The sequence below is a fragment of the Spinacia oleracea genome, chromosome 1 (assembly GCF_020520425.1).
Source record: "Spinacia oleracea cultivar Varoflay chromosome 1, BTI_SOV_V1, whole genome shotgun sequence".
Taxonomy (NCBI): domain Eukaryota; kingdom Viridiplantae; phylum Streptophyta; class Magnoliopsida; order Caryophyllales; family Amaranthaceae; genus Spinacia; species Spinacia oleracea.
Window position 1 is genome coordinate 26,488,895 of NC_079487.1, and position 72,089 is coordinate 26,560,983.

At 39.3% G+C, this 72,089-nt stretch overlaps 1 protein-coding gene and 1 long non-coding RNA gene across 3 annotated transcripts; both read left to right on the forward strand.

The window, feature by feature from the left end:
- The first annotated feature begins 39,350 nt into the window (after positions 1-39,350).
- Positions 39,351-53,065, forward strand: LOC110778238 (ribosome biogenesis protein bms1). Of its 2 annotated transcripts, none has more exons than XM_021982814.2 (18): positions 39,351-39,750; positions 39,881-40,027; positions 40,134-40,224; positions 40,645-40,763; positions 40,997-41,187; positions 41,275-41,485; positions 41,588-41,828; positions 41,938-42,332; positions 43,159-43,267; positions 45,351-45,553; positions 45,770-46,110; positions 47,000-47,096; positions 47,180-47,398; positions 47,571-47,810; positions 49,417-49,626; positions 51,546-51,815; positions 51,940-52,143; positions 52,734-53,065. In XM_021982814.2, exons 1-18 carry the CDS (start codon positions 39,619-39,621, stop codon positions 52,896-52,898), a joined length of 3,585 nt encoding a protein of 1,194 aa, XP_021838506.2. In that variant the 5' UTR covers positions 39,351-39,618; the 3' UTR covers positions 52,899-53,065. The 2 variants fall into 2 exon arrangements, with proteins under 2 accessions (XP_021838506.2, XP_021838507.2); XM_021982815.2 differs by having other exon boundaries at positions 41,588-41,822.
- Positions 53,066-63,260: 10,195 nt separating this feature from the next.
- LOC110778239 (uncharacterized) lies at positions 63,261-67,136 on the forward strand. The gene is made up of 3 exons (XR_008926424.1): positions 63,261-63,671; positions 65,074-66,803; positions 66,883-67,136. It is a non-coding gene; the product is annotated as an uncharacterized lncRNA (long non-coding RNA).
- Positions 67,137-72,089: the final 4,953 nt, after the last annotated feature.

The following is a 72,089-nucleotide window of genomic DNA, read 5'->3' on the forward strand; positions in this document are numbered from 1 at the left end:
CACAAAATAGGGGATTGCGCGTGCCCGACAGCGAATATTCGCTGTCTGGGAAGCATTTTCAGCGCCCAGCTCTGGGCGCGGTAATTTCTAACGCCCAGAGCTGGGCGTTGAAAATGCGAAGGGGAGACGGGTCTTTAAATTCGCGGACCGTCTCCTTCCTTTCCCATTTCCACCATTTTCGCTCAAGCTCCTCACCTCTTTCAACTGATTTCTTGCTTGTTTCTTCACTTTTCTTTACGAATTCTACTCCAAATCACTTCCTAATCTTCCCAATGTAAGTAATTTTCAGTAATTTTGAGCTTTTTTGTCAATTTCAGTATTTTTGTCAAGTATTTTTATGCATGAAATTGATTTGGGGGTTTTTGATTTTGTGCCCCTTTCCTTCAATTAGATAGTTGGAAATGTTCCACATAACATGTTAATTAGTTTGTGCATGTTAATTTTCGCAAGTATGTTGATTCTTGTTGAATTTGGGCATTTTTATGCTAGCCCCCAAATATACCTACGACTCTAGTGTTTTCTTACAATGTAGGTGTTTTTGGTATATTGCTTGCGTTCCTCATAATTCATGAATGACAAATTATGGAAGAATTTTCATTTTGTTGGAGTTAATTAAAAAAAATTCACTTAGGGAATTTTTTTGCTCGATATGAACTTAGTATCATGTCTTAGGGAACAAAAATTGTATGACTCCATTTTATGAGTGGAATGTACTCCTTTAGTGATTGGTGTGAGTGCCAGTTTTGTTAAAGGTATAATGCCTTATTGTATTATTGATCAGCATGCCTGACGAGTCGTCACCTCCTTCTGGTGGCCACGAGGAGCGTGGCATGACGCGTCAGTCTACTGGCGCGGGTCCCCTATGGGTGGGTCCTGAGCTCTACGACGGTCGTGATCTGCACTACGACCTAGAGCACCACGTGACTTCCCGCCTTCACGCGAGGAGAGAGACTACGGTTCGCGGCTACGGCGCAGCGACGAGTGAGACCGTTTTTAGTTTCCTGAGCTCGGACGCCCAGGCTTTGGTGAGGGCGAGCTCACTGTTTCCGGTGGTCGAGACCTTCTGGGAGATACTGCGGCTTAACATCTCCCTGTCCTTTCTACGGTCGTTCATGAGGTGGTGGTGGGATACCACCAACACCTTCCATTTTCCTTGGGGTGAGATGACAATCACTCCCGAGGACTACACGGCTTTGACGGGCTTGACCTTTACAGGGAACCCCGTTCGTCTAAGGTCGAATGGCCCACCGCCGGCTGTTGCTGAGGGTACCAGGCTCCTGGGCTCGTGGATGGGCATGAGATTGCCTTCGTACCAGCCCCGTGGGATACCTTTCGCTGACCTGATGTGGGCCTTGGAGCATGGGGTAGAGGAGTCGTCTTCGAGACAGGCTCGGCTGTTCTACCTCCATTTTATTACTTCCACTTTTCTATCGGGTCCGACTGACACCTTTGACCCGAGGTGGATAGGCATGGTGGAGGACGTGTCTACACTGGGTGACTATTGCTGGGGCGATTTGGGCTATGCGACGCTCGTCGGCCAGATGAGTTTGGCGGTGCGCGACTCGGACCCGAGTAGACGTCACTTTGTCATTACATTAGCGGGAGTGCCGCGTTTGATCGAGGTATGTGCCTAGACTTTCTTTTGTTTTCTCGCTTTTACCGGGCCTCTTTTTTTGATGTTTTATTGTCTTTTCCTTTTGTAGCTGTGGGCCTTTGAGCACTTACCTTGGCTGGCTCCCCGAAAGGGGCAGAGGCCTTTGGAGTACCCTGCCGGTCGTCGTTGGGGTTGGAAGAAGAAGCTGATAGTGCGTCCACCGCCCGATACCGTGTGGGATCTCATTCGGGACGGGAACCCTGAGCATGTGCATAATCTTATCCTCTATCTCGTATTTCGTCATTCTTTTTATTTTCTATGTGCGAGATATGACCGTGTTTGTACAAAAACAGGTGGTTTGGACCCCATGGCTCTCTTTTTGGGGTACTTATGCTTCGGTCAGGGATAGTTATGCCCTGAGCCAGATGCGGGTCTTGTTCGTTGGCCGCCGGGACCCTGTCTGGTACCTGGGAGAGCGGGTACGTATGCAGACGGTCGGGGCTTTTTTGGTGCCTAGGCCTCGGCCTGCGACCATGCTGTCTACTCGTTCCATAGGCGAGTCGTGGAGGGTCTACTCGAGGACTGGCGTGCCGGCGACGGAGTTGGTGATAGAGGGATCCTGGCGCTGTAAGTTGCCCTCTCTTTTCGTATTGATTTTAGTGTTTTCATGCTCGTGCCCATGTGTTTATGTCTACTGTGTTTTGTGCAGGAGTGTCCTGACCCTTCGTTGGGGGGATGGGTGCTTCCCGATGCTCGGATCTCGTATACCGGAGAGAGTGGATCCGAGATTGTGGAGACTTTCCCGGAAGACCGGGTTTTCCATGCTCCGCTCCCTGAGGGAGTACAGGCGGTATGCACCTTTTATTTGTGCACTCTTCTTATATCTTTCTTTTTTTCGTTTGTTACTAACATTCCTGTTTCAGGTTCCGGCCCGTACGGCCAACGCGATGGTGGGGGTGATCAACCGGTTGAAGTCCGCGTTGGTTCGGGCCCGATCTGCACTTTCTTGCAGGAGCCCCCACTCTACTCGGGTAATGTGCCCTCTTTTTTCTTTTGATCTGTACCTTTTGTTTGGCTTTCTGTTACTCACCCTCTTTTTGTCTTTTCTTGTAGACGGGTGCTGGACGAGCCGGGGCCGACGACGCGGGTCCTTCGGGCGGGGGACACGGTCGTGAGAGAGAGAGGGCACGGCACTCGCCCCTACGGCATCGCCGTTCTGACGCGGGGGTGAGTTCTTCCGGGGAGAGGTCCGAGCCGGAGCGTAGGCGACGTTCCGTGTCGGTGGCCCGAGAGCCTAGCCCCGAGTTGCAGTCACAGCCTCATTTTTGGGGTGATTCTGGCTGGGGGTCCTCATACCACGGGGAGTGGAGTGGATGGACCGGCGAGGCTTGGAGACATGAAGCCGATGACGAGTCTTAGGCTTACCTCCTTTTTGTATATATTCATTCTTGTATTCCGCATGTATATATATTTTTTGCGATTATTTTGGTGCAAGAATGTTTTGAGCCTTCCGTGGGCTAACATATTATAGTAACATTAGCTTTCTAAACCAACGACGAATTTTGAAAAGAGAAAGAATTCCGTAAAAATAATGAGTTCATACAAGAGTGCACACATATTTTTAGACTAGCCGACTACTTGGGGAATTACATATGCATGTTCACTATTTTTCGTTTTTTGCCGACTCGTGCCATACTCCTTTGTTGGGCTTGTTCCTGAAAATTCTTGTGGCTTTGTTTTTCATTCTATTTGGTCTTGCCCGTGCATGGGTTAGGGTATAGTGCCCTTTGCAATATCCTTTCTTCTTGATGCGTTGTATGACTTTATTATTTTTTAATTTTATTGGACTGAATCCTTGATAAGGATTGCCTACGTATCTTGTCAGAATCAGGTCGCGCGTAGTTCTAGCTTTTTGAAATTTTTTGAAAGGGTGTTTATTACACGTCTGCTTCCCCTCCCAAGTGTTCGTGGTTCTTTTGATGGTTCGAAAAAGGAGTACAAACACTTGTAGAAGCGGGAGGATAGGTGGCAAGAGAGAATGACGCCCATACACGGGCGTAGGAAATATCGGCGCCCAGGCCTGGGCGTGAAAAATAACAGCGCTCAGTCCTGGGCGTTAAAACATGGTCCTTCGCCTTTTTCTACTTTATCGAGTTTTATGCCGTTTACTTAGAGTAATGTGCAGAATGCTTGCTTATGAGTCTTAACGTGTTTTATTAGATGCCTTAACTCCGGACTGAATTTTATTAAATATAGTACTTTTTCAATTGGTCTAAGTTTGTGAGGTTAGCGAATTCCTCTCCATCTATGTCAGCTAGTTGGACTGCTCCGCCAGGTAGGATGGTCTTTATAGAATATGGTCATGTCCAGTTAGGCCGGAATTTTCCTCGAGGGTCCGTAGTAGGTGCGCGGACTTCTTTTAATACAAAATCGCCTTCTTTGATATTTCGAGGTTTGACTCTTTTGTTGAATTGCCTTGCGATGCGCTTTTGATACACTTGCACGTGATGTAAAGCTCTCAACCTCCGTTCGTCTAAAAGGACGAGCTCGTCGTACCTAGCTTGAACCCAATCAGCCTCGGGTAGCTTGCTTTCTAGGACGATCCGGAAGGAGGGAATTTCCAACTCGATCGGTTGAACTGCTTCCATTCCGTATACCAAGGAGTAGGGTGTTACTCCAATGGAGGTGCGGATTGAGGTTCGATAGCCCCATAATGCAAAGTGTAATTTGTTGGGCAATCCTTATAATTTTCAGCCATTTTTTCGATTATGACTTTAATATTTTTGTTGGCCGCCTCTACCGCGCCGTTCATTTGCGGCCTGTAGGGAGAGGATTTATGGTGTTTGACATGATATTTTTCGAGCTAGTCTTGGACTTCGGCCCTGAAGTGGGAACCTTGGTCACTTATGATTTCATGTGGAACCCCGTATCGACAGAATATGTTCTTTTCTAGGAATCGAGCGACATGTTTGGCCGTTAATTTTGCATAGGAGACTGCCTCTACCCATTTAGTGAAGTAATCAATTGCGACTAAAACGTACTCGTGTCCCCCTACGCCTGTTGGTGTTACCTTGCCGATTATATCTATACCCCTGGTGGAAAAGGCCCATGGAGAAGTGAAGGTGTATAGTTCTGAGGGAGGCAAATGGTTAAGGTTACTGAAGATTTGGCATTTTGGGCAAGTTTTTACAAAGTGATGGCAATCGGTTTCCATAGTGGTCCAATAGTACCCTGAGCGGGATATTTTTCGGGATAGCATTTTTCCGTTCATATGGGGTCCGCACACGCCGTTATGGTATTCTTCCATTAGTCTTTGGGCTTGGTTTTGGTGGACACAAAGTAACTTGATTTTATTCGGCGTGTACTTGTACAGTTCTCCCAGAATTATGCTATATTGTGAAGCGAGGAGGCGTAGGGCCTTTTGTGCTCGCGGGGAGGTGTTTAGGGGGAATTCCCCACTTTTTTTGTAACGAAGGATGTCCGTATACCATGGTTCTTCTTCGGTGTTTTCAGGTTTGGAGTCTATGGCACAGCAATAAGCCGACTCTTTCCTTCGCTCGACCTGAAGGGTCATCCCGTCCCATTCATTCGGGATGTTGAGCATTGAAGCTAGCTTCGCTAGTGCATCCGCGAATTGGTTGTCGTCTCTTGGTAAGTACGTATACTCGATTTTTTCAAATTGCTCGACTATTTGGTCTAAGTGAGCTTGATATTTTGAGAGACTAGTGCTTCGGACCTTTCATCTTTTGGATATATGGTTGATTATTAGGGAAGAATCCCCGAAGACTTGTAGATGTTTGACTCCGAGACTAACTGCGGCCTCTAGCCCAACTATGCAGGCCTCGTATTCGGCGGCGTTGTTTGTGGCCTCGAAGTCAAGTTTGACGGAAATTGGTATATGGGCCCCTTCGGGACTGACTAGGAGAACTCCGACGCCGCATCCTTTCTGGTTGGACGCGCCATCGAAATATAGTGTCCAATAGTCGTCTCGTATCATCAGAAGTTCCTCGTCAGGGAGGAGGTAAGCTTCCGTGGTTTCCTCATTCGTGGCATGCTCGGCCAGGAATTCGGCTACCGCTCTTCCTTTAATTGTTTTTTCTGGCATGAATTTTAGGTCGAATTCTGAGAGCATGACTAGCCACCTGGACAGGCGACCATTTAGGGCGGGCTTTTCGAACATGTATTTTAAGGGGTCTAGTTGTGACACTATATGAACAGTGTGGGCCAATAGGTAATGTCTGAGTTTTTTGGATGCCCAGACGAGGGCGAGGCAGGTTTTCTCAAGTTCTGTGTATCTCGTCTCGTACTGTATGAACTTCTTGCTCAAGTAGTAAATGGCTCGCTCGGATCCATGTACACACTGTGAGAGCATAGCTCCCGCTGCAGTATCCGTGACGGTTAGGTATAGGCGTAAAGGGATTCCAGGCAAAGGCGGGGAAAGGACGGGTGGTTTGCTTAGATATTCTTTGATTTTATCGAAGGCAGTTTGGCATTGTTCATCCCATTCGACTTTTTCTTCTTTTCTTAATTTTTTGAATATTGGCTCACAAGTCATAGTAAGCTTGGAAATGAACCTACTAATGTATTGCAGCTTTCCTAGGAAGCCCCTTATCTGTTTTTCAGTTTTTGGTGGGGGCATTTCGGTAATGGCTTTGTTCTTGGATGGGTCAATCTCGATTCCTCGCGTACTAACAACATATCCCAGCAATTTTCCAGAGGTTACCCCGAACACACATTTTTGTGGATTTAGTCTCATGTTATATTTCAAGATTCGGGTGAAGAACTTTTTAAGTGCCGGGAGGTGATCGTGCCGGTTCTTAGATTTGACGATCATGTCGTCCACATAGACCTCGATTTCTTTGTGTATCATGTCATGGAGTAACGTGGTGGCTGTTCTTTGATAGGTGGCCCCCGCGTTTTTCAAACCAAAAGGCATTACAGTGTAACAATATGTACCCCAAGGGGTAATGAAAGTTGTTTTTTCCATGTCTTCTTCTGCCATGAGTATTTGGTTATATCCGACGTACCCGTCCATAAAGGAGAGGAGCGCGTGCTCTGCGGTGTTGTCTACTAGTATGTCAATGTGAGGTAGAGGGAAGTCATCTTTGGGACTGGCTTTATTGAGGTCTCGAAAGTCTACGCACATTCGCACGCGTCCATCTTTTTTAGCTACGGGGACAATATTGGCCACCCATTCTGGGTAGTTGGAGACTTTTATAAAGCCGGCGTCTAATTGTTTAGTGACTTCTTCTTTTATTTTCAAGGCTATCTCTGGTTTTAGCCGCCGTAGCTTTTGTTTTACTGGCGTCATTTTGGGATCTAACGGAATTTTATGCTCAGCGATTTCTCGATCTATTCCTGGCATGTCTTTGTAGGACCAAGCAAAGACACCCTGGAATTCCCGCAAAGTGGAGATTAGATCGGCTTTTTCAGTGGGAGTTAAGGTGAGGCCAATTTTAATGATTTTAGGATTTTCTTCTGTTCCAATATTTACCGATTCTGTGTCCTCAATTATAGGAGTTTTGAGTTCTTGCTCATTTACAGCTTTTATCAATTCGGTATATTCCTCTTCTGGCTCTTTTTCGTGCTCATTAGTGACGAGACATTCTGCATTATTACTCTGTTTTTTAAGCGGCATATACTCAAAAGTTTTGTTTATCTTATTAAAGTCATGAAGCATTACATTAAAAAGATCTCCCGGAGTAGATATTTCCAGGTCTAAACTATTTTTGGGAGGGGTTACAATTTTGCTAGGTTCGGACTCGGAGTCAGACTCGGATTCAGACTCTAATTCTTCGTACATCGGACCCTCTCCCGCAGATATCTTGAACTTCATCCCATGAGCATTAGTCCATTTGAAAGTCTTGCGCCACCCTCGTTGGATTTGGTCATCTTTTGAGGGTGATGGAGCGATCAATTTAGTAGGATCGAACAATTCATCTTGAAGAGCTAATGCCATAATTTCTGGTTCATTCTTCGCTCTTTTCTTTTCTAACCCAAACAATAGCCCGAAAGCATGTGAGTTGGGGAGCGTTTTTGGCATAGCACGATTCTTTGAGGCGAGTGGCCTTTGAGAACGTAAAGGGTCGTGTTCCAGAGCATGCATCTCAGACACTAATCCTCAATACCTGAGTGATTTGAGATTACTTGTTTGAGAACTGCTTACTTTGACGTTGTCAACCGTCGCACCGTAAAAGGAGGCTATAAAGGCAACGCTCGGGTAATCACCTATCAAACGAAGTCTAATCTCAAGATCGCAAGATTGGAATTGTCCTCCCATAAATCGGGATGAGATGCTGAAAGTTGTACAAGGCCACTCGGAGAGCTAGAAACTGTAAAATACATGGCCGTGGTCAGATGAATCACAGGCTATGATTATCTGTTTATTTGATCATTTGAACTCTGAAACCGAGAAACACCTCTGGACATAATAAGGATGACAACTCTTACCTTATGTTCAAGAGCAAGCATCAAGTGACAAAGGAATTAGGAAATGCAAACTTGTCCCTAAGGACAAGTGGGAGACTGAAGGAAATAATGTCCTTGGTCCAAGTATGCATTTAATAGTAAGTCTAATAAATGCGGTTCAGTATTAATTATACAAGTTAATAATTCAGTGAGATCAAGTGAACTATATGCCTAGCTAGAGGCCGCTTCAGTTCAAGTGGATTAATGATATTAATCCACAGCTTACTCTTGACTGAACCCGTAGGTTCACACAAATAGTACGTAAACGGATCAAGTATTTAATGGCATTAAATACTCCATCTATGGATATTCAGAATCGACGGATCTTGGTTCCAGTGGGAGCTGAGATCGTCAAAGGCAAATAATGAATACTCCGGAAACGATGATATTGTTGGAAACGGAAATATGGATCGTATCGGAAATATTAATATTATCCAAGTCGTAGATGTTGCCGGAAACGGAAACATGGTACGTATCGGAAAATATTATCGGAAATGGAAATATTGCCGGAATCGGAAATATTGCCGGAAACGGAAATATTTTCAGAATCGGAAATATTAACGGAATCGGAAAAAAATTCCGGAAACGGAAATATTAAATATTTGTTCGAAACCGAAATTAATTCCGGAATCGGAAATGTTAAATATTGTTCGTATCGGAAATGAATTCCGGAAACGGAAAATTAATCGGAAGCGCGACGTACGAATAAACATCGGACGAGCTTGCTAGACGCAAGGCCTAGCACGAAGCTAGGCCCAACGCCTAGCGAAGCTCGCGCGACCAAAGCAAGCAAAGCCCAAGCGCGAGAAAGGCCAGCAGGCACTCCCCTCGTGGGCTGCGAGCACTTGTTGGGCCTGGGCTCAGTGCGCACGCGTGCGCATGGCGCCCCTCTTGGGCTGCTGTGCGTGCGTGTGTGTTTGTGCTTGTGTACGAAACCTTGATCGATTAGGATTCGGATAGATTGATTTCCTAAGTCTACTAGATAAATTAAGTGATTGAATTTAAGATTAATTCAGATTCGCTAAATCATTTCCTAGTAGGATTCTAATATCCGATACCCATACCCTATAAATAGGTGATCATGGTTCACAATTTATAACGAGTTTTTCAAGTATCCATTCAAGTTTTAGGCTTAAAACTTAGACTTTTAATTGCTGTAAAATCCAAAAATATCATAGTACCTTTGGCGCAATTCTAGTTAATTAAACCTAAGGCGGATCCGAGCGTGCTATGGACTATCTATGGAGGGACGACGTTTGGAGTCCTAAAGACTTGTTCTTGTTCGGTTCGGGCGCAGCAAGGGAGGGCACGCTGCAAAGAGTATGTGTAGACACCTACTTTTGTCCCCATTCCCGAAAGGGAAGGTTCGATGATGAGAACATAAATCTCCACTTGGCAACGCATCTCCTGTAAAATAATGAATCTCGATCACCCTTTTTATTTCGGCCAAACCTGCTATTTATAGAAACCTGCTAAAAATAGTAACTGCCATAACGGGTAGTTGTTAAAAGTGGCAAATCATAAAAGATAGAAACCTGTCAGAATTAGGTGTTGCACTCCAACATAAATCCTAAAAGAGATAGAATTGGCGAAAGGAATTCTATTCCTGTTATAATTCGAAAATAAGAGTTACGTATTGATTAAATTCCTAACGAACCTAGAGTTCGTAACGGGCCCAGACGCATTCCGTCATAAGTTGATACGCACTAAGAAACTCGGATAAGTCTCAAAAGCTCCGTGATTAAGAGTCCAAATCTGACGAAAAGCTCGGCTCAGATCCTATTTTCAACGCCTGGGTCTGGGCGCCGAAATCTTCGACGCCCAGCCCTGGGCGCTGAAAATACCTGGGGCGTGTTGTCTCCGAATTCTTTTCGGATTCGTATTCTACAAATCTATCTTTCCACAAACTCTTTCCCTATAAATACAGCCTCAAAACCGACGTGAACACACACAATTCATAATCTGAGTATTGACTCCAACCCTAAGCCTAAGCCTCACGCTGCGAAATTGATCCCGCGTTCTGTCGCAATCGACCTAAAAGTCGAACAGAACGTATCCTATCCCTTGTAGCTGAAGAATTAAGCCTGGATACTGGAACCTTGCTTGGAAACTCGAGATTCATTAAATAAAAGGAGAAATAGCAAAGCCAAAGTGGTTAGTTTTCTGAGAACCACAACGCACCTTTCAAGGGTGCGTTGTAATGTGTCCCTTCGCATGATTTAATCGCTTTCATCACCCTTTTATAAAACTGTTATACTATTAATCTGATTGTTCTATCACGCCTAATAAAGATAATATCTTGGACAATTGAACTATCATGCTAGGTACCTTAAATCAATCTAAACAAGATAATCACGATCGATTTAGTATTATGTGTTGCATATTGCTAAAATCAATTCAGAATAGTTTAATAGTTAACGCATGTCCCTTCAATTATTTATGTTGAGCTAGTAAGGATAACCTGCCTCTGGAGTTATCGATGAGCACTCCTCTCGGTAGTTACAGTCCCCCGAACTCTCAATCTCTGCCCTGCGGGTGTACGTTGAGCGATCCCCACACCATGGATCACAAGGGAACCTATGGCCGTCGTGGTCGAACATAATTGCACTCCCTTTATGTCACGATAACCGGGTTTTGTCAGTTTTTCTCATTGTCGTTAAAAACTGAATGGCGACTCCTATATTACTAGTCGATTGGGTGTAAACTCACAGGAAATCTAACTACACTTGATCTAACGACGTCACGCCCACGAGGGACGAGGTCATGCATTAGCCTCGTGCTTTTTCGACCTCCTCACAGTGGCGACTCCGCTGGGGAACGTTAATGAAATACTCGTGCTCGTAGGTAATCAAAATAGCCGAAGGGTGAAACGATCCTACACCGCGTTTATTTCCTTATCAAGTTGGGACGACCTGAAAATCAGCATATTAATGTGAACGGACAGAACCGCATAACGAATCTCGGCTCCCTTGGCATGTTTCATCTCGGGAGTTGGGACTAAGGATACCCATCGCCAACCGGGGGGTGCATACGCTTCGAATGTTGTCCACTCGGCACTTGTCGCTAGTAGTACACCCGTCCCAAACCCAATCGCTCGCCCACTAAGGTCCCTCTCATTGGTGCATGCCCCCTTGGCTTACATCGTGATTGGCCTCTTGGGACGAAATTCGTCTGTTGAATGCACTACCTCGACCGGGGCATGTGTTGGATCTACAATAAAAGCAGTACCAAGCCATGCGCAAATATTACCCATAGAAGCCTATCATAAACTACGTGACATATTATTTTTGCTTCAAGTTGTAATGTTAGTTATGTGTAGCGAATTACGTATTATATTATTATTGTGTGTGACAAATAACGCTAGAAAACCAACGACCCTAAAAATTGCCTGAACATTCATAAACACCAATTGGCCAAAGAGTTATACCAAAATACGTGTTCCGCAACCCCGGGCGATCGCCACAAAAATAAGCGACGCCTAGGATGGCCTGTAACGGATCCCACAACGCTGCATAACGCGTAAAGGACGTTATTAGGCAAGCACGCTAAATTAAGTCGCATGTACGAAAAAAATAGACGAACAGAATACGAGTACCAGTCAGGGACGCATTTTCAGCGCCCCTGGCTGGGTGCCAATTATTTCAACGCCCCCTGCTGGGCGCTGAAGTTGCTGCTTGGCCTTTTGGCCAGGCGCCGCAGCCTCGGTGCCCGCGCACAAAATATACGTAGCAATAAAAAATTCGTAACAAATTTACTACGAGGGCGTACGGAAAAGGCACTCAATCCTAAAAACGACTTACAAAATAAATAACTCCTTGCGTCGGGATTAGGCCTCATATGACGACAATGTTCAGCACCAAAACCAAGCATGCCAATTAATATAACTTTGAATGTCACGCGGGCAAGTGTTTCGAAAATCTAAAGAATGACCAAAAGAAAAGCCAAAAATATACCAACAAGAGTGAGAATAGACCGATAGGAGAGTCAAAAGTCTAGACTAAGTAATGCTTAACTTTGGGGCCTAAGCTTTAGCTTGTCTTATGCATAGGGCTGGTTCTGCCACTTGGCGTCGATCTGAAAATCAAAGGTTAGTACGTCTCAAAGATACATCACCAACACAAGGTTTAGCAACTCCAAGCTCCATCCGTCACTCCCCCTTTCAAGGATCTCCGATTCCCCAACCTTGATTCGCACCCTCAAACATGTCCATGGAAGAGCTGCGGGACCAAATGGCCCAAATGACCCAACTTATGAATCAATTGAGAATGGAAAACGAATCCTTAGCGGCTGCGCAAGCCAAACATGACCTCGATAACGAGAAGAAGATCGAAAAAATGGTTCTGCAACAAACTATGGGGAGCAAGTATTTCTCCCTCGATCCTGAACCTTATCCCGGCAAACTACCGGAAAAGTTTAGTTCATCCGACTTACCGAAGTTCAAAGCCACGGACAATCCCCGTGATCATCTCTTGAGCTTTGTGAATGCCATGAACTTGAAAGGTGTGGACAAGTCCATGTATCTGCCTGCCTTTCCTTTGTCCTTGGAACCTGTGCCACTCAAATGGTACTACCACCAGGAACCTAAGCTCTTCCCCACTTGGGAGGACTTTGTCAATGTCTTAATCAAGCAATACTCGTCGAACATGGATTTTCAAGTCACCATGCGCGAGCTGGAAGTCCTATTCCAAAAGAAAAATGAAGGTTTCACGACCTACTTTGCTAGATGGAGGGACCAAGCGGCCCAACTAATCAATAGGCCTCCCGAAACTGAATTGGTCCAAAAATTCATTGACAATCTAGACCCAGCTTATAAACAACATCTTAGATACTTGGGCCTTGACACCTTCAAGAGGGTTTACGATGTAGGAATAAAGATCGAGGATGACCTCACAAAAACAGTACAAAGCAAGCCTGCATACAAAAGTAATACCTACAACAGGGGCCACACGCCTCAAGCCCAAGAGGTCCACGCCGTAGAAGAAACCCCAACCCGAAGGAGCCCCGGAAGGTGGACCCGGAACCGAAAGTTTTCCCCACTCGGGTCGACTCTAGTACAAGCCTTCCAAAGACTAACCAAACAAGGAAAACTAAGGCCCATAGGCCCCACACCCGACCCTCCATTCAAAAATAAATACTGGGTCGAGGGCGCCCGCTGCGAGTTCCATCAAGGAAATGGGCATGATACTGAAAACTGCTGGAATCTAAAAAACATGATCCAGGATATGATAGAGGATGAGATAATACCCCTCCCTAACGTTGGCAAACCCAACAACAACAAGAGCCCACTCGGCTCTTGTCACATCTCTCTCGATCAACCGGAAAACATGAACTTTGACCCTACGGTGTATATTACGCCCCAGGGTGCACCACTCGCCATGGTCCCTATGGATCAAATCGAGAGAGAAGTGTGCGGTGTGTGGGATGATGATGCTGAAGATATCTACCTGTCCCAAGTATCGGGCCAGGACCTCTTTACTGAAACTTGGCCCGGGCATGCTCCCATTGACACCACCCCTCGAGAGCCCGAAGTTGACAATCTCACTCGGTCCGGAAGGGTATACCAACAGGATATTCGCCCACCTCCCGTGGACGACATCCCAGTCAGACAGACTCCTGAAAACGTGCGGCACACCACCGTCGCAGAAGTCATCGAAAATCCTCTCTTGAAGCAACTAAAAAGAACCAAAGCCGAGATTACCATCTGGGATCTCATGTGCACTTCAAAGGAACATCGTGAAAAACTTATTCGCTCACTTGACGTCATCTCAGTCCCTACAGACATCACACCTGACTTGTTGGTTAGTCACGTTACCAGAGATGTTGAGGAAAAAGCAATAGTTTTTACTGACAAAGACTTACCTAAAGAAGGAGGCGCCCACAATAAGGCTCTCTATCTAGTGGTTGGATGCAAAGGACAAAACAATCCCCCTAGCACTCGTAGATAACGGTTCAGCAGTAAATGTTTGCCCATTGCGAACCGCCCATTGCTTGGGGCTAGGAAATGATGACTTCCAAACCTCCACGCAAGGGGTGCGAGCCTATGATAACTCTCGAAGGCCTGTGTTGGGAAAAATCAACCTCACAATACAAACCGGGCTTGTGGCACGCACCACGGAGTTTCAGATAATGGACATCAAGCCCACTTTCAACCTCCTCTTAGGGCGCCCTTGGCTCCATGACTTAGGAGGTGTGGCTTCTACCTTACACCAGATGGTTAAACTTAACCATAACGGGGTAATTCTGGAAATACGCGCCCCTCCTCTTGACGTCAGTTGTACTATGGTCGGAACGACCGATGCTGCAGAAGACCTTTATGGTTTTCAAGTGGATGAAGTCATCCAGGTCATTGAGGACTACAACTTAGCATTTCTAGATCCGCGAGCGTCCCGGGTCATCCCTAAAATGTTGCTAGCTCAAGGCTATTTCCCGGGAACTCCGTTGGGCATAAGGAAGAAGAACAACATGTTCCATCCCCCACCCAACAAAACTGCTCCCTTTGGTCTAGGCTACACACCAACGGAGGAAGATATCGCTGACCACTTGTCTAGGCTACGCCTTAAGCCAGCCAAGATAAAACAAACCACCCTTCTTCCCCCATACTAAAGAACCCTTAACGGTATGTTTGTCCGAGAAGGAGAAGAACACCCCTGCTGCGACTTCCCTGAACCCTTTGTTCAGAACGGCCTGCTAAAACCCGGATTTGAAATTTTCCAGGACTGTCATACTATGGATGAGGCACCCCACCTCACCAAGACTGAAACAGCTGAAATATTAGACAACCAAGCTCTATGGACATTGTTTAACAAATCGAGGCCTATGGAGGACGAGACTGTAATAACCACCCTAGCCCTACAAGATGAAGGTTTCAATCCAACCCGGTTAATCACTCCTATATCAACACCAGAAGAGACCGAGAACGGATGGGTGAAGACATATCAGTGGGTCAATGCAAAGGGAATAGAGTTCAAGATGAGTACAGGCGAAGGACCGAAGTTCTACGAGACTAAACCAAAGGCTTGAGCCATAGAGAGCACTTTAGCAAAACGCCTAGTAGTTCTTTAGATGATAGAAAAAATAAAACTCTAGAGATGGTCCTAAGACCCCTTAGAATATAGGTTAATTTATTTCAGTGTGTTTTCCTTACTTTCCAAATTAATAAAGGCGTAAGATTTCTCCTAAAAAAAATTTCTGCTCTAACACAACAAGCACTAATCATATTTGCAAAAACAAAATCAAAAAATAAGGAAGCGGCCCACTTTAGGCCCAATAGCAAGGCCCACTCGGTCTTGAATCGTGACGTCAAAACCAATTCTCTAAATCCATAAAATAAACTATACATAAAGGTCAATCCGTGCAATCATAAAAGTCAACCCATGCAACCCAAAGAAACCAAAAAGAAGTCAAATCCAAACAATGCAAAATATTGCTCAAACAAAAAAAATTCATAAAACATGAACCCATCATTCCCACCATTAACAACATGCACCTCAACCCACCCAAAAGGCCTACACAAAGATCTTCACATCTTTCGCACCCTAACTCCATTTTCAAAGACGTTTTGAGTCACGAATAGGAAAAATTAATCCGGACGAAAACGCATCTCACGCTAACAGTCCAAAAAGCTTCCGAAACAGTGTCAAAATTGATTTCTGACGAATAAAAAGTAAAACAAAACAAAGGAAAAGAAATAAAAGCAAGAAACATTTAAAGGAAGCAACACGCCAAAAACCGCCCCAGGAATCAGTTTCAGCGCCTAGAGCTGGGCGCCGAAATCATTAACGCCCCAGTCTAGGCGTTGAAACTCTCTGCTTGCCGAAGTTTACCCAGAAGTTCTCGTCATTTTATCCGCACATACACGGAAAAATAACAAACACTTGGGGGGTACAGCACGTGACCACAGATATACATACCACAAAAAAAAACATGAAAAAAAAAACGATGTGCAAAATACATGCACTCAAAAATATAGCCTATTTATGGATGTACTCAAACAATGCGCAAAACACATGTACTCAAAAAAAAAATCATAAAGCAAATTTCGACTTACGGCAAAGCAGCAGATCAAAATAAACATCGCCTATTCTACCGTTTCAAATAATATGTTTCCATCTCAGAACATACTTATCGAATCCGGCATCCTAAGATTCATTCTAGCTAGAACTACACGCGACCTGATTCTAAGTTAAAATTATTTAACAAAGATACGTAGGCAATCCCATTTATGGATTCAGTCCAATCAAAAAATATATAATGTGCATAAGTGTTGGAAATGAGCGAATAAAAAAGAGAAGCAAAGCGAGAACAAGAAAGCAAAGAAACCAGAAAAATAAAATCACGCCTTTATTAATATTTAAAAATAATAAGAAGGAAAACAAAAGTGCTAAGGAATGAAAAACAAACACAACTGAAATAAATAAAGGGCATCTACACCCTAGCAAGAACTACACTACTCGAGTTCTTCCGGATCATCAAATAGAGTGTTGTAGAGGGTAATGTTCGCAGGGCCCACCCCCACAGGCTTCTGCGCTACCCCTATGTCGATCTCCATAAGAACAGGCTCCTTGACACTAACTTCCAAGGATGCCAAGGCCTCAGAAACATTTTCAGTTTGAACAGCTATAGCCCGCTCAGCCTCAAGGGCACAAATAATGGGAGGGGAAGGATTATCAACATCAATTCGATCAGCCACTGGTTCTACTGGGGGCTGAACTTTCCTAACCCATACATTATTCCGGCGACGATCTCCGCGAGAGCTTGCATTCCTTTTGGGAACAGCAGGCCCCTTCATGTTAGGTACCTTTTTAGGCCTAGAACTGGAACGGGGAGGAATTTCCTTTCGCTTTCGATCAGGACGAGCTTTCACAGTCTTAATGCCATTTTCACGAGAGTTGGCAGGATTACGGTTTTCATACTTAGCCCTACCTCGAGGTATCAAAAGTTCAGCCGGCTCTTCGTTTCGAGCCTTAGTTCTCACAACCTTATCATCAGAACTCATCCACAGCTTATAATTCTCGGAAAGACCCACATAACCATCTGTAGTCACGGTCCAACGCGGGAGGCCACCATAATACTTAGCCCACGCTTGAACCCGTGCTCGTGAAAAAACCGCTACTTTAGGTGGTACCGTATCAGCAAATGGGATAGTCTGCCTTAAGCCATATTGTCGCATGACTCGGTAAGGAAAGATGTAAACAGGCCGAGATAATCCCAACAAAGAAACATGAACTACCGTCTCGGAACCCCCCGTCATATTAGTCAAACCCCACCACGGTACCACCCACTTAATAGAGCATATGCCATGAGTAAAATAGGAGGCCCATTCGGCCTCGTCCTGGCCTTGGTGCAAATACTTTCGGTTGCCTAAAGCTATAGGGCCATAATGTTTAGGATCGGCAGGAGCTTCTAGAAGCCTAAGTCGTTCCATGAGCCAAGCCCGCAAAAAAAAAACGGGTACGATCAGAAAAATAATAAGGCCTGGGACACATTTTCAACGCCTAGGATCAGGCGCCAGAAATTCCGACGCCCAGCCCTGGGCGCTGAAAATCAGCTCCAGGCAGAGGCAAACAAAAAGAAAAAATAATTATATGCGCGCAAAAAAAACGATCAATTACCTGCAGCAATAGGGGGCTCCCCTTAAAATTTTCAGAATTGGCATCCTTCTTTAAGTCATCCGCACCCAACAAGGTCTCAGCAACAATCAACGGCATGATGGAATAGCAACTCTCCATCTGACTGATCAGGGGAATCAACCTTATGTCACCAAATTCACCATTGTTATTCGACAGTAAATAGTGGTTCAACAAGCAAAATACAAGTGCCCGGATATTCAATTTCTGTTCAGTCATATTTTTACTAGGCCTAAAGTGATGTTTTGCAAGCTTCGCCAAATTAACCTTATCACCCACAATGATCTCAGCAAGAGTGTCATCATCTAGTCCTAGGAAAGCCCCTATAGTTGTTTTACCCTCTTCAATAGTGCCAGGGGTAGCAGGAGTAGCATTGGTAGGATAACCCAGGATCGCGGCAAATTCATCTGGTAAAGGGCATACCTCATTTTCCCGAAAAACAAAAACATGGTGATCAGGATCCCAAAAGGTTAGGGCGGCATACAGAAAGTTATAATCAATGTTAATTTGTTGTAAGCCTAAAAGTGCCTCTAAGTGGTATCCTTTCAACAAAACCTTTTCTGTGGGATTAAGGGCTCTAAGCCAGCGCCTAACAACTCGTTGGAGGGAGAAAGGAGGAATCGACATGGCAAGAGTAAAAAAATAAATCTAGATAATTGAGAGAAGAAGTTGGCAGTGGTGGAAAAGAAAAACGTACATAACCCCCTATATATACACGAAATCATCCTGATCCCATTCGGAAACGCGTTGAGAAATCTCGAAAAATAAAAAAGGGGCTGCTAAGGCAGCATTTTCAGCGCCCGAGGCTGGGCGCCGAAATATCTAACGCCTGGCACGGGGCGTTGAAAATGAAGCCCAAGGCCCAACTCTTCCAAAACGCGAACCAGGAAAACGCCCAAAACCGTGTTAGTAGACACGGGGCCCTGTTGTAATCAAGATCAAGCCCATAGCACTTCTAGAGCCCAAATAGTGAAAGCAAATGTCAAAACTTAGACTCGTCTCAAAAAATATGTGTACATTTTTCAAAGCAATATAAAAAAAAATATAATAATCAAGGTCATTCTCCGAAACAAAAAAAATCATTACGTCGTTGGTTTCTCAAATTAAAAGCGTTTATTTGTCAAAAAGATCAATCCGGGCCGAAGTAAGCTCGATGTATTAATCATTGAAAAATGAAGCAAACTTTTTCGCCCGGAAAATGAAGTCGCACTCCACGATTTCATCGAAGTAGCATACCACTACAAAGGTCGCTCGCACTTACGAGCACGATCCCAAACACGATCAAGGACGTTATAAAATACGCACTTTTCTTGGCAAAGAGCAACCATCAAGTACGAATGCTTTGGGGCTCGAAAGAAAGAAAATACACAATGCAAGTTGAAACAACGCTTCCAGGCCGCGTCCCGTGCTTGGACAAAATCAAAGACGGACTCGACCTCAAAGCAAAGGTCTCCGTTAACATTCGCATATGGTCCCACCAGTCATTTCGCAAGGACCTAAGTAGTGGCATAACTAGGCCAGTTCTCAACGGTGACATACATCCTATGGGCCGTAAAGACTTGTTCAAAACCATGAAAGGCAGACGGCCACGAAACGATGGTCCGTTTAGACACGTTGCCAACCCACATTCAGGTTACAACTAAACCCGAGCATTTCTCGAGAGAACTCGCTCTTACAAGAATGAATAAAAAAATTTCAAAAGAAATCCCAAGGATAAATGAAATAGATTCTGGCCCACCTCGATCAGGCAGGATCGCGTCAGAACCATGCGAGTCCCAAATCAAAAAAAAAACAAATTCAGGTTCGCCCACCTTCAGCCGGGGTCTGTGTCACTAAAACGCGCAGGTCCTCAGTTTTCGAAAACAAAAAATAATAATAATGATAAAATGAAATCTTCAAAAAACAGGCTCGCCATCTTCAGCCGGCGGGGTCTGCGCCACTAACCGCGCATGTCCTTACTTGTTGCAGCCATAACTTTCCCGGTTTATCCTTTTCCAAAAATCAAAGGATGGTTTATCTTTTTCCAAAAATCAAAAGGATAGTTTATCTTTTTCCAAAAATCAAAAGGATGGTTTATCTTTTTCCAAAAATCAAAAGGATGGTTTATCTTTTTCCAAAAATAAAAAGATGGTTTATCTTTTTCCAAAAATCAAAAGGTGGTTTATCTTTTTCCAAAAATCAAAAGATGGTTTCCCTTTTCCAAAAATCAAAGGATTGGTTTTCCGCTTTTCCAAAAAAGAGCGATGTGCTGGATTTTCCTTCGTTTTACGTCCTATAAAAACAAAGGGGGTTTTCTCGTTTAGCTAACCATGAAAATGAGAATCTTTAAAAACATTTTTACCTCATGATCGGGCTTGGCCAGGCCTGGTTACACTTTATAGCTTTGATTTCGAAAACGTCTGTAGATACTTCCAATGACAAAGTGAGGGAGTTTCTATACATCTGTAGGTACTTCCAATGACAAAGTGAGGGAGTTTCTATACTTAAAAAATTCCAATGACACGTGAGGAATATGTTAACACTTCAATTGATGACCCTTAAGTCAAATGTTATCACTCGGGGGCTCGTGAGACCCTCGCAAAATAGGTCACATACACCATGGCTTGTATGACGCACTCCGTCTGATACTTTGACCATCGTCTTATTCCAAGACTCAGTCAAAGTGGGGGCTAACTGTAGACACCTACTTTTGTCCCCATTCCCGAAAGGGAAGGTTCGATGATGAGAACATAAATCTCCACTTGGCAACGCATCTCCTGTAAAATAACGAATCTCGATCACCCTTTTTATTTCGGCCAAACCTGCTATTTATAGAAACCTGCTAAAAATAGTAACTGCCATAACGGGTAGTTGTTAAAAGTGGCAAATCATAAAAGATAGAAACCTGTCAGAATTAGGTGTTGCACTCCAACATAAATCCTAAAAGAGATAGAATTGGCGAAAGGAATTCTATTCCTGTTATAATTAGAAAATAAGAGTTACGTATTGATTAAATTCCTAACGAACCTAGAGTTCGTAACGGGCCCAGACGCATTCCGTCATAAGTTGATACGCACTAAGAAACTCGGATAAGTCTCAAAAGCTCCGTGATTAAGAGTCCAAATCTGACGAAAAGCTCGGTTCAGATCCTATTTTCATCGCCTGGGTCTGGGCGCCGAAATCTTCGGCGCCCAGCCCTGGGCGCTGAAAATACTTGGAACGTGTTGTCTCCGAATTCTTTTTGGATTCGTATTCTACAAATCTATCTTTCCACAAACTCTTTCCCTATAAATACAGCCTCAAAACCGACGTGAACACACACAATTCATAATCTGAGTATTGACTCCAACCCTAAGCCTAAGCCTCACGCTGCGAAATTGATCCCGCGTTCTGTCGCAATCGACCCAAAAGTCCAACAGAACGTATCCTGTCCCTTGTAGCTGAAGAATTAAGCCTGGATACTGGAACCTTGCTTGGAAACTCGAGATTCGTTAAATAAAAGGAGAAATAGCAAAGCCAAAGTGATTAGTTTTCTGAGAACCACAACGCACCTCTCAAGGGTGCGTTGTAATGTGTCCCTTCGCATGATTTAATCGCTTTCATCACCCTTTTATAAAACTGTTAAACTATTAATCTGATTGTTCTATCACGCCTAATAAAGATAATATCTTGGACAATTGAACTATAATGCTAGGTACCTTAAATCAATCTAAACAAGATAATCATGATCGATTTAGTATTATGTGTTGCATATTGCGAAAATCAATTCAGAATAGTTTAATAGTTAACGCATGTCCCTTGAATTATTTATGCTGAGCTAGTAAGGATAACCTGCCTCTGGAGTTATCGATGAGCACTCCTCTCGGTAGTTACAGTCCCCCGAACTCTCAATCTCTGCCCTGCGGTTGTACATTGAGCGATCCCCACACCAGGGATCACAAGGGAACCTATGGCCGTCGTGGTCGAACATAATTGCACTCCCTTTATGTCACGATAACCGGGTTTGGTCAGTTTTTCTCATTGTCGTTAAAAACTGAATGGCGACTCCTATATTACTAGTCGATTGGGTGTAAATCACAGGAAATCTAACTACACTTGATCTGACGACGTCACGCTCACGAGGGACGAGGGCATGCATTAGCCTCGTGCTTTTTCGACCCCCTCACAGTATGCATCCTAAATTATGTTAATTGTTATGTGGCAATTAATTTGGAATCCTGGCTTTTATGGTTTTTCCGCATGATTTATATTCATTTATATGTATCATAACCTAACAGTTATAGTCCGACTAAATCCATTGACAATCCGTCATGTTCCAATCCGATCCGATCCGACTCAAACCGACTATAATCCAACCCGTTTACAACCCGATACGGTATGAACCTGTGCATAACAAGTATGACCCGTTAGCCAAATGAATATGTTCCAACCCATCCATTTCGATCCGAATTCGATGAGTCCGGCCAAACCCGATCCTTTGATCCGATTTGACACCACTAGACCCAACTAAAACCACCGGTTCCAGAACTTTTTAAATGGCACTAGAATCGATTTCGGAAGTTTTAAACGATACTAGAAAGGTAGAATCGGTTAAGCCTTTTTATAAACTATGTAATACTCTGTAATTCTGTGATATAGATTCTGTAATTCTGTGATATAGATTCTGTGAAATCAGGTAGCACACCCCATGCAAGCACCATCTAGAAAGAAGGGTCAAAAAGTTTGAGCCTGTAGCTTTCCTCTTCCCCCTAGCTTCGTCAGGTGGTGCTTGCATGGGGGTGTGCTACCTGAAATCGGGCTTGAAGCTCCCAACAAGCCGACATATTACTTATATCTCTTACTTATGTGGATTTGTAGAAGGAGTAAAAGTATCTTTTTGGAGGAATGTTGCTACTATTGCTATAACATCAACTTTATACAAGTTATGGCATGTTAGAAATGAAACTCTATTTGGAGATTCTAAGTGTTTGTATTGGATGTCGTTGCTTCAAAGATCAAGTTTGTAGTAAAGGGAAGAATTGCTTGTATCGTGGGCATGAAATGTCACTGGCGTATCGAGAGTGGTTTAGTAATTTGTAATATTTGTGGTCTTTGGTGTTTGATAGATTTTGGCAATAAAATTTAATTACGTACCAAAAAGAAGAATATTTGTCATTCATCCTTAGAGTGGGAGGGGGTGAATATTATTGCAAACAATATGTGATTACTTATGTTTCTTTTACACGAGATTAAAGTTAACACAATAATTTGTGCGTTGAACCTTTTAACATAGCATTACGTTATGTCACATTCCTAATATCAGTCTAAAGATGCAATTACCGCAACAATCACTATCTACATAAATTTTAATTATTCCCAATAACCACATATTGTTGACATCATTACTTATTGATACCCTTTTTAAAGAGGAAGGAAAGTTCAAATAAAAAGAAGGTGGATGAGTAGTGTATGTGAAGGGATCAAACATTAGAGAAAAATGCTAACACAAAATAAATTAGACAAAATAATTTGTAACATCTGAAAAAGGAAATTGGAGAGTGTAATAGGAATGAAAAGAGTAACATGACACACAAAACTCAAACACATGCCACATTATAATCTTCACGGGGAGCCCACTGTGAGTCTAAATATGACATCTCAAAAACACCTCAAAGCATAACATTTTGAATTTTCCACCAAATAGAATAGTCTCAGACCCTGTAAAAGGAGCTGGGAGAAGCAAGTGCCAATTCAGAAGGAGGAAAGAAGTTTATAATTTAACCTACTAGATACAAAGAGTAGCGTATGAAATAAGTACTTGGATCCTTTGGTAAGGTACGTTGTGTTACAACTTAAACGAAGGCTTGGTGTTTGGCCATGTGAACGCATCAACATTGTTAGAAGAGCTATACTACCGATCGATTAGAGCTTGAATTAACTAAAACTTAGAGTTGGAAAATCTTTCCTACAAATTAGAGTTTGAACTAACTCAAATAAAGAAATTACTACGAGCATAATAGATTTTGGATTGAAAAACACAGATTGATTTATTTATTTCGAAATAAAGACGGGGATTTGTGCCTTTTGTGGCCTATTAAAGTGGGTGAGAGTCAAAAAATTAATTATGAGAAGTTAGAAGTTTCCTTTAGGAGAAAGGTCGATACTGAGCAAAGAGAAGACCTGATGAGAATTTTGAACATGAGAAAAGTTGATAGACACGATTTAGCATTCCCACTGTGGCGCGAAGATGTAAAAAAGTTGTGTTTAGTACCATTTTGGGTAGAGTATCGAAGAAATTGTATGGTTGGAAGGAGAAACTACAATCACATACATGGAAAGAGGTACTTTTGAAATCTGTCATCCATACCATTCCGTCCTATTTGATGGGTGCTCATAAATTTCCTTGTTCGATGATAAACAACATTAGCTCGACAATGATCCATATTTTCTAGGCTAAAAAAGGAGCGCATGAAGGTGCATTGGAAAGGATGGAGTTCGATGTATGAGCCCAAGTGTTTAAGAGGAATGGGGATTGAGGACCTTGCGATTTTTAATGATGCATTTCTTGGGAGACAAGCTTGGCGATTGGTACATAGAGAGGACTCACTTTTGGGACGAGTTATTAAGATTAAATAATATCCCAAGTTAAGGAAATAATTCCCTTGGTCCAAGTATGCATTTAATGGTAAGTCTAATAAATGCGGTTCAGTATTAATTATACAAGTTAATAATTCAGTGAGATCAAGTGAACTGTATGCCTAGCTAGAGGCCGCTTCAGTTCAAGTGGATTAATGATATTAATCCACAGCTTACTCTTGACTGAACCCGTAGGATCACACAAATAGTACGTAAACAGATCAAGTATTTAAGGGCATTAAATACTCTATCTAATGGATATTCGGAATCGACGGATCTTAGTTTCAGTGGGAGCTGAGATCGTCAAAGGCAAGTAAACGAATACTCCGGAAACGATGATATTGCCGGAAACGGAAATATGGATCGTATCGGAAATATAAATATTATCCAAGTCGTAGATGTTTCCGGAAACGGAGACATGATACGTATCAGAAAATATTATCGGAAATAGAAACGGAATCGGAAATATTGCCGGAAACGGAAATATTGTCAGAATCGGAAATATTATCGGAATCGGAAAATAGTTCCGAAAACGGAAATATTAAATATTTGTTCGAGACGGAAATTAATTCCGGAATCGGAAATGTTAAATATTGTTCGTATCGAAAATGAATTCCGGAATTGGGAAATTAATCGGAAGCGCGTCGTACGAATTAGCATCGGACGAGCTTGCTAGACGAAGGCCCGGCACGAAGCCAGGCCCGCGTCCAGCAAGGCAATAGCGCGCCACACACGCCCAGCCCAAGGCTGCGCCAGGCCCACCGCAAGGCAGGCCCAGCGCGCGCCAAAGGGGCAGGCAGCCTCGTGGGCTTCGTGGCCGAGTAAGGCTGCGTCGCTGCTCGGGCTTCACACGCGCGCGCATGGAGCCCCTCGTGGGCTGCTGACCGTGCGTGTGTGTTTGTGTTCACATACGAAACCTAAAGCGTATAGGTTTCGTTTGATAATTAAATTCCTAATCCTAAAAGATAAATTAATTAAATAAGAGTTCTACTAGGATTCGAATTTAATTAATCTGTATCCTAGTAGGATTCGATTGCTTATTCCATAGCCTATAAATATGAGATCAAGGCTCATAATTTATAACGAGTTTGAAGTATTCAAGGTAAGAATTTGAGCCAAAAATTTAGTCATACACCTTGCCCATATAGCCGAATATTTTAGTACCTTAAGGGCGATTCTAGTTGGTCAATCTTAAGGCGGATCCGGAAGTGTTGTGGACTTTCTACGGAGGGACGACACTTGGAGTCCTAAAGACTTGTTCTTGTTCAGTTCGGGCGCAGCAAGGGAGGGCACGCTACAAAGAGTATGCATCCTAAATTATGCTAATTGTTATGTGGCAATTAATTTGGAATCCTGACGTTTATGGTTTTTCCGCATGATTTATATTCGTTTATATGTATCATAACCTAACAGTGGTATCAGAGCCTCTAATTAATTCCATAATAATTGCTTAACATGGTTAAATTTTACAAATTTGCAAAGAACTAAAAGGGGTGATTAATTTTCGTAATTGTTAATTAATTGCAAATTGCGTTTATTTAAATATATGTATGCAGTTTTTCGGCAGTTTCTTCGTTACTCAACAAAATCGAGTGATGTTTGTGTCAATTCTGCATGTAAAAGGCATTCTAAAATTTTGACAAAAACACTATTTTTCGGCCGAACCCAGAATTCCCAAATTCGAAGCCTAACTATGACTTTTCAGAGGTTTTAGTTTTTCGAACGCAAAAGTTTGTAATTTTAAGATGTTAAATTGAATATTTGCGATTCTTGTTGTTAAATCTTGAATTTTTTATTGACCTACTGTATATGTTTAACAAATTTGAATGCCTAAGCTTGTTAATTATACAACCTAATTTGTAATTGTAATTAATTTATTGAAATTCTAATAATTTAGAATTGATTTGATTTTCATAATTAATTAACGATTTAATTAGGTATCCATGATTAAAAACCCCCATAAAATTGTTAATTTATGATAAATTTTAAATTTTTATGACCTAGATTTGAATCCATGATAATCGGAAATTAATCGATTAATAAATTTTCGATTTTTCACCCTAAAATTATGAAATTAATATGTTTTATTAATTTGTCATTAATTTTGAATTAAAAAGATTTAATTTTTATGAAATTCGCTCATAAAATTTGCACGCACAAAGCAATGGACGCTACGTGTTACCCTTAAGGGGTGTTGTATAATGCGGGCATGCGACAACGAGCAAGGGAGCTCGTCGCCCATGCGGTATGAATGCAGTGAGCCACGAGCGTGGCATGCACAAGGCAATGGTTGCCTAGGAGTTGTGTGCTACGCGTATTGGGCGATGGGCGATGGGCGAGCGGTGCAGCGAGCAAGGCAAGCACGCGTGGGCAGCGATGGATGCTACGCCACAACGTGCGTTGCCTCGCCCAGCAAGCATGCCAAGGCAGCACGCCAAGGCAGCGACAAGCGCAGCACAACGTGCACGCGGGCAGCGTTGGCTGGCCTGTCCAGCAGTGTTGCCCAGCAGCGTGCCAATGCGGTGGGCGAGTGGGTTGCGCGCAAGCGTGGCTCGCTGGGCCTGCTGCATTGGTGCGTTGTTGCTTGGATTTTGCGATACGATCAATCGAGTGACAAGGGGTTTGTTGCTTGTTGGACTTGACGAGGCATGGGCGCAAGCCCACGGCCTTGTTTTGACCCGACTAGTTCGTTTTAATTTTAATTTTAAATTTTCAGTTCGGAAATAATTTTAATTAATTTTAAAAATTCGTAATTTAAATTGTTTTCTCGGAATTTAATTTTGAATAATCTAATTATTATAAATTTTAATTTATAATAATTATTTTACTAAAATTAAAACCTTGAATTAATTTAAATTCATTTAATTCAACTGAAAATAAACTAAATGGATTCAATTATAAATTTATATGAGGCTTTAAATTTTAATTAAATTTGTATGTTTCCGGTTAGACTAGGAAATACATTTTTATGTTTAAAATTAGTAAAGCATATGAACTTATTGGTTTAAGTGGGAGCATTTTAGTCATAAACTCTTGATTAGGTCTACATTCCTTTAAGGTTAAAACAACTTGATTAGAATTAATAAGGACTGAATAATTGGTAGATTATTGGTGCCCTTGATTAATTGCTGCAAATATTTATGTGATGCATAATATGTTCTACTAACCAGCTATGTGGGCCATTTATGATAATGAATGGGTGAATGGTATATATTGTATATGTACTGTTTTGCAGGTTATTGAAAGTGACTAGTATGGCCCAAATAGGATAGCAAATATGGTCTGCGTACCATTAATTTGAATGTAAAATTTGTCAAATGCACCAAAGTTTTGTTTTCAATTTAAATATGGTCTGCGTACCATCAAATAGTTGTAATTAGTTTAATTATAGCTTATCCTATTTGAAGAAAATGGCGCCTCCCATGGTGAAATTCAAGACGGAGTTTCCAATCCATTTTCAAGACGGACTTTGAAGTTGAAGCTTCAAGATGAAGTCGGGCCATACTAGATCACTTTTATATCTTATGCATGTTTTAAGTTATTTATTGCTTTAAATATGTCTTAATTATGTATGAGATTATGGCTTGATTATGTTGCATGATTAAGGATTTTAGTTCACTTAAAATCTAACCAACATAGTAAGAGCCTTAAGTTCCAAACTTTAAAATTGAGTTAAAAGGTGTCATGCCAAAATAACACTTACTTGGATAACCTTTACATCAATCTTAGTAATAGTTTTCCGCCATAGCGAGGTGTTACTTATTGATTCTAAAGGGGTAAGGTACACAAATAATATACATGTTAGTTTTGGTGAAACTCAACGATATAATTAAGTAAGGAGTCATTTTATGTCGTGGCAAATACGATGGGTTTTCCTAATAAGTTCTTAGACGTACCTATCAACCAAGAGTAGTTTCTAGACTATTAGCAAAAGCTTTTCTTACCTAAAATATTTTATAATTGAGTCTAAATACATAATGTGCTTAATTCTTCAATGATTTAAGGATCTTGGAATCATTTTATTCACACCTGCCGGAACACATAACTTGAATAAAATGCTTAATAAATGATAAATTATGCATGTTTGCTAGAATTTAAATTTATTAAGAGAAACTGTGAATGGTTATTTATTTGTTTATTCTTTTTCAATTGTAGTTTTACTATGGCAAACAACAATCAAAACATCATCATGGGTTCTGAGCTTATGGTCAAGCTGAACCTAACAAATTTTCTTGAATGGGAAGCTAAGCTTGTTGAAGTAGTCAGACTCAATGGACTTGAGTATGTACTGTTACATCCCATGCCAAGCTACTATGCCAGAGACATGACCCCTGAAAGATTTGCCGCCTGGGATGCGGATCTCAAAAAGGTTATGAGTCTCATGCTGAACAATATCCCTGATGAATGGGCTAGAAGATTTGTGGCTTACGAACCTTTTACGCTCATCAAGAATCTGAGGGATATCTGTCGTGGAAACACAGAGGACAGGGACCTAAATGTCCATGAGTTGATTGAATCAATGTATGGTCTAAAGGTTGGTTCTCCTAACAGGTGTTATAGGATGGAGGTCCAAGAAACACATGTTCAGCTCCTTCGCACTAAACAGAGGGTAGGCGTCCCACTAAGGTTCCATGTAGAGCTTATGCTTTCATATTTTGATCGCCTAAGTCTGCTAGGAACACCAATAAGCGAAAGGATGGCAGTCTCTATCTTACTCAATTCACTGCACAGTGGGTTTGGTCGCTTTAAGCAACTATACCTAAGTGAACCAAGAGAAGAAACAGTTGCAGAGTTTGTTCACCTTGTCAGAAAGGCTGAGATAGTACTCGACTGTGAAGCCAAAGATTTACTCAAGGCTAAAGGGAGACGCTTCAAGAAAGGTGGAAAGTCCAAGGGCAATGCTAAGATAAAGCAGGACAAGTCCACATCAAGCTGTCTTTATTGTGGTGGAATAGGCCATTACAAGAGAGAATGTCCAAAGCTTAAGGAAGATCAGAAGAACGGAACAGTCGTTCCATCTTCAGGTATTTTCGTTATAGACTGTATACTTGCTAATTCAACTTCTTGGGTATTAGATACAGGTTGTGGCTCACACTTATGTTCCAATTCACAGGGACTAAGAAGAAGTAGAAGGTTAAGCAAGGGTGAAGTCGACCTACGAGTGGGAAATGGAGCACGGATTGCTGCATTAGCTGTAGGAACTTATTATTTGTCGTTGCCCTCTGGACTAGTTTTGGAACGGGAAGACTGTTTCCATGTTACAAGTCTTACTAAAAACATCATTTCTGTTTCTTGCTTAGATGCTAAGGGATTTTCCTTTTTAATAAAATGCAATAGTTGTTCGTTTTATTTTAAAGAGATGTTTAATGGATCTGCTAGATTAGTCAATGGGCTTTATTTATTAGATCACGACAAACAAGTTTATAACATAAATACCAAAAAGGCCAAAAAGGATGATTCAGATCTCACCTATCTATGGCATTGTCGATTAGGCCATATTAACTTGAAACGCATAGAAAGACTTCTAAAGGAAGGAATTCTAGAACCATTTGACTTAGAGGGTTATGGTAAGTGCCAATCATGTTTACTTGGCAAAATGACAAAGCAACCTTTCTCTAAAGTTGGAGAAAGAGCAACTGAACTATTGGGTTTAATCCATACAGATGTATGTGGACCAATGAGTACAAATGCTAGAGTTGGTTTCAGCTACTTTATCACTTTCACTGATGACTTCAGTAGATATGGTTATGTCTACCTAATGAAGCATAAGTCTGAATCCTTTGACAAATTCAAGGAATTTCAGAGTGAAGTAGAGAATCAATTAGGCAAGAAGATTAAGGCACTGCGGTCTGACAGAGGCGGTGAATATCTGAGCTATGAATTTGATGACCATCTGAAAGAATGTGGAATTCTATCAGAATTGACTCCTCCTGGAACACCACAATGGAACGGTGTGTCGGAACGGAGGAATAGAACCTTGCTAGACATGGTTAGATCAATGATGGGTCAGGCCGAACTTCCAATAGAATTTTGGGGACATGCACTAAATACAGTTGCACTCACTATAAATAGAGCTCCGTCTAAAGCTGTTGAAAAGACTCCATATGAGTTATGGTTTGGAAAGCCTCCAAAAGTGTCTTTTCTTAAGATTTGGGGATGTGAAGTATACGTCAAACGATTAATTTCAGACAAACTTCATCCAAAATCTGACAAATGTATCCTTGTGGGTTATCCAAAGGAAACAAAGGGGTATTATTTCTACAATACATTTGAGAACAAGGTGTTTGTTGCTCGAGATGGTATCTTTTTGGAAAGAGATCACATTTCCAAAATGACAAGTGGGAGAAAAGTAGACCTCGAACGAGTCGAACAACAAACTCTAGAGAATGCTCAAGATGACATTCGGGATGAAACTCAGAGATCTTTAGAAGTATCTGGTGAGAATCAAGGACCGTTTAGAAATGTAACCCCGCGTAGATCGCAGAGATATAGATCTCAACCGAAAAGGTACTTAGGTATTTTGACGAACGAGAGCTATGAAGTTCTATTACTTGAAAGTGATGAACCTGCGACTTACAAACAAGCTATGACGAGCCCTAGCTCCAAAAATGGCAAGAAGCCATGCAATCTGAATTAGACTCCATGTCTGAAAACCAAGTTTGGGATTTGGTCGATTTGCCAGATGGCTACCAAGCCATAGGAAGCAAATGGGTTTTCAAACTGAAAAAGGACAAGGATGGGAAACTTGAAGTTTTCAAAGCTAGATTGGTTGCAAAAGGTTACAGGCAAGTCCACGGTGTGGATTACGATGAAACCTTTTCACCAGTTGCAATGCTAAAGTCTATTCGGATAATGTTAGCAATCGCTGCATATTACGATTACGAAATATGGCAGATGGATGTCAAAACCGCTTTCTTAAATGGCGTTTTAACAGAAACTGTGTTTATGACACAACCTGAGGGTTTTGAGGATCCAAAGAATGCTAAAAAGGTATGCAAGCTTAAGAAATCAATCTACGGGTTGAAGCAAGCATCAAGGAGCTGGTATATACGTTTTGATGAAGCAGGCAGTGACTTTGGTTTCATCAAGAACGCAGACGAATCTTGTGTATATAAGAACGTCAGTGGGAGCAAAATTGCTTTTCTAGTATTATATGTCGACGACATATTACTTACCGGAAACGACATTCCTATGTTGAACTCTGTCAAGATTTGGCTTGGGAAATATTTTTCGATGAAGGATCTAGGAGAAGCACAGTACATACTGGGCATCAAGATTTACAGAGATAGATCTAAGAAGATGATTGGACTTAGTCAAAGCACTTATATCAATAAGGTGCTTGAAAGGTTAAAAATGGCAGACTCCAAGCGAGGCTACCTACCCATGTCTCATGGAATGACTCTAAGCAAGACTCAGTGCCCAAAAACACTAGATGAGCGTAGACGAATGAATGGGATTCCATATGCATCAGTGATTGGTTCAATAATGTATGCTATGATATGTACACGCCCGGATGTTGCGTATGCACTCAGTGCTACGAGCATATACCAATCAGACCCAGGAGAGGCACATTGGACTGCTGCCAAGAACATTCTAAAGTACCTGAAAAGGCACAAAGATGATTTCCTGGTCTATGGTGGAGATGATGAATTAATTGTTAAAGGCTATACAGACGCAAGTTTCCAAACCGACAAAAATGATTTCAGATCACAGTTTGGGTTTGTCTTCTGCCTCAACGGAGGTGCAGTAAGCTGGAAAAGTGCTAAGCAAAGCACCATTGCGGATTCTACAACTGAAGCCGAGTACATTGCTGCACATGAAGCAGCAAAGGAAGCTATATGGCTAAGGAAGTTCATAGGTGAACTTGGTGTAGTCCCCTCCATTAAAGGACCAATAGCTCCATATTGTGATAATAATGGAGCTATTGCACAGGAAAAGGAGCCTAGACACCACCAGAGAGTCAAGCATGTACTTCGTAGATTTCACCTTCTACGAGAGTTCGTTGAAAAAAAAGAAGTCGAGATAAGCAAGATTGGAACTGATGACAACATCTCAGATCCATTGACTAAACCTCTGCCGCAGGCGAAGCATAACTCGTACACTGCAGCTATGGGAATCAAGCATATTGGAGAATGGCTTTGATGTCCTTATTTAATGTTTTAAAGTTTTAGAGTTTAATTCTTTGTAAAACATTGTTGTTTAATCATTCACATTAATGAATAGAATTCATTTTTCCATTTAATTTGTGGTTTATTAAATGATGAGTCCCTTCAATTTGACGATATATTCAAGATAGACTGTCAGGACCTGTAATACCCCGAATTTTTAAAAAAAACTCGATTAATTATGCTTAATTATTTTTATTTAGCTTAAAATCGTTTTAAATCCTAAAATTCGAACTTTATTTTTAATTAACGAAGTTTTATTTCTCTTGAATTTTTAAATATTGTTACACTATTTATTAATTTTCAAGTTCTATGATTGAATTTCAAATTTACGAGCTTAAGCTACTTTTTAAATATTAGTTATTTCGTAATTGATTTCGGATTTTTAATAATTTCAAAACGTTCTTATTTATTCGAAAACTAAATTCATTTTTCGTTAAACGATATTTATATAAAGGATTATTTTAAAACTTAATTTTAATTAAACATTTCTATTCAAATTAATTTCCTAAAAATAGAAATCAATTTTCTGAATTTTTGCCTAACTAAAGTGAAATGACAAAACAACAAAATGCCTTAAAAGAATAAAAACTTCATTTGTTTGTTTTCTTTCTTTGCTCTTCACGTGTACTGGGAAGAAGGAAGCAATTCCTTCCTTCCTCTCTTTCCCTCAATTCAGTCTACATTCAACCTTGAGCCCCAAGCAAATTTTCCTTCTCATTCACTCTACTTGACTCTACAAATCAGACACAATTTCAACTAAATTCCAAACAAAAACAAAATCAAAAAAAAAGATTCAATTTCATTTCTCTCTGTTTCTTCGATTCGAACCATCTCCCACCACCATCAACTACCACTGTGACCACCTTGACCACCACCGTCAACCACCACTTCCACCACCTCTCCTCACCTCCTTCTGTTTCAGTCGACCACCTTCCACCACCACAAATTCGCCCCTTTTCCTTCGACCCAAAACCGGCCCGCAGTGCCGCACATCCCCTGCCCCCATCTTTCTTGTCTCCGCCGCACCACCCAGCCACACAGCCACCACACCAAGCCACTCCCCGTCTTCTCGACTCCCTCTCCTCCACCCTCACCGTTGAATCTCTCCTCCCTCCGCCCAGAACCAATCGAGAAGCACCACCCCTCCCCTGGTTTCCCCTGTTCGCACCCCTTTTCCCTTCCCTCGTCGTACCACCGCCGCACAACCGCCACCATCAACGTCGCATCTCCGACGCTGCGCTGAGACACCGAGCCCAACCACCACCTTCCCTTCTTCCTCCTTCCTCTCTTCTCCTCCTCTTCGAGCATTCCTCTGCTCGTGTTTCCTCTTTTCCCAGAAAACCAAAGAAAAACCGTTTAATTTATCCTACTCAAACCTATAGCAAGTTGGGCCGTTTTTCAAATTGGGCTATTGGGGTGAGTTAAAAACCGAGTGTTGTTTTCAGATTTCCTAATTATTATTTTTCATGTTTTAATAAATTTTTATAATATAATTATTTACTAATAAATTGTTTATTATTTTTCAGGTTTAATTATCGATTTTACTAGAAATAAGTTACTAGCTTTATTAATCGAATATGAAATTTAAATAATATTTTCATGAAAATCGATTTATGAAAATGTATAAATATATTTCGATTAAAATTTCTTTTTCATTAAATTATGAAATTAAATTTTTATTAAAATACGTTATTTATAAATTCATTATTTATAAACTTAATATTTATAAGATATCGATTTTAGATTATTTGTCGATTTAATACTAATTCAATAATTCTATATTTTGAAAGAAATTGGACTCGGGGCTCAGGAAGGACGATCCATCAAAAAGTAAGTATTAAACTACGGTTGAGGTAACGGTTATTGCTATTACCCGCAATCCCTTCGAAATGTATTTATGAATGATGTCATGAATTGCAGATGTTTTATAATGATGTTTTATGATTTGCGGGATTGCAAGTATGATTTGAATGAATTATTTTATGATAATGCAGCTTTATGCAAAGTATTGATTTAATGAATTATTATTCCTGAAAGAATGATTTTATGAAATAAACGAGATTTAATGGTTTTATTGAACCACTATGAAATAATGATATTTTTCCTGATTAATGTTCTATTAAAAGAAATGTAAACACGATAAATGAAAGTGTAAGAGCTGGTCAAGTTCCCCTGATATGGAGCCCAAGCTCCCCCTGATAAGAAGCACTGGCTTCCCCTGATATGGAACCAAGGTTCCCCCTGATAAGAAGCACTGGCTTCCCCTGATATGGAGCCCAGGTTCCCCCTGATAAGAAGCACTGGCTTCCCCTGATATTGAACCAAGGTTCCCCCTGATAAGAAGCATTGGCTTCCCCTGTTATGAAGCACTGGCTTCCCCTGTTCGTAGGAGACGTCCTACCATGTTTTCCTGTAAAGTCTTGACGACCAGAATAATACTATTAAAAAGGAAAAAGGTTAAAGAATGATGTTCCTGAAATGATATTCCTGAAATGATGTTCCTGATGTTCCTGAAATGATATTCTTAAAATGATGTTCCTGAAATGATATTATCGAAATGATGTTTCGAAATGATGCTTTTGAAATGATGATTTATTAAATGTTTTACTATATTCTATTCTCCCTGTGTTATTAAATAAAATGAATTGAAATGATGTTACGATGCTAGGGTAACTCGTTACTGAGTCTTCGTCTCACCGTTTTGTTTTCCTTTTTAAGTACTGCTGGGGACCACGGAAACGAGTAGTGGCGAGGATTTCACTATTACAACGTTCACCTGAGTTAATGTTAAGTTGTAACAAGTTTAAGTAAAGATTCTTGATTAAGTTACGCACTTTTCTTAAAGGAATTATAAAGGATTATTATGTTAATTTTGGAGTTTAATAGCTTTTGATTGATGGTTGCCTTGTAATTTCCAAGAGGGAGTTACGGCAGGTAATGTCCCGACCGAATTAGGTTAATTCCGCTATTAAGTATTCCTTAATAAGTGATTTAGAGGTCGGGGTGTTACAGGACCAGTCCCGTGACTAAGAAATGTCTATCAAGTGAACTTGAATGTCAAAAGTTGAAAATGGTCCCTGGTCGGAGTTTTCTATAAAGATGGACGCATAGAAAACGTTAGACGACTAGAATGCAAGATGACTAGTAGTTCTGTTTCTTGAACTATGTGGGCATGCCAATGTCGTAATCAATTGCATAAGTACTTACTTTGGGAAGACTAATATCGGACAGACCTATGAAACTTTACTGTAAGAGATGAAAATATGTCATAAGTAAATTTCATTAAAATTATTAGACACTAATCCTCAATACCTTAGTGATTTGAGATTACTTGTTTGAGAACTGCTTACTTTGACGTTGTCAAACGTCGCACCGTAAAAGGAGGCTATAAAGGCAATGCTCAGGTAATCACCTATCAAACGAAGTCTAATCTCAAGATCGCAAGATTGAGATTGTCCTCCCATAAATCGGGATGAGATGCTGGAAGTTGTACAAGGCCACTCGGAGAGCTAGAAACTGTAAATTCATAGCCGTGCTCAGATAAATCATAGGCTATGATTATCTATTTATTTGATCAGTTGAACTCTGAAACCGAGAAACACCTCTGGACATAATAAGGATGACAACTCTTACCTTATGTTCAAGAGCAAGCATCGAGTGACAAAGGAATTAGGAAATGCACACTTGTCCCTAAGGACAAGTGGGAGACTGAAGGAAATAATGTCCTTGGTCCAAGTATGCATTTAATGGTAAGTCTAATAAATCGGTTCAGTATTAATTATACAAGTTAATAATTCAGTGAGATCAAGTGAACTGTATGCCTAGCTAGAGGCCGCTTCAGTTCAAGTGGATTAATGATATTAATCCACAGCTTACTCTTGACTGAACCCGTAGGGTCACACAAATAGTACGTAAACGGATCAAGTATTTAATGGCACTAAAACTCTATCTAATGGAAATTTGGAATCGACGGATCTTAGTTTCAGTGGGAGCTGAGATCGTCAAAGGCAATTAAATGAATACTCCGGAAACGATAATATTGCCGGAAACGGAAATATGGATCGTATCGGAAATATAAATATTATCCAAGTCGTAGATGTTGCCGGAAACAGAGACATGGTACGTATCGGAAAATATTATCGGAAATGGAAATATTGCCGGAATCGGAAATATTGCCGGAAACGGAAATATTGTCAGAATCGGAAATATTATCGGAATCGGAAAATAATTCCGGAAACGGAAATATTTAATATTTGTTCGAGAGGGAAATTAATTCCGGAATCGGAAATGTTAAATATTGTTCGTATCGGAAATGAATTCCGGAATTGGGAAATTAATCGGAAGCGCGTCGTACGAATTAGCATCGGACGAGCTTGCTAGATGAAGGCCCAACACGAAGCCAGGACCGCGTCCAGCAAGGCAATAGCGCGCCACACACGCCCAGCCCAAGGCTGCGCCAGGCCCAGGGCGCGCCAAAGGGTTAGGCAGCCTCGTGGGCTTCGTGGCCGAGTAAGGTTGCGTCGCTGCTCGGGCTTCGCGCGCGCACGCATGGCGCCCCTCGTGGGCTGTTGTGCGTGCGTGTGTGTTTGTGTTCACATACGAAACCTAAAGCTTATAGGATTCGTTTGATGATTAAATTCCTAATCCTAAAAGATAAATTAATTAAATAAGAGTTCTGCTAGGGTTTTAATTTAATTAATTCATATCCTAGTAGGATTCGATTGCTTATTCCATAGCCTATAAATATGAGATCAAGGCTCATAATTTATGACGAGTTTGAAGTATTCAAGGTAAGAATTTGAGCCAAAAATTCAGTCATACACCTTACCCATGTAGGTGAATATTTTAGTACCTTAAGGGCGATTCTAGTTGGTCAATCGGATCCGGACGTGCTCTGGACTTTCTACAGAGGGAAGACACTTGGAGTCCTAAAGACTTGTTCTTGTTCAGTTCGGGCGCAGCAAGGGAGGGTACGCTACAAAGAGTATGCATCCTAAATTATGCTAATTGTTATGTAGCAATAAATTTGGAATCCTGGCGTTTATGGTTTTTCCGCATGATTTATATTCGTTTATATGTATCATAACCTAACAGCAAGAGCTCGTTACGTGAGTCCTATTTGGGGTACGATGGGAGCTACTCATGGAGGATTGTTTAGAGTGTGAAGGCTTTGATCAACAAAGGAGAAATTTGGCGCATTGGAATGGCCCGCGTGTGAATGTTCGGAAAGACCATTGGCTTATGGATGAAGAATGGCGTTTTGTCAGAAGTAGTGAGGTAGCAGAAGTTAAGAAAATCATCGATTTTATTGATTTTGAGAGTATGGTGTGGGACATTAATTTAATCTCTAGAGTATTTAATGATACAGATAAAGAGTGTATTCTCTATATACCCTTGAGTTAGAGAGCTCTTGGAGATGCTCTTACAAGGGCCTACTCGAACGACGACTTGTATTCAATGAAGACCTCGTACATGCTTGGAAAGTGATGCAATTTTGATGATTTCATCTTGCTTGGATAGAGGTTTGGGGTATGGAGGCAACACCAAAAGTGAAGCACTTTTTCTGGCGGCGACTTTGTACAGACACGCTACCACCTATCTAGGAGCGTCTTAAAAATGCGACACTTACTGGAAGATGCAAGTTGCTCTTGGTGCAGTGAAGAGGAGTAGAGCTCTCATGCCATTTTTGAGTGCATTAATTTGTGTCAAGGAGTCGTGGGAAGATATTTATTGCACAACAATGTTAAAATTATGTCATTGGGTATGTGTACAATGGTAGCAAGTTGAAAGGACAAGAATGCTAAACTGAAGCATCTTAGTTCTTTCCTTGCGTGGTGTGTCTAGACTAAATGCAACCTCAAGGTATTTGAGGGGAGATCGGCCGGTGCCGAACACAGTACTGTTGGTAAGGGTGGGCAGATTGACCAAGGAGCATGGGGATCACAACAAGAGGATTTATGGTGGTGCGTCGTCTAAGCGTACTCAATACCTCAAGACATGTACTGCACCTCCTATAGGTGTAATTAAGCTCAATGTAGATGCTTCTCTAGAAATTGAAGGGTGGATTGAGATTTGGTACAGTAGCACGCAATCATGAAGGAGGAATGCTCTTTACTACTACACATAGATTACATACGAATTAATTTGGTGGCCGCCTGAAATTCTCGAAGGAAAAACGTTAGTAATGGCAGTACGACTAGCAAGGAGGTAAAGATATGATAACACTATTCTAGAGTCTAATTGCAAGGTTCTAATTGATCGCCTCTCCAAAGGTGCAGTTTACTATTCTGATTTTGATGCCATGTTAGATGATATATTTTCGTTGAATAATATTTTCAATTCTCTTATTTGGTATCATATTAAAAGAGATGACACTCATCTTCCTAAACTAGTGCCTTTTTAGTGTAGAACACGGTTAAATCACGATCATACGGAAATTTTATATATGTGCTCTCTTGACAATTTATCCCTTAATTAATAACTACTCCCCCGTCCCAAAATTATAGTTCTGTTTTTCAAATCTGGTGTCCCATAATTATAGTCCTGTTTCTTTATTTGAACACAAAAAAATTCCCATGTTATCCTCATTGGGACCACAAAACAAAAATAAAATGTACTTTACTCCTTTTAACATGTACTATTTTCTCTTCACCATGTACTTTATTCCTTTTTACATGTACTATATTCTACTTTTTCATCATTAATGTACTATATTTCAATTTTCCATACACTACATTCCACCTTTCTTAAAATCTGTGTTTTTGATCAAACAGGACTATAATTTTGAGATTGAGGGAGTACTCGTAGTAACTACACTTTCCTCTCAAAAAATATATATAAAAAAAAGTGGGCGAGAATCAAATTTCCCAAATGCCCTTGTTAATTAAAAGACAAAAAACCCCCCAAAGTTACCCTCGTCTCCCTCCCGAACTCAGCTGCAGTTCCTCAAACATAAACCGCCTCCTTTCCTAACACAGAACCAGCTAAAGAGGAGCGAGGAAGATAGATTAAAAAACCTGACGGATTCCCCAACTGGTTTTGAACTGAGTTCAATTAGGGGTTTTTCTTCAATTCGCACCAAATTGAGCTTGGAAAAGTCATTTCAAATTTTCACTATTACGGTTTAGGGAACCCTTGAAATTAGGGTTTTTCTAGGGTTTTAGCTCCAATGGCGACTGAAGAACAGTCCCATAAAGCTCATAGGTTTCGGCAGGCTGGCCCCAAGAAAAGGGGGAAGGATAACAAGAAGGGAAAGGATGATTTTGATGACACAACAAAGAATCCGCCTCGTAACCCTAAGGTTTATTGATTGTTTCATTCAAATTCTAATGAGTTGTTTGCAATTGGTTTCTTATTAAGCTGTTAAGATATTGCATTTTGATTTTGATATATTGGTTCTTATTGTAAGTTTTGTTCATTTGGGGTTTTAGGCATTTAGTTTCCGTTCGAATTCGAAAGCTAAGCGTTTACAGTCGCGTGCTGTGGAGAAAGAGCAGCGCAAACTTCATATTCCGACTATGGATCGCAATATTGGCGATCCCCCGCCTTTTGTTGTTGTAGTTCATGGCCCTCCTCAGGTGGGGCTTTAATGTCTTTGTATATGCGGTCATTTTAATGGAATGTGAATTTTTGTTGATATTTTTGCGGCTGTTTTGTGTTCTAATTTATTTTGCTTGGTTGTAGGCAGGGAAGTCCTTGTTGATTAAGTGTCTTGTGAAACATTACACCAGGCACAATTTGCCTGATGTTCGGGGTCCAATTACCATTGTATCAGGTTTGCTCGATTCTCTGTTCTTAAATTTTGTTTCTAAATAGGGTTTTCATTTATTCTGAGGCAATTTTTGTACATGATTTTTCTTGTTTAAAGAGGGGCTTTTATGCTGATAAAACACAAATGACATTGTTTTATTTGTTGTTTTCGTTATAGTTTGTGATTCCAACATGAAAGAACGAAATAAACTTGATTTTTTTTTGAAGTACAGAAGTATATAATATGACTATTATACAGGCTCTCCACTTGTTACATTCTTCTTGTGCGGAATGTTTTATTTTATTTTATTTGTTGTTGTGTTCTAAGATGATGAATTTGTTGCAAGGATTCTATCTGCATTTCTAGATAGTAGACACTAAGACAGTAGGACATAGTACTATGGAGTTCTTAAATGAAGTAATATACGTTGCCTTGTTGTTGTAGGTAAACAAAGGCGTCTTCAGTTTGTGGAGTGCCCAAATGAAATAAATGCCATGATTGATTGTGCGAAATTTGCAGACTTGGCTCTGCTTCTAATTGATGGGAGTTATGGCTTTGAAATGGTGAGTTTTTAACTTTCCTTTCCCTTTGTCTACAAATTAGGCTTACCTTCCCAGGATGTTATATCAATTGGCATTGCATGGGTGTTATCTTTCAAATACTATTGATTGGAGGTGCTAAATAATACCCAACTAAATCATGAATACTTCTTTGGCAGATTTTTTTGATTTAGTGTAAGGAATTCATTGTTGAATCCAAACTAGTCTATTGTGTAATTGACTTTTATTGCTTTTAGGAAACGTTTGAGTTCCTGAATGTCATGCAAGTTCATGGATTTCCGAAAGTTATGGGAGTCCTTACACACCTTGACCAGTTTAAGGATGTAAAGAAATTAAGAAAGACAAAGCAGCGTCTCAAACATCGTTTTTGGACTGAAATATATGATGGAGCCAAATTGTTTTACTTGTCTGGTCTCATTCATGGGAAGTGAGTACCCTATAACATTTCTCGCCTTTCTTACTGAATATGTTTATCTGTTTTGGATCTATTCTGAATTGTTTCTAACAAATGCAGGTATAATAAGCGTGAAATCCACAATCTTGCACGATTCATCTCTGTTATGAAATTTCATCCATTGTCTTGGCGGACTGCTCATCCATATGTGCTAGCAGATCGTTTTGAAGATGTAACTCCCCCAGAGAGAGTACAGATGGACAAGAAATGTGATCGGAATGTCACAGTTTATGGTTATTTGCGGGGTTGTAATCTGAAGAAGGGAACTAAAGTAGGTGACTTTTGATATTCTCTGTGACATGTCAAAACACATCTTGGATATAATCTTACTACCTTTTTTATATAAACCTAATAAGTTGATTTTGCTTGTTAGGTTCACATTGCTGGCGTTGGTGATTATAACCTGGCCAGCGTTACAAGCTTGGCTGATCCATGTCCATTACCATCAGCTGCTAAAAAGAAAGGATTGCGTGACAAGGAAAAAATATTTTATGCTCCTTTGTCTGGTGTTGGTGACCTCCTTTATGACAAAGATGCTGTCTATATAAACATAAACGACCACTTCGTGCAATACTCTAAAGGAACTGATGAAAATGAGAGCACTGCACGTAAAGGTTCTATCTTTAGTTGCTAATTTCTACCTTCTCGTAGCTTTCAATGATAATTATTTAGCCAAAATTTTGTTTCTTCTAATTTCTTCGACTATACCTCTTGTGTAACTAGGTAAGCGGCCTGATGTTGGTGAGGAGTTGGTTAAAAAGCTTCAGAATGTGAAGTATTCTATTGATGAGCAGTTACAAGAACGCTTCATCAATCTTTTTAGCCAGAAACGAGATAAGCATGAAGCTGACGTGCCTGTCGCTGGAGGTCAGTTTCATGAACATGGTGAAGCTGCTGGATCTGACAAAGAAAGTGATGATGCTGATCTGAATAGTTCAGCATCTTCAGATGATGATACAGATGTTGAAGAAAATGAAACTCTGATGAATCAGGGAGATGGCTCTATCGATGCTAAAAAGGATTTGAGAAGCAACTTCAAGGAACACGTTGAGTTCTCTGATGGTAGGATCAGAAGGAAAGCAATATTTGGAAATACTGACAATGATGCTGATGATAAGGTATGTTGTTCCTTAACCTTGTGTTTTGATTTAGTTGAGAATATGTGTATATCATACCGAATTATCCTCCTCATTTAGGTTTTTCCCAATCTCTTCCTCTAGATTCTCTTCCTTGATTCCCTTGCAAAAGAGGAAAAATATAAAATAGAACCCATGTTTTTTTTTTCCTTCAAATAATTGAGTGAACATTCAAACTTAAAAGCTTTTTGGAGCTGGTCAATTTGCAGTAGGTTCTGCGAAAGTAGGCTTTAGTAATTCAAGGCAACCTTCATAATTACTTAATTTTCCTTCTTCTAGAGTTGGTTCTTATATTTCACGCCGCATGTTTCTATGCTGACTTTCTCGGATAGGGAGGCTGGTGAGGGCACTTCATCTTTTTTATTAAAATCTTTTGCATCAGAATTTGTTTATTGATTTCAGTCACTGTTCTTAAGTCCATTTACGATGGAGCCAAAGATTCATTTGTTCTTTTGGCTGTGGGATGTAATGGACTTAATCAAAATGGCTCTTAAAACCTCTTTGCTTCATTTCCATGAAGTAGAAGATGGTCGTCCCGTTGTCGTCCCGGTATCGCTTTTGGGTCAATTGGAAACAACCTCTCTATCGTAAAGAGGTTGTTTCCAATTGACCCAAAAGAACAATGGGGTAATGATAATGACCCGACGCGACCCCCCTTACCCCGCCTCTTGCGGGAGCCTCTTTAAGGCAATGGGGTAATGATAATGATAATGTTATTTTCAGCTACTGTTCGGTACCTTACCTGCAGCACTAGTGAATAAGTTTTAAAATAAATATAGCGTTTCAACTTTGAAAAATTTGATTGCAGTATTCAGATGAAGAAGACGATGATAGTGACGGCAAGGAGGATGATCAAGTAGGAACAACTTCAGGTACAGAGCCTTCTGAAGATGATGGCCCCGATTCAGATATCGAAGGTAACCATGCATTCTCTCTCAACATAAAAACAGTGAGTTGTTTTTTGAGTTTACTATGTTTTATTGAAACTTAGAGTATTTATCGTGTGCTCACTAAAATTTCAGATTTGTTTATTTGACAAAGGGTAGGTTTAAAAAATAATTTTTTTAATGTGTTAACTAATGAATCTTAATGAATTTTGAGTTAGTATCCATGTCTAATGAACCTAGATACATATTTTAAGGAACTTATAACTCATACCAAAATTTCCCCCTTTTTTCTTTTCTCGTATTCCCCGTTTTGCACTAAAAAAACTAACGCCCACCAACATTAAGTTTATTGTCCATATGATGGGTAAGTGGGTAACAAAATAAATAAGGATTATTATGAAAAAAACTCAAGTTTGAGTAATTATTACTCCCTCCGTCCCACATTACTTGTTACCTTTGCTGCTTTGCACAAAGTTTTAGGTGATAAGTGGTTGTTTGGTTATCAATTGCATGAGAGAGGGTGTGGGGACCAAACTTTTGTTAGTGGGATGAGAGAGACAATATAATAATTGTGGGACCATACCTAACTTGGAAGTATAACAAGTAATGTGGGACGGATGAAACAGGAGAGTGTAACAAGTAATGTGGGACGGATGAACAAGGAAAGTGTAACGAGTAATGTGGGACGGAGGGAGTATGTTACTATCAAGTGAGAGGATATATTGTGAATGATAGCAAACTAAAAAAACAGCAATATGAAGGATTGAATCATTGAACTCATGACCTATATGATATAATCAGTATATTTTATATATATCCTATAATAGTGAACGAATACCTACTATATCCCTAAAAAATCTTCTACTAATAGCCTATAAGCCTTTTTTTTAATTTTTAAAAGGAGTAGTAGACAATGCATTGGTGTTTTGATTTCGATTAATCAGATGATGGGCGTGTTTCATATGACAGAATAGGGCCAATCACACTTCAAGCATGATTAGGTTATCAATGGTGGAATATAGAACGAGTGAATTCTAAAACGAATGGAAGGCCTCTAAAGTATATCACCATGGAATAAAGGGCTTTCCCTTCTGTTCAAAGAAAAATTTGCATTATTGATGAGAGGTAAATGCTTGAGTATATGCGGAAATATTCTAAAGAGTGAATTGCTGAAATATTCTTTCAACTAAGCTTTGTCTTAGTGTATGCTGAACAGAGGGATAGAAGGTGCTCAAAGAGATAAGTTCATGTCAAGAAGTGTTGCATATTAATTAAAAGTGGGACATATATCTTGAGTATAACAAGTAATCTAGCTCTTGGTGAAGTTTACCAAAGAATTGGAATAGTTTTGTGTGTGTGTGTGTGTGTGTGTGTGTGTGTGTGTGTGTGTGTGTGTGGGGCGAGGAGTGTTTCTGCATATTCTTTAAGTATCAGAAAATGCAAACTTCACCAAGTGCCCATGTACTCTAGCAAACATTACACGTCATGTTCCTATCTCTGTCCAGTTTGGTAATTTTTTTGCTGTTAAGGGTAATGACATGTTAGTATCACTATTTAAGCATGGGGTTTTGCAGTGTGTTTCATCATAGCATAAGAGTATTTGATTAGCTGGGGGCAAGACTCTATTTGGTAGAAGGAATTTGAAAGGAAAAGAAAAGAAATATATCATTTCCCATGTTAGGTTCTAATTTTTTCTAAGGATTTGATAGGAAAGTAAAGGAAAAGGAAGAAAAGCATCTTTAAATTTTCACTTTTGTAGAAGGAAAAAGAAATCAAAAGATGTCAACTAATTTTCCTATCTTTTGCCTCATTTCATTCCATCAAACCATAAAATGGAAAATAGATTATGTTTTCTTTCCCTTTTTTCCCCCTTTCTATTCACTTCTTTACCTTCCCTTCCCTCCCTTTACTAATGTTATACCAAACAAAGCGTAAAGGAAATAATCTATTATTCTGATTCAAGATAAATGTCTCCAGATAATAGTCAGGAGATAAGACTCCTCCCATTCATGTGCTTCAGTATATATAATATATTTGTTTTTATGAATTTAAGTTAGATAAGACAAACTCATGTTGGGATCTCTCTCCTAACACTTCCAATTCAATGTGCCAGTGGAAGAAGATATGGGAAATGCTTCTAGATGGAAGGATTCCTTGTTGGAACGAGCACTCTCCCGACAGAATAAGAACCTCATGCAACTTGTATATGGGAAATCCACGTCGGATCTTGCATCTGATATTAGTGAACCACAGGGAAGCACTGATGATGAAAGTGAAGATGATGACTTCTTCAAACCAAAGGGAGAGGGAGCCAAGGTTTGTCACTGACCTTTTTCAATATAGATTTTCATTTTATTTTTAGTAGACAACTGATACGCATAATTAATTGTCAGTACATAGTATTGAACCAACTATTAGTCTATGAGATAACAAGAAAGGGTACTTCAGTGAATTGGTGATTAACTTCTATTACACTCTAAGTAATTTGAATACTGCCTGAACATGCTTTATCTGTTTTCTTTTCGAAAATAGAAGTTGACAGATGCTCTAGGTGCTGTTGATGTCAATGGGGATGAATGTTCAAAATTCACCAGTAGTTTGAATACAAAAAATTGGAATGATCATGATGTTGTTCAAAGCATTAGAGACCGTTTTGTTACCGGCGACTGGTCAAAAGCGGCCCAAAGAGCTACGGCCTCTGAGACTGGCGGCAGTGATGACGATGATGCTGTCTATGGTGATTTTGAAGATGTAGAAATGGGTGAAGAGGATGGTCCTCGTTCAAACGACATTGAGACGCAGAAAGAAGATGATGCAATAACTGAAGAACGCAAGCTAAAAAAGCTTGCTCTTCGTGCAAAGTTTGATTCCCAATATCCTTTTTGAATTGTCTGTGCTTAAACTTACCTACACTATACTCGCTATTCATACACAATGTGGGTAAACAAAAAGTTTTTTAGTAACCTTCTCTGCCTACTTTTAATTACAACACTATAAACCTCTTACTCATAAGAAAAGTATTAATATTCATCAGTGAACAAAATGAGACTCATTTTTTCAGTATTTACTAGTACAAAAGTAGAAAACATAGAGATAAGACTCATTAGAGGAAAGATGGAAGCGAATATAGAAGATAAGCAATCTTATACTTCCTTCGTTCCAATTACAGTTGCACCATGTAGGTTATTGAAAGGCTAAATACAAACTTGCACATGTGGTTGCAAACACTAAATAAATCAATAAGAGTTATGATGTAAGGGTATATTAGGTATTTGTAATGTGAAGACAACTATTTTATTTCTTAGAATAGAAATGGTGCAATATTTGTAAAACTTTCTTAAAAGGTAAATGGCGCAATATTTGTAAAACTTTCTTAAAAGGTAAATGGTGCAATAATACTGGAACTAGGCTCTGTTTGATTCAATTGAATTGACTGAAATTAACTTATCTGAACTTCTTTTTTTTTTTGGTGAAAAAGACTTAATTGCGTGTGTAAATTGTCTGAATTTTTGCTGAATTGGACTTGTATAAACTTACCTGAACTTATTTTTGTTGATATAAGTCAAAATAAGTTGAAACAAACAGACCCTTAATGTCTGTCAAGATTTGTAGCTTTTATATTTTCTTAGATAGATTTTAACTTTCTTTGTTTTCCACGGATCCTAGTCATCAATGTTTTTAATCTATACTGGTCTTGAATTTTTAGATCAGCAATGAGGACATATATGGGTTTCATGTATGTTTACCTTAATCACATTCTACTTATAATGAATCTGAGTTACCTGATGGGGAAACTGGTGAAGAAGCTGGGGCAAAATCTGATCGCAGCAAGAACAATGAGAGTGGATTTTTTGACAAGGTGAATATGATGGCCTTTTACTGAACTGGATTCTGAATTTGAGCAGCAGTTTCTCCATTGTAACATCATGTTTGTGTGTGCAGCTGAAAGATGAAATTGAACTTCAAAAACAAAGAAATTTAGCTGAGCTCAATGATCTAGATGAAGCCACTAGGATAGAAATAGAGGGCTTTAGAACAGGGACGTATGTGAGATTGGAAATTCAAGCCGTTCCTTTTGAGATGGTTGAATATTTTGACCCATCCCACCCTATCCTGGTTGGAGGAATTAGCCTTGCGGAAGAGAATGTTGGATACATGCAGGTGTGTAAGTGTGTTATATATTCAAGATATATATCCTATATCGCTATACTTCACTAAATTTTGAGCATGAGATTGGTCTATTTAAGTGAATCTTTAATGCATTTGTCAAGGCTTCTTTTATCTATTCTGTACATGCAGATGATTGGACTCTCTTTTTTACTGTCTCTTGCAGGTCAGGTTAAAGCGTCACAGATGGCATAAAAAAGTTCTTAAGACCAGGGATCCAATAATTGTATCTATGGGATGGAGGCGCTACCAGACAATACCTGTCTATGCAATTGAAGACCGTGATGGTCGGGTTCGTATGCTCAAGTACACCCCTGAGCACATGCATTGCCTTGCAATGTTTTATGGCCCTCTTGCTCCCCCGAACACTGGAGTTGTTGCTGTACAGAACCTTACAAACAATCAGGTTAGATTCTTGTTGCCTCTCTTTGGCGGTTTGGCCCTATTCTTATTGCAAAGAATTAGTTCAGGGTTTTTTACTGGGTCTTTGTCTCTTTGATAAAAGTGATGTGTAGTTTTTTGTTGGCTCAATTTAGTACTCCCTCCGTCCCAATTTAGTCGTTACACTTACCTTTGCACAAAGTTTTAGGTGATAAGTGGTTGTTTGGTTATCAATTGTTATTTTATTGAAAAAGTAGATGTGATAGGAATTAGTGGGGTATTTTTTTTAATTGAATGAGAGAGGGTGTAGGGACAAAAAAAATTTAGTGGGCAGAGAGAGACAATATAATAATTGTGGGGTCATTCTTAATTTAGAAATGTAACAACTAATCTCGTACGGACGAAAAAGGAAAGTGTAACAACTAATCTGGGACGGAGGGAGTAATAAATTTTGGTTTCCTTTCTTGTTTGGTTTTCTGTTGTTGGAATCGCTAGTTAGTTCTTTCATCGAATACATACACATGTGGAGTATATGGCAGCTAGCATTAATGATATTGTTGAAAAGAGTAATGACTTAATGACTGCTACTCAGAATGGATAGAAGATCGATTTTTCTGATCATCGAAATGATTCGTCCTTCTTTCTCAACTCTTGGCACTGTGTAACAAGCCACGAACTAGTGGTCTGTAACCATATCTTGGAGGCTGCCAAGCTGTAGTCTCCACCCACTCATTTTAATTGCAGTCTCGTTGATGAATTTGAAAATGGGGTGGGCTAGTTTTTTTATAATCTCACTCTCCCTTATGTTGTGCTGTGTGACAGTTTACATGAGACTCAGTGATGAAGGTGGTGGTGGGTTATGGTGACTGAGGATGGGATATGGTTAGCTGTTGCAGCGTCGCAGGTGGGCATCGGTTGGGGGGATCAAATATGAAGGTTGATACTTTTGGGTATCAATTTGTATTTGGCAGGGGAGGGGTAATGGAAGTCCATTTTCTGGGGCTTGAGGGTGATATTTCTGAACAAAACACATGACATGGGATTGGCTGATTCCAAACATACAGCTGATACCTGATTTGAATGAACCAATACTTCTGCTATCTCAGTGCATTAGATAATGAATCCTATATTGCATTATGCAATTTATGTGTACCCTATAGTCCTATACATTGGGCTGCTTCTGTTTTTAGATTTATTGGATGCCATCACCTCTGTTTTGTTCTCACCACTTGACGTGTTTTGGCTGTGAAGTCTCTATCATTGTTGTTGAGCACTTTCACTTTTTTTGCAGTTTTTTTTGGGTGTCATATTTCTTGTAGCACTTCCTGTTTGTAGTGAGACGTTCTTATTTCTCCAATTTGGCTAAAGATGGCTTTGCTAATAGAAAGGTTTTCTATGAATTGTTATGTGAACATTTTTAGAAGAAGTTGAAGCTTTAAGAAAATGTGAAGGGTAAAATCGGGGTAGAATTATTGGTGAAGATTTAGCTCCCCCACCCCCCCCAGTTTTAGGACTTGGTCTCTTTTTTCTGACAATTATAACAGTAAGTAGTGTCTAATTGTATGCTTAATGATGTCTACTATTTGTTTTGTACTCTGATTTCTTCTCCTTTGTTGTATGAAATTCCCCAGTCATCATTTAGAATCACAGCAACTGCTGTTGTTCTAGAGTTCAATCATGCAGTTCAGATAAAGAAGAAAATCAAGTTTACAGGTGAACCTTGCAAGATCTACAAGAAAACGGCGTATATTAAAAATATGTTCACTTCAGATCTTGAAATAGCCAAATATGAAGGGGTCCCAATTCGAACTGTCAGTGGAATTCGCGGGCAAGTAAAAAAGGTAAGGGATTCAGGAATTAACTGAAAGAATTGCAGTAGATATTATTCCTTGTTTTAGTAGTTGAATATTGAGTTCCCTTTCTATTATCTTATAGTGTAGCTGCCTGGAAAGTTGACAACTAATGACGCAAAAACTGAAAATGTACTTGTATCTTTCACTTTATACCCCGTTTTTTTTTAATGGTTGCAACATTTGTTGTTTCATGGCCCCCATTGCACAACTTTGCTCACAGAATATTTGGTTACGTATAGCAAGTACTATGAAAAGTAAATTAAAATATAAAATACAAATTGGGACATTCAACAAGATTTCATATAATAATTGTTTAAACTAAAGAAAGTAGAAGTTGAATAAAATCTCATTTTACATATGAAGAAGAAAATGATCAAAATTTTGTGAAGTTTGACCACCGCACCGTCTCTTAAAAAAAAGAAAAGAAAAAGGCAGATGCTGCAGCTAATGAAAAGCGGATGAAGTATATTATAAGCCCGGAATATGATAAGAGTGCCGTATCACGGTATCAGGTCTCAGGTGTATTGCAATATGTATAGGCAATCACCACAATGAGACTCTTGTATCTAGTATGTAAAGTAGAAACTATACATATATAAGCAGACCTATTTTTGTTGAAGAAGTTATTAATTTCCAGTTCCCGTTTTTTTTTTGAGAGCAATTTCCAGTTCCTTACATTGGTTTAGTTCTTTGGTTGTCTTTCATTTTTTTTTAACCTGCCATGGCATTGTTTTTGGTGGTCAATCCTCGTGTCAGCACATTATGGAATCAAGTGATATTAACCGGGTCTTTAGGAGGTCTGGTGGGTTAGAGAGGCAAGGAGATTGTTTTTTGAGTTGTGACCGTCTTATTTGCGAACTTAATAACAGGCTGTTAGTGTGAAATTATTGTTCTTAGTGCTTGGTATTTATTGCCTTTTCTATGGTGCATCGTACTTCCATCTCTTCTTTGATGAGTAATAAGTTAATTTTCAGGAATTTCTCCTCGAGGAAAATTCAAAAGATTGAATTGAAGGAGTTCACCTTTGTATTTGTCTATTTTGACTTCTGTTTTTTCCATTAAAGGATTTAGATGGCAGACTAGCCAGTAATTTCTTATTACTTGTTGTTCCTCTTATAACCACCTGTTGAAAACTCCTACAACCTTAGTTCTGCTAGTATTTGAAAGTCAAGAACTCAAGATTGAAAGCCTTTTTCAACTGCTTCCTTTTATAGTCTCAGTGCCAATGACAAACATGCAAATTCGAATTTCAAGCAAGGCCCTAGTCGCTTAAGTATGTGTTTGATGTGTCTTCCCATTGCAGAGTTTGGCACCCTTGTTTTCTTGCTATGGTTTTGTGGGCTATGGCAAGATCTTCTTAGAGTTGGAGTTGGATTTGTACTGCTACAAGCCTACTATATACTCATCTTCTATATGGTATTTGTAGGAATTTAGGGGTGGAAGGTTCTTTGGCCTTTTTTTGGTTGATGTAAGTATTGTGGTTGAGACTTGAGAGGAATGACAGAATTTCTGAAACCCATTCTCCAGCCATGCTTCCTTTACTGTATGGGTTGTTTTTTTGGCTTCTGGGTCGTTTTTTGGATTGCCTACTACTACTTGCTTTTGTCTGATGTCTATGAGATTGGAATTTCTTTTTGTTTTTCTGGCAAGCTGTGTTCTTTTCTTTTCATTACTTTTTTCTTTCCTATTTTCCCCTCCCTTTGGTATTCTTTCCAGTTATTAGCAAGAATTGACATGGTCCGGAACTGCGGGGCAGGAGGACAATCTCCTAGACCCAGCAGAGGAGACATAATAATAATGGACTACTCTAGTGAGTTAGTTGGCACCTCTTTGGCTCTTGATTGAGGTTGACGTAAATATTGTATTTAGACATTTCTTTTGATTCGAGAGGTTGTATGATTTGGCAGGCTGCAAAAGAAGTGATTGGCAATAAATCAAGGAAAGATGGAATTCCGTCGAAGGGAGGAATTGCAAGGTGCACATTCGAAGACAAGATCCTTATGAGTGATATTGTGTTCTTCACGACATGGGTTAATGTGGACATTCCAAATTTTTTCAATCCGTTGACAACAGCCTTGCAACCTCGTGATCAGACCTGGAAAGGAATGAAAACTGTCGGAGAATTGAGGAGAGAGCTTGCTCTTCCAGTTCCTGTCAACAAGGACTCTCTGTACAAGGTAGGGTAACCGCTTTTCCATTTTCCAAATTTTGTTCCTGCTTTCAGTTCCAGAGATATTTTATTATAATCTGTTTTTGGGAAATGCATTAGAGTTCTTATCTCTATTTGTTCGTGCTTCACAGCCAATTGAGAGAAAGCCGAAGAAATTTAATCCTTTGGTCATTCCCAAATCTTTGCAACAAGCACTCCCGTTTGTTTCGAAGCCCAAAGATATTCCTAAAAGAAGACGTGGGCTTCTTCAAGATAGGAGAGCTGTTGTTGTAGAACCTCATGAACGGAAAACCCAAAAGCTAATTCAACATCTTCAGCTGATTCGTCATAATAAGGTATGCTTTACATTGATGTCCATGGCAGTGCTACACGTGTCTGTAGAGTTTTGCCAAGCTATTTGATACGCTTATAAATTTCTTATCTTTTGTATAGTATTACAATTTTCAGACAATCTGCAACGTATAGTTTGGTCCTTTTAAGGCTTGAATTGTCCATGATTTTAAATTGTGGATACTGCATATGCCAGTTCTGTAATTCCTTCGCCGGACATCAAACACTGCAGATTTTAGCCGAAGGAATTGTCCATTTACCTAATTGTTGGCATTACATAGAAGAAATACACAAGTAATAGTAGCAGTGTTCAGTTTTGTTTGCATTGTTGGTCATGTTAGTCTTATTTATGGGCACGAGGTCTAAATTTGTGACATTGGTTTGTCATGGGCATTGAAGCAAGATAAAGTTGAACCAGCAAGATAAAGAAACACACAAGTAATAGTAGCGGTGTATAGTTTTGTTTGCGTTGTTGCCTTGATGTTATTGAACCAGCAAGATAAAGTTAGACGATATTATGCTGAGGCGTTCTTGATTTGCAGGTCACATGTGTATTTGTTATAGTGATGTTCTATGGATGTTTGTTGGTATGCAGGAAAAGAAGAAAAAACAAAAGGAGGAAGAAAAGAGAAAGGTGTTTGAGACCCAGAAGGCAAAAGAAGAGCTGGTCTCAAGAAAACGGCAGAGAGAGGAACGGCGAGAAAGATACCGCGAACAGGACAAACAGAAGAAGAGAACCCGCAGAACATCAGAAGACTAGGTATCTTGTATGATGATGTCAAGCTCATTTCCCATAATATGGTTCTTGACTTTATGTAGATGTTATAGTGTTTGGAAATAACACTCCACATTTTTTGACCTTCCGAGTAGTACTTTAAGAAAATTATAAGTTTAAATTACTAATTCAAAGTTTTGAGTTTGATCAAATTTTAATTTCAAAGCACATGTTGCACTCTATGAAATAAATATTGGCCATCAAAACACTAAAAGTGAGGCGCCTAATGTAGATTTTTGTCCCATGCGAAAACTCGCACTACTTGCAAATAAATAAAGAAAGAAGCTTAAACCAAATAATGATGGATCTTAAACCGTTGTTTGAGGGTGAGGGGTGTCATTAGAAAATTAAGGAATATAGTATGAAATTTATACAATTATACACAAATTTTAAAGTACACTATATGAATTTTCGCTCGGGAGGCGGACCCCCTAAGGTAAAGGGAAGATCCTCCATTGCAACCAAAAAGGTAATTTTATCACTTAAAGAAAAGGAAAAAAGGTAATTTATACGGAGTGTTGAATATCGGAGTAAAAGTTATGTCAAAATATTTAAAAGTTACCCCGATATATGTAAACATTATCTGATTTAGTGATAAAATTATTCATTTTAATAAAAACTATTTTTCAAAATCACTAATCTAATATATATACTTCGTATCTATAAAGGAGACATATTTTCCAAATTATTAGAGCGTCACGTAGGAAATCTAATGGTTTCGGCCATTGAAAAATAAGATTTCTAATTTATTTTTGAATTAAAAAAAATTGAGTGCTATGTAGATAATTAATTAGGTGCCACGTAGGTATTTTAATTAATTAATTACAGAGTACTAATATATACAACTCAATCCAAAATCTAACACTATAATAAATAAAAAATAAATCTAAAATAAAATTCATCCAAAATAAAACACTAATCTAAAATAAAATTCAATTCAAAATCAAACACTAATTCAATATTAGAGCGCCACGTAAGAAATCTAATGGTTTCGGTCAATGAAAAATAAGATTTGGAAATTATTTATGAAAAAAAAGTGAAGTGCCACGTAGATAAATAATTAGGCGTCACGTAGATATTTTTATTAATATTAAGCATATACAATTTCACCCAAAATCAAACACTCTAATAATTAAAAAATAAATCTAAAATAAAAAACCAATCTAATCAAATATATAATTATGTCCACTTGGTATATACATGAGTTTTATTTTAACTTAACCATTTAATAGAATTCGTGCATTGCACGGGATAAAATCTAGTAATGTATAAAAGTAACCATTCAACCCTTTAAGATTTTATCCATCAACTTTCTTTTTCATAATATTAAAATTTAATCAAAACATATTAATATAGTTACAAAAAGGTGGGTAAACGTTATACTGATTCAAAATAAATTTATTGTACACCTTGTGCGCGCAAGACTTTTTGATAAATTTGTTGTAACGGACAATCAAATAAAATTATCCAGCACTTATTATACTTTGTAAGCCACATGAAGATGTTTTATATGGCGAACAAATTAACTACGAGTTACCCCATAATTTGATTTTTGGGAATTATAAATTAGATTTCTAATGATTCTTAACTATAGGTGGAAGAGAGATTAAAAAATACATGCTATTTCGTAAATAATTGTTAAAAATAGTTGTTTACTAATGGTACAAAAGTGCTTTGAAATACAAAACGAATATGGAATTGCTCTAACAAATAGCCATAGAGGTTTCTTTGATATGACAATGCTTATTTTTGTAAAGCCACAAGATTTGCTCACATTGATTTCTTTAAGCAGTCATGAATATCTCATGAAAGTCTAATATTCCTGCTCCTAATGAACCCATCAAACAATTAATTTGAACGATATCTTCAAAACTATGTTCATTGATCAACAACTCAAACCCGCATAAACTAGTACTATTTAGCGTACCCGAAAAATGTGAGACAATAATTACACAATTCGGGTTGGTTCCCTTGGTTGGTTCATCAGCTATTCTACCACCGTAAAATCTTTCAAGCCTGAATATTCACACACAATAGTCCAATCTTACGTTTGGCATGATCGGCATCCGACATCAAGAATACATAGTTATCCTATGGCATTAAAGAACCTCACATCTATTTCTTTTTCCACGCAATCTTGTCTAAAAACAATTAAGAAGAATAAATAAAATTACAAAAAGAAGTTTTCAGAAATTTGTGGAAAAAACAATGTCTGATTATTTGAAAACATTTACGGATGATAAAATCAAATCGTCGATCGTGTGGACCTTGTTCAGTTAATTTACATACTAGTTGAACTTCTTAGTTTGAACCCACCCCAATAATTGTGTAACCATGTATGTTTTACTCTCAAAATTTCTTTATAATCAAACATCTATGCCACAAAACAATTAAGAAGAATAAATAAAATTACAAAAAGAAGTTTTCAGAAATTTGTGGGAAAATCAATGTCTAATTATTTGAAAACATTTACGGGTGACAAAATCAAATAGTCGGCCTTGTGGACCTTGTTCAGTTAATTTACATATTAGTTGAACTTTTTAGTTTGAAACCACCCCAATCAAGGTTATTAAAACCGCGATTCTACTTTAAATCGGAATGACATGTCAGAATCGAATCGTAAAATCGTAAGATTCTACAAACTTTGCGAAAATGACATTCTATAATCAAATGTGTAAATTCTTTACCCGTTTATTAAATAAATAACACAAAAAATTAAACTACTTAGCTAATTGCTCATCTAATAGGCGATAAATGATATTCTAGCTTGTTTAAGACATTTTAAGGAAGGAAAAAGAAACATTCATATGAAGTATTAAGGATTAAATAACAAAAACATAATAGTCCAACATTTAACAAACACTGCAATCTAATGTCATAAATCTAATATATATATATATATATATATATATAAATGAGACATATTTGCTGAAATATTAGAGCGCCACCTAAGATTACTAATGGTTTCGGCCAATGAAAAATAAGATTTCTAATTTATTTTTGAATTAAAAAAATCGATTTCCATGTAGATAATTAATTAGGTGCCATGTAGATATTTTAATTAATTAATTACTAATATATACAACTCCATCTAAAATCAAACACTATAATAATTTTAAAAAAAATCTAAAATAAAATTTATTCAAAATAAAATAAATAAAATTCATTATCCAATATTAGAGCGTCATGTAGGGAATCTAATGGTTTCGGCCAATGAAAAATAAGATTTCAAATTAATTTTGAATTAAAAAAAGTCGAGTGCCACGTAGATAAATAATTAAACGCCACGTAGATATTTTAATTAATTAAGTAATAATATTACGCATATACAATTTCATCCAAAAACAAACACTCTCATAAATTATTATTTTTTAAATCTAAAATGAAATTTAATACAAAATCAAAAACTAATTTAATCTAATACGAAGTATATATAATTGGTATATACATAACAATTTAATAGAATGCGTGCATCGCACGGGTTAAAATCTAGTTAAAAAGAATAAGAAACTCAAATTACAATATAGTATTACAAATTACAATACAGTATTCCTCGGCACCGTGTTCCCATCCCGAGTCCGAGATCTAGCACCTGCAACATTTTTCAAATTTATTTAGTTTTACTAATGAACTAAATTAAAGAACTTCAAATTGAAGAAGCAACTAAATAGCCCAACAATCGCCGACTTCAAATTAGATGATTACATAATAATAATAATAATAATAATAATAGTAATAATAATAATAATAGTAATAATAATAATAATAATAATGGGCGATTAGGAGGAGCGTAATAATGGGCGATTAGGGCACGTTGTGCGTTCATAATCCGGCGACGTTTCCGGTAGTTGGTTCGACGGCTGTTCCTCGTAGGCCGACGACGCGGTTGCAGGCTTCAGTTTGGTGCAGTTTTTGGTGTAGTTTTGGTGCGTTTCTCAGGCATTTTGTGGTGTCGTTTTGGTCAGTTTGTGTGCCGTTTTCAGGCAACATTTAGGCGGTTCAGGCTACGGTTTTCAGGTGCCGTTTTGGTCAGTTCGTGTGCCGGAATTTGGATACCAATTTGGGTTGTTTTGCGGTGGCATTAGGAGCGAATTTGGTCAGTTTCGGGGAAGGTTTCAGGTGTAATTCAAGGGCAGTTGTTCAGTTTCGAGGGAAGGTTTCAGACGGCGGTGGAGATTTCCCGGCTGGTGGTCGTGCAGCGTGGTTGTTGGTGGCATTCAGGTGGTTGTTCGAATCAACATTTGTGGGTGGTTCCGTTTGTGCAGCGTGGTTGTTCGAATCAACGATTGTGGGTTGTTCGGCAGTTTTGTTCGGCAGTTTTGTTCGACAGCGTGGTTATTGTGCAGTGTGGTTGTGCAGCGTGGTAGTGCAGTGTGGTTGTGCAGCGTGGTTACGTGGGTGTGTTGCATTCGACGTTGTGGGTGTGTTGCATTCGCTGTGGGTGTGTTGCGTTCGCTGTGGGTGGCAGTTTCAATTTGGTATTTCCGCATAGGTTTTCGCAGTGGGTGTAATCGGAGGTTTTTCAATGTGCAACGTGCATGGTTAAAGCATTTGCACGGGTTTATTACTTCGGGCAGTATTGTCATCTCTGTTTCGATCGGTGTGGTAGCGGTTCTCTGTTTCGGTGTGCTGCGGACGTTTTTTGTGGTGTGTGGTGTGTTGTGTTTCGGTGGTTATTGTGGTGTTGCGGTGTTTTCCGGTGCTTTGGCGTTAGGGTTATTGTGGTGGTGAAGTAGTGTGGGTTGCGTTCTTGTTATTCTTGATTGTCGTAGCGGTCGGTGCTTGTGAATTGCGTTGTGTTTGGTGGCATTGCGTGGTTGTTGCGTTGTGAGGTTGTGTTTCTTGGTTGAGGTTTCAGATTCAGTGCGGTTGAAGTGCTTTGATATGGCGGCTTCCGTGGAGAAGTTTCATTGCCCTTTTGTGGGACTTAGCGGGTGCCAGGATGGAGGTGGGCGTGGTTTGGTGAGGAGTTCTCTGCTCACTCACTTACGGGATCGTCACTGTTGCTTTGGTGTGCGGGATGCTACCCGTCATTCCCTTACTACCAATTTGCAGGTTTTTACTTCGGCTGAGGTGACCTTTCGTCGTATGGGAATTTGGCTATGTGGAGATTGTTACAAGACTCATACTCATCGTACTAGGTGTCGACATGGCAGTGGTTCTAGTACTGTTTTTGTGGACCCTCCTGATTCTGGGGATGGTATTCCCCGTTTTATTCTCTATGGTATTCAAAAACCCCTAGCTCCTACTTCCGAGCTGCCTTCTTCTGATGCGCCTCGGGAACATCATTTTTCTTTTGATGTTGCTCTTCTAGACTCTTTGTTGTCTAAGCGGTTGCGTTCTGTGAAATCCATCCCTCCCAAATGTCGTTTGGGTTTTTCGCGGGTTCTGAAAGGGGCGCTTGATAAGGTGATTTGCAGATCAGATGACATCGCTTGTTGGGTTCAGTTGCTCGTGTTACCTCTTTGTGTCCTCACGACTTTTTCTCCGCGGAGTAATCGTGAGTGTTCATCCGGTGTTAGGCGTCGTCGTCAGGAAGAGAGTATCACCGCTGCTATTCGTTCTTGGGGTGTGCCTGGTGGTTCTGAGCAGCTTGTTATGGACACATTGGCTAGCGTGTCTCCCCCTCTATTGGATGTTGACGACGACCATGATTTGGCGGAGCGTAATATTAAGCAATGCAAGAGAAAAATTTCTGACGGTCACTACACGGCTGCCGTTAGAGTTCTTTCGTCCTCAGGTCTTGCCCCTTACAATGATGCTACTCTTGCTGATTTGCAAGCAAAGCACCCTTCAGTTCCGGAACCTACCTTTCCGGATATCCCAGTTGATCATCACCTTACTGCTTCCTCCTCCGCTGTTGTGTTGGAGCAGATTAGGGGCTTTCCGCGTGGTACTTCGTGCGGTAGAGATGGCTTGCGTGCTCAACACCTTTTGGATTGCTTGGGTGGTGCTGCTGTAACTGTTTCTGATGAGTTGGTGGACTCTATCACTCAGGTAGTTAATCTCTTTCTTGCTGGAAAGTGTCCTGCTGAGCTTGGTGGATATATTGCTAGTGCTCCTCTTACGCCACTTGTTAAGCCGGGTGGTGGTATTCGGCCTATTGCTGTGGGCACTATTTGGAGGCGTCTTGTTTCTAAGGTTGGGGCTGCTATGATTGGTCCGCGTTTAGGGAACTACTTTGGGGGGCTTCAGTTTGGAGTTGGGGTTCCAGCAGGTGGTGAGGCTATTCTCCATGCTGTCAATCGTTTGGTTGAGGCTCGTGGGGCCGATGTTGGCCTCTCTATGTTATTGGTGGATTTTCAGAATGCATTCAATTTGGTTGATCGTTCGGCTTTGTTGCGTGAGGTTCGGCTACATTGTCCTGCTCTTTCGCGTTGGGTTGAATTCTGCTACTCTTCTCCAGCACGGTTGTATTATGGGGAGCATACCTTGTGGTCTTGTCAAGGTGTGCAGCAAGGGGATCCTCTCGGCCCTTTGCTATTTTCTTTGGTTCTACATCCATTGGTGTGTCGAATCAGGGACTCTTTTGATCTATCTCTGCAGGCGTGGTACTTGGATGATGGCACTATCGTTGGTGACAGTTTGGTGGTTGGAAAGGTCTTGGAGTTGATTTCGGAGGAGGGTCCTCATTTAGGTCTCCATGTTAATGTTGAGAAGACAGAGGTTTTCTGGCCTTTGGAGGACCCACGCAGTCGTCTAGAGGGTGTCTTTCCTACTGGTATTGCTCGTCCCGCGCTTGGTGTTAAGTTGCTTGGTGGTCCAGTCAGTACGGATTCCTCTTTTTGTAAGGAGTTGGTTTCGCGACGGGTGTCGAAGACTGTTGTGTTGATGGATGCTGTAGCTAAGCTTAATGATCCCCAGTGTGAGTTGTTGCTTCTTCGTGCGTGCACTGGAGTTTCTAAACTCTATTTTGCTATGCGCATTTGTCCACCTCATCTTTTTGAAGCGGCCCAAGTATCTTTTGATGTGGCTCTTCGGGCTTCTTTAGAGCGTATCGTGACTGCTTCGGGAACTGGGTTCGGTGACTGGCAATGGCGTCTTGCTACCTTGCCTTATTCGTATGGAGGATTGGGTGTTTATTCAGCTGGTGATGTTCGGCATTATGCTTTTCTTGCATCCCGTTTGCAGTCTTCTGGTTTGCAGGATTCGCTTCTTCGGCTTTCAGGTGTTGATGGTCCGGGGTCGGCCTTTGATGATGCTCTTGGTCTTTTCAATAGGACCGTGGAGAGCGACCTTATGAGTAGCCCTAGTGAAATCGCTGCCCCCACTCTCATGAAGAAATTGGCAGACATATATTTCACGAAGGTTACTGCTGATGCGGTATCCGCCTACTCCTTATCTTCGCGTCATGTTGCCCTTTGGAAATCCCAGCAGGGGGATCACTCCTCAGCTTGGTTGCGGGCAGTCCCCATCTCGGGTTTAGGCCAGACTATGAACGGTAAGACTTATCGTTCGGTTCTTTGCTATCGGTTGGGTATTCCGTTGTTCTCTGATTCGACGCCGTGTTCTGCTTGCTCTCGGGTTTTCGATGGGGATATTTATGGGGATCATGCCGTGTCTTGTGCTGGGATCGTGGGTATCAAACATCGACATAATGTTGTTCGTGATACCCTTTTGGATATTTGCTATCGGTCGGGGATTTCTGCTCGAAAGGAGGTTGATGTTGGGCTGACTAGTGAGAGTGATGGAGCTCTTCGTCCTGCAGATATATTGCTTTATTCTTGGGATGGCGGTGTAGATGTGTGTGTTGACTTGACTGGGTCTTCACCTATGACGCAATCTGGGTTGTCAGACTTCGTTCCGGGTCGGGTTGTGGCGGTTGCTGCGCAGCGGAAGCAGGCTAAGTATGCGGCACGTTGTAGGGCTTTGGGTTACGGTTTCTTTCCTTTTTCCTTCTCTTCTTTTGGGGAGTTAGAGAAAGGGGCTGTTTCGTTGCTGAAGCGGGTCCAGACGTACTCCAGGGCTCAAGACATAGGGGCACAGGCAGCTGCCCACATTTTCAGCAGGATCGGGTTCGCCATAGCTAGAGGAGTGGGGGCCCAGATTGTATCTCGGCTCCCCACCAACTTCTTGTAGTTTACTTGATCTTTGTAGCTTGTTAAGCTTGTAACGTTTTGGTGGTTTCCCATAATAATAATAATAATAATAATAATAGTAATAATAATAATAATAATAATTAGATATCGCCAACTAAGTAGCCCAACAATCTCCAGCGAACTACGAATTTACGATTATAAAGTAAAATATTTAGAAATCGCCAACATCAAATTTATCAACTATGTAGAGTAAGTACTCCAACATATGAAATTATCAATTGGACAATTACAACATAAGCCAAAAAAAAGGAAAAAACTAAATCAACTTACAGGCTTGCAACATACACAAGGATTTACACGATATAGATGAACTGATGAACAAATTAATGTTTCTTTTTTGCAGATTGTTATCTTTGAGGAGTGAAAATAGTTATTTTTGAGGAGTGAGAGAAAGTATCTGAGTGTTAACATATGAGTGATATGTTATGGGCCTGACCCCATATTTAAGCAAAGAGTAACATAAAACAGAATCGGTAAAATCGACTAGAATCGTACGATTCTACCGATTTTGAACGATTCTACCGATTCTGAACGATTTTATTAGCGATTTTTTTGATTCTGATTCTATGTACGATTTAGATCTTTTAGGCCGAGTAGGATCGTAAAAACGTACGATTTAGCTATTTAAATTGCGATTTTAATAACCTTGACCCCAATAATTGTGTAACCATGTATGTTCCACCTTCAAAATATCTTCATAATCCACTACAAGAAAAATTAGTTTTCGTAGATATTACTCCCTCCATTCCTTTTTGTTGTTCCCATTTCCTTTTTTGGCATTTCTTTTTGTTGTTCCCCTACTGAATCTTTACTATTTTTGGCCATAGTTTTTTTTACCAATTTACCCTAAGATTCCCCACTATTTACCAAAAAACCCTAAGATTCTACCCTTTTTCCACCCTCTTTTTCCCCACCACCCTTATTTAATTAATTTCCCATCCCCCATAACCCCACCCCACTACCGTCACTTTCACTCTCTCTCACCTCTCTGATTTCACTCTCTCTCACCTCTCTGATTTCACTCTCTGATTTCACTCTCTCTCACCTCCGATTTCACTCTCTCTCACCTCTCTGATTTCTCTCTCTCTCACCTCACTGATTTCTCTCTCTCTCTTCAACCTCCTTTCATTTTTCTCTCTCTCCTCCTTCCTTTCTCTGTTTCGATTGGTGATACCCTCAAGAACATCAAAGATGTTCTTCATTTTCATATTCCTCCTCTCACTTTTCTCTCTCTCCTCCTTCCTCTCTCACTTTTCTCTCTCCTCGTTCAATATCGCCGCCACCACCACCACAACTCCGCCACCGCCACCACCACCCGAAAAAGCTGTAGAATACGTATTATGGTTTTACATGGTGAAATTCGACCACGAAAACCCTAGATCTAGAGTTTTCATGGTCGAATTTGACCTCTAAATCCTCAAAATCGTGAAATTGAGATCAATTGGGTATTTATTTATTTTTGTATTCACGTTTCAAATTTTTAGGGTTTTTTTTTTTGCGAACTTATGACGAATTTCTGGGTTGTTTTTTTGGTTGATTTTGGTCGAGTTTTTGGTTTAATTTTTGTCGAATTTTTGGTTGATTTTGGACGAACTTTTTGTCGAAATTTTTGTCGAATTTCGGGTTGAATGTTCTCGAATTTTGGTTTGATTTTGGTCGATTTTTTGGGGTTTATTTTGGTCTAAATTTGGGTTGAATTATCTCGATTTTCTTGTCTAATTTTTGGGTTGATTTTGGTTGAACTTTCTCGAATTTCTGGGTTTAATTTTGGTTGAATTTGTTCGATTTGGGTTTAAGATTTGGGTTTAATTTATGGGTTTAATTTTCTGGGTTTAATTTTCTGGGTTGAATTTCTGGGTTTAATTTTCTGGGTTTAATTTGTTCGATTTGGGTTGAATTTTCCTGATTTTCTGGGTTGAATATGTTCGTATTTATGGGTTGAATTGTGCTCGAATTTGTTCACGAATTTGTGAGTTATTGAAGTCTAAATTTCTGGGTTTTTGTTGGATTTTCTTATTTTTTGGTTATATTTTAAATCGAATTTTCTGGTTCGATTTAGTGGTTCGATTTAGAGCTGTTCTAATTTTGTTCTTTTTCTGGTTCGATTTTAATCTGATTATTTTGTTAATGAAATATCTCTCATTTATCTTATTTATTTAATATTTTCTCTCTCCTTACTTTATTTTAAATATATAATCTCTTACACACAATCATTATTACACCCAATCATTACTCTTATCCCAATACAAACAAAGATTCAGTTTTCTTAAAACCCCCAACATTCTTTATGGGAACAACATAAAGGAATGGAGGGAGTATTTTATAGCGATTTCATATTCGTTGGAAATTTGGAATAATTATATGTTATTCGTGAAATATATTAGGTAACCGCATCAGTTTGCAATAGCCACAGTACCCCCTCATTAATCGACACTATAAGCTAATTAAGGTACCCCGCCCTAATTTTCACGAATTTAACTCAAATTTTTTATCTCCCTCTTCTTCCGCAACCGTCCCCAATTCTCTACTTCAACTGTTTCTTGACCTAGGGTTAGGAACATCAATTTCTTTTAGATTTCTTTTGGCTAGCTTATCCTTCTCCCAATGGAGTCACAGCAACAGCAGCGAATTGAAGGGTATTATTGTATATTGGTATCAGGTAAGCTCCATTTCTTCTTTACTCTCTCTCTCCCTGTCTCTATATTTCCTCTCTTTGTTCATACTCTGAAATTTTTGCTTCGACAACAAATGAATTATTGTTTTCCCCCTTCCAATCGAGTCAGTCTAGCACTAATTCAAGGATCAAGTTGTGAATGTCAATTTTGGTTTTTTGTTCGTTTAGTTTTCTTTGGTTATATTAAAGGATTAAATCGTGTCTTTCAGATTAGGTTTTATTCTTAAGCAACAATTTGAGTTGTTTAATAAATTCCGGATAAATTGTTTTTTACCACCTAAAAAAATCGAAAAATTGTTTTTTATCACCTAAAAAACTAAAACTTGTATTTTACCACCTAAACAATTTTAAAAAAATTGTTTTTTACCACCTGAAAAATTAAAATAGATGAAAATGTTATGTGGGGGCACAATAACGGTAATATTTCATATATGTTATTTTCTTCCACTATTTCATGTATTTAATTCTCTTCTCTTCCCCCCGCTTTCTTATTTTCCATGAATTCACATAATTCATAAAGGGAGTGTAAAAAATTGGAGAGAAATTGAATTAGGTAGCCACACATAAAGGTTGCATCTACTTTTTTGTTTTTAGGTGGTAAAAAATAAGTTTAATTCTTTTTTAGGTGGTAAAATACAAGTTTTAGTTTTTTAGGTGGTAAAAAATAATTTTTCGATTTTTATAGGTGGTAAAAAACAATTTGTCCATAAATTCCGGCTATTTTTTTCCAAACGAGGTTTTATTCTTAAGAAGCAATCTGTTTTCTGATCCAAATTCCTCACAGACAAGTGGTAGATTGTGATTTTCTCGGGTAATATAAAAATTTATTCCCCTTTTTAGTTTCATGTATAAAATTGTATTGCTTCCAATTGTGTGCTTAAATCCAAAATTTAATAGGGATTATTGTAGCTATAAATTATGTTGTAGGTTGCCACTAGACCTGGTTATTGGGCGGGGCGGGTCAGGGTCGGTGCGGGTCAAAAGAGGGTCGGGTATTAAAAGGGTCATTTTTAGCGGGTCGATAATGGGCGGGTCAAAAGCGAGTCGCGGGTCAATAGCGGGTCATTAGTGGGCGGGTCAATAAACGAGCAATGAAAAATGAAAAACAAAAGAGCCATGTGCAAGTACAAGTAAATACGACGCTATACACGTAATTTTTTGTATCATTACTATTTTAATTTTCAAAATAATTGTAGTATAAGTTTGACCCTATAATGACCCTGTCCAATAAAGGCCCTGTCCAATAAGAGCCCTGCCCAATAAAAGCCCTATTAACTTGACCCTAACCCTATATCCATTAGATTACCCTGTCCAATAACCAGGTCTAGTTGCCACCTCAAATATTGAATAGTGTACTCATATTTGTTTTTTTGGGAACACATGGCAGTAATTGGAACGAAATGAAGAGCCGTGGAATTACAGGTCCGAGAACTGGAGACACTACTAGGGAATGCTGAGCTCCACGCTACTGAATTTGGACTTCTATAATCCTAGTTAGTTTCTTTTGGGTTTGGTATTTTCATGATTAGTGTAATTGGTAGGTTGTGATCTTGCTATTGTGAGTTTGTCTTATGAGTTATGACTTTGCTTTGTTTTCTAGGAAAAGTGAGTTTATTGTGATTATTTTTTGCATTGGTTCTTAATTTTGAGTTTGTTGTTTGGTGTGGATTTTTATGTAATGTGAACTTTTTATATATAAAGTGGCCTTTAATTTTATATGTTGAATGAGCCCAGATGATATGCCTTCCTTATCGTGTTTTTGCTGATTAAAAATGTTGGAGGAATGAGCTGACACACCATTAGGGAGTTCTGGTTACATTCTCAAGTAAACACCCACGGAAATATGCCTTGCACATATAATTATGAAATCTATTGGTTTTGGTTCTCTCTACTCTTAGACTGAAATGAATTCATACACAATATATAGGTTTATTTTCTGCACTTATTTTCTTTTGCTGGTAAGTAAATTTCATCAGTACCAATTATTTTTAAAGAGTAAAGGTTGCTTAAAGACTCTTTTGTTAACATCTAATTCTGAAGACATGTTAACACCTATTAACACTGCAGCTAAACAATTTGGTAAACTAAACAAGAAGTGCATCAGCCCTTAACCATGCCAACCCAAATATGAAAATGATGATTAACCCACAGACATTTCTTTTACTCACCCAACAATTTACTAAACTGAGAAAAACAACAAGAACAGCTCAAAGTCCATCCAACCTAGGTCTATTGCTTGCACTCAACTCCTGGAACCCAGCTGTTGCTTTGAATTTGCTGATATAAACCCAATAATCTGAACTGAACTGATATGTAACTCACATTAGCTTTCCGAACTAAACTGATCTAATATGTAGCTCCTTGTACTTTTTTTTTTTAACTTTATGTTCTTTGTTTAATTGAATGGATGAATAATTAAATGAATAATTGAATTAATAAATAAAAGGTGGAGGATGGTGTTCCTAGATTTTTTTTAATCGCTTGCTGTTGAATTGGTATAGTGGTGGGCAAGACTACATTTCTTGGCATTCTGATGACGAGTCTCTTTTATGGAACTACACCTCTTATTGCTTCCCTTTCTTTTGGTTGTGATAGTCACTTTTACTTGAAGAATAAACCCAACAAATCAGTGTCTTCAGATACCAGCAACACCTTGCACTGCCACTTGCTGATTGCTTTTCTTAATACCATAACCCATAAACTAACTAAACAAATAAAAAAATTTCTTCTAGCATTTAAGAAGATTTTGAGTGATGAATCTTCGAGCAAGCGGTTGAAGAAAAACAACATTGATGAGTAGGAACATTCCTTTTTATTAAAACGTGGATCCATCTTGGTAATGAGAGGCTACACCTGAGGAATTAGAACTATTTTTTGTCATAACGCTGTAAGAAATATACCCTTGCCTTGCTGTACTCTGATATGCATACTCATTGCTATGAAGGTGTGCCTACGAGCAGCCTCCACACTGCTATGAAGGTGTGCACACAGTACGACCAACCAGACCCCTCTTGTCCTCGTTTATATAGGCTATACTTCGCAGCTTTGCATAGATCTGTAAACAATGATGTAATTGCATCCCAATTTACGCAAATCGTTTGGCTTGCTCTTTGTATGGTATGTTGCGGTGCATTAATTGTAGGGAAATATTTTCATACTTGTGATATTAATTATCGTAGATTCTTTTGACTTGCAGATAACTCTTTATTTGGAAAACGGTAAAGTCGGACTTATTTGGGGAAGCACATGACGTTATCGAGTTATACTATATTAGTTGTTTCGTTGTTGCATTGTAGTAGTTAATTAGTTATTTATCTTGTCATCTGCAGATTATTAGATAACATTTTGTTAAGTTTTTAAGACTATTAGACAATTATATATCACCTATGTAATGACTTATGACTTACTTTGTATGAGTTATTTATTTATAATATTATTTTTATCATATAATTATATGTGATTTTAAATTTATACTCATGTATAATTATAATTGTCAGCGTCAACTTTTGACAAGCCATTATAAAACTAAATTATAGTACGATCCACTTTGTAGCGATTATAATCGCCACTATAGACTGTCAATTTGGATTGTTATTTTAGCAAATGTATTAATTACAAAATTAATAGTATCTTTTAAATTTGCAACAATAAGTAAACTATAGTAGTGATTATAATCGATACGATAGGTATGTAATAGCGTCTATTGCATTCGCTACTATAACTACCAATAGCATCGATTCTTTAGCCGCTAAAACTAATGTATTTCGTATGTGAAATTAGGAAATTATAGCGATTACAATCGCTACAATAATCGATACTATTATACATAGTATTTCGTATCGATTGTTTTGGTCTACCCCATTGAATGTACTAATCGCTACTAAAGGCTATGGCAACGGTAGATACCGCCTCGAATAGATAATTGATGGGGAATATTTTTGTAGCGAATATATTCGCTACTAAAGGCCAAAATAATCACCACAAAACCCATTTTTTTTTGTAGTGATCAAACATCTATACCACAAAAATAATTAAGAAAAATTAATAAAATTACAGAAAGAATTTTTCAGAAATTTGTGGGATAAAATAAAATATTTACGGATGACAAAATCAAATAGTCGATTGCATGAAGTTGTTTACGGCAGAAAAAACCAAATATTTGATTGCATGAAATCATTTTTACAAATAAACCGAAATATTTACGAACTCTATAAATATACATTCGGTTAAGTGAAACAATTTACAGAATAGTAAATTACAAAAATAAATTAATTCAAATAATTAACTTATTGTGATAATATATATGTTATCCATTTACAAATTGACATTAATGATATATGAATCATTATTTAAAATTTGATTGATCTAGTTGTTACACTCTACAACAAACCACTAAAATGGCAAAACGGTTATAAATGCAATTACATTTGATATTTATCTAGAAAATTATTTTTCATCTTGCGTGTTATCATTTTCGGTTTTATGTAGATGTTATAGTGTTGGAAATAACACTCCACACTTACTGACCTTCAGATAAGTACTTTAAGAAAATTACTCCGTATAAGTTTAAAATATAATTGAAAGTCATGAGTTTGATCAAATTTTAATTTCAAGACACATGTTTTACTCAATGAAATAAATACATATAATATTTAATACTGAAACAACGTACAACAAATTGCTAATGAAACCTCGGGGAAAAGACGACAATTTCATACAACAGCAACAAACAACATGGCATATTGAAGCGATACCTGATTTTGCCAAAGGTCTTATGCTGAAAAAAAATCGAGCATAGCTGTTTTGATGGTTGACGTAAATCAGGTGGATCAGCAAACCATTGCGAAGGCACACCCTTAACAATGATTGTAGCTAGGTCCTGTCGTGGGGCAGCCATCATAAGATCAACATCCTCCCACGCCGACGGAACCGTTTGAAACGCATACATTCCTGTATCATTAATCCCTACATTGATGATGGATACCTTCTCCTGAAGACTACCTATGAGCTTAGATCTCGGCATCCCAGTTTTTGATACCCAATCTGGAACAAAACGCAAATCTCTCAAAATAATGTAGCCTTCACGTACAAGATTTACGGGAACATTCGGTTTATTGGTAACAGAAATTAAGTGGATGCTATCGTCGAAAACATTGATTTTCACATCAAATCCATTTCGCAGAGCCCCCGAAACTGTTAACCCAATAAGACGGTCATCCAAAGGATGTACTCAGGGACTCACTTGATAAACTTTGAAATCAAGCTTGATTCGTCGCACTAATAATAGTTTCTCTAGATTAGGGTTTGTCATCTCTATTCTCTTCGCAGATGAAGATGAAGATGGACAATGGAATTGAGGATCTCGAGAAATTTCTAAATCATCTCGTTGCTTAGCGAGGAAACCATATTAAGCAAGGGTTGTCAAAAACTGAAACGACTAAACCCGTAATCGATCAAGACCCAAATTTTTGGTAAGAAAGATAATCCACATTCTGATTTATATCCAACCCGACAAAATCAATAACCGATTTTACATATGGAGTAAATGTTACACTTGAATATTTTAAAATGATTAAATAATTTATTGAATTGAAATCCATTTTAACTTTATATATGTATTGACTTCACAAGAACACAAGGCAGCAACATCGATGACTAGGGTGCGGCCCATGGCCCACAGCCCAACGTGCTGCATGCGTGATGTTGTGCCTTCGTGGGCTTACTGGCCGACCAAAGGCCATTGGCCTTGGTCGGTTGGCTTGCTTATGTTTGTTAGGTTATTTTAATAACCTATACACATGTTTTCCATACTACACACATCACACTAACTCCTAGGCATCTAATTGAGAACCCTAATTCTCTCCTTGCCCCAAACTGTGTTCTTCCCAAAAAGTCAAAATACCTAGAAGGAGATCTAAGCTATCAATCTCAAGGCGGATCTAAACGTGTTGGTGAACAATGTAGAGGAACTACAATTGAAGTTCTCGTCCGTGTTCGTAGACTATACGGGAGTACACTATAAATGTATGTCATGCTTAATTTATAATTTTCCATGGATTCTGGCATTGGGATTATCCCGCTATTATGTTGATTGGATTGACTGTATTTCCCATCATCTACCACCTCCATCGTCTCCGGATCCAGCACTGCAAACACGAACCCACTGTAAGGCCGACAGGCGATGTCTGAACCAGCTACACCGGCCCTGAAATGGGAGACCACATGATGCTCCAAGTCATAGTGCAGGTCCTCCACATCGAACTGAAGGGGACCTGCTATGCAGGCTCATCCTCCGAATCCCGCACTCTCCTACCAGAAGTAGACGTCGTAGAATAGGCGCTCGTGAAGTGGATAACTTAGAAGGAGACTCCGGCGATGCACATGTCGTCTGTCCTCCGCGCGCACCAGTCTGCTCACGCCTCAAAGGACGCAACGTACGCATATCCCGCGCCCAGGGCCGCATCACATAGTCTGAAAAGTCCTCCTCCTCGTTGGGAGTAGTGGAATGTCCATCCAACATGCTATTTTCCCAGAAAACACGAAAATCATAAGGCATCATACCTTAACCAAATGAATATCACATACTATTCCAAATTTCCAAGTACTCAAATTCACAACAAGTTTGTCCTACTTGGTGGAGTCAAATTTTTTTTTTCCCTAAGTATAAACATGCTACTAAGTTCAAAAATGGTATTAAACCAGTACATGCAAAATTGATCAATCAACTCCAAATCACAAATTGATACATTTTCTATCACTCATAGACTATGTACATCGCAAGCAGCAAGCCAAAAACACCTACTTTGCATACTAAACAATAATTCGTAGGTATACTTGGGAGCTTTGAGGGGGTCAGAAAAAGACGAGTCTAGGGCCTCTTTCGTTCTCTTCCCTCGCGGATGTGCGACAAGCAATATTAAGTAAAACGAGATTAACTGTGGGCATTAGTCTCTTTTTACTAGTCTTAGGAATCGCCATTAAATTTTCAACGACAATGAGGAAAACTGAAAAAATCCGATTATTGTGATACAACAGTAAAAGTTTGAGAGCCCAGGCTAACGTATTTTAGCACAATGGCGGTAGGTTCTCTTGTCATCCCTGGTGTGGAGATCTCTCAACATACATCCAACGGAGTAGAGATTGAGGGTTTGGGGGACATTTATTAATACGTGGAGTGCCCAGTATTAGCCCATGAAGCGGTCCTTACTAGTTCAATGTAACAAAAATAGGGACATGCGTTATACTACATTACTAATAGGTATTGCTTTTAATGCACAAATATTAACTAACAAACGTCAAGAGGATGATTTAGATTGATTTAAGGTCCCTAACAATAATTCGGATTGTCCAAAGAATATCTATTAAGCGTGATAAATAATCAGATTAAGTTTGACAGATTTATAGTTGTGATTAAAGCAATAAAACAAATTATGGCACTTTACAATATAGTTTGGCTATATTGTGGTTCTTAGAAAACTAACCGCTTGACTTTACTCGCTTTCCTTTTATGCAACGTACTTTCCTCGACTTGACTAAACTATTGGGAAGGATCCAGACTTATTTTTAAGTGTTGATATGGACAGAGTTCTACTTAACAAGAGTTAATACGGAAGAACTACAGAATATACGGAGTGTACGGGACGATAATAAGGACGTATAAAGTACTTAGGCTTAGGCTTATAACTTGTGGATAGTATGAGATTATGATTCGGTGCCCTATCTCGGCTGAATAAGGCTCTATTTATAGGAACATAGCGCCGTGGAATATAGAAACAATCAGAGTTGGAGAATAACTGAAAAGCTCCAGTACAAGAAAATTCTTACGCATAGCATGGGTCCGCGAAATATTTCTCGTGCACAAGTCTGTGCGCCAGATGTGCTTTAGAATTTGTTTTGGATTTGGACTCAAGCGGGTACGTGAGATAATATTTGCGCGTGGACTTGTTCATGTTTTTCAAATAAGTAAATCACAATTACATATATATACACACACACACACACATAAGAATAACTTAAAAAAATAACCCAAATTTAACCATGCTTAATAAAACATATAAATCATAGTAAGAACAAATAAAACCATAATAAAATAACATAAATCCAATAAAATAAGTTTTATTCTTTAAATGACTACATAATCAAATCTAAGGGATCAATTATTCCCTTTAGAGGTTGTGAAGAAATCAATAACATCCAGGTGAGTTGTATCGCCACAATCAAAATCACCTTCGTCATCTTCGTACACAAGATTTGTTTCCACTTTCTTACCCTTTTGCTTCAATGACAGTTGATAAAGTTCAATAAGGTGTTTAGGTGTACGATACGTACGAGACTAATGACCTTTTGCTCCACAACAGTAACATACATTGATCACATTCTCTTGTTTGTTACCATCTTAATTGT

Bases quoted from the DNA above. Each gene is read 5' to 3' on its own strand.
- LOC110778238 (XM_021982814.2), top strand. From the start codon at position 39,619: ATGGCGACTGAAGAACAGTCCCATAAAGCTCATAGGTTTCGGCAGGCT. The intron at 43,268-45,350 runs GTAACCATGCAT...TCAATGTGCCAG, and splicing joins CCCCGATTCAGATATCGAAG to TGGAAGAAGATATGGGAAAT. The intron at 49,627-51,545 runs GTAAGGGATTCA...ATGATTTGGCAG, and splicing joins TTCGCGGGCAAGTAAAAAAG to GCTGCAAAAGAAGTGATTGG.